Source organism: Vitis riparia, chromosome 14, assembly GCF_004353265.1.
Source record: "Vitis riparia cultivar Riparia Gloire de Montpellier isolate 1030 chromosome 14, EGFV_Vit.rip_1.0, whole genome shotgun sequence".
NCBI classification, from domain to species: Eukaryota; Viridiplantae; Streptophyta; class Magnoliopsida; order Vitales; family Vitaceae; genus Vitis; species Vitis riparia.
The window spans coordinates 26548012-26612853 of NC_048444.1; the positions used below are offsets into that span (position 1 = coordinate 26548012).

The 64842-nt window shown below is 35.6% G+C and overlaps 9 protein-coding genes across 12 annotated transcripts; all 9 read right to left on the reverse strand.

The window, feature by feature from the left end:
• Window positions 1-18314: 18314 nt before the first annotated feature.
• LOC117931018 (germin-like protein subfamily 1 member 7) lies at window positions 18315-19279 on the reverse strand. The gene is made up of 2 exons (XM_034851860.1): window positions 19153-19279; window positions 18315-19035 (listed from the first exon to the last, which is right to left on the reverse strand). Exons 1-2 carry the CDS (start codon window positions 19277-19279, stop codon window positions 18500-18502), a joined length of 663 nt encoding a protein of 220 aa, XP_034707751.1. The 3' UTR covers window positions 18315-18499.
• Window positions 19280-25006: 5727 nt separating this feature from the next.
• Window positions 25007-25703, reverse strand: LOC117930601 (germin-like protein subfamily 1 member 13). The gene is made up of 2 exons (XM_034851235.1): window positions 25577-25703; window positions 25007-25464 (listed from the first exon to the last, which is right to left on the reverse strand). The coding sequence occupies exons 1-2, from the start codon at window positions 25701-25703 to the stop codon at window positions 25007-25009; spliced, it is 585 nt and encodes a 194-aa protein (XP_034707126.1).
• Window positions 25704-27369: 1666 nt separating this feature from the next.
• Window positions 27370-28374, reverse strand: LOC117930999 (germin-like protein subfamily 1 member 7). The gene is made up of 2 exons (XM_034851837.1): window positions 28206-28374; window positions 27370-28089 (listed from the first exon to the last, which is right to left on the reverse strand). The coding sequence occupies exons 1-2, from the start codon at window positions 28330-28332 to the stop codon at window positions 27554-27556; spliced, it is 663 nt and encodes a 220-aa protein (XP_034707728.1). The 5' UTR covers window positions 28333-28374; the 3' UTR covers window positions 27370-27553.
• Window positions 28375-30027: 1653 nt separating this feature from the next.
• On the reverse strand, window positions 30028-31030 carry LOC117930994 (germin-like protein subfamily 1 member 13). Its single transcript, XM_034851832.1, has 2 exons — window positions 30867-31030; window positions 30028-30750 (listed from the first exon to the last, which is right to left on the reverse strand). Exons 1-2 carry the CDS (start codon window positions 30991-30993, stop codon window positions 30215-30217), a joined length of 663 nt encoding a protein of 220 aa, XP_034707723.1. The 5' UTR covers window positions 30994-31030; the 3' UTR covers window positions 30028-30214.
• Window positions 31031-32733: 1703 nt separating this feature from the next.
• On the reverse strand, window positions 32734-33748 carry LOC117929698 (germin-like protein subfamily 1 member 14). Its single transcript, XM_034850077.1, has 2 exons — window positions 33573-33748; window positions 32734-33463 (listed from the first exon to the last, which is right to left on the reverse strand). Exons 1-2 carry the CDS (start codon window positions 33697-33699, stop codon window positions 32928-32930), a joined length of 663 nt encoding a protein of 220 aa, XP_034705968.1. The 5' UTR covers window positions 33700-33748; the 3' UTR covers window positions 32734-32927.
• Window positions 33749-36102: 2354 nt separating this feature from the next.
• On the reverse strand, window positions 36103-37133 carry LOC117929697 (germin-like protein subfamily 1 member 7). The gene is made up of 2 exons (XM_034850076.1): window positions 36951-37133; window positions 36103-36832 (listed from the first exon to the last, which is right to left on the reverse strand). Exons 1-2 carry the CDS (start codon window positions 37075-37077, stop codon window positions 36297-36299), a joined length of 663 nt encoding a protein of 220 aa, XP_034705967.1. The 5' UTR covers window positions 37078-37133; the 3' UTR covers window positions 36103-36296.
• A 3128-nt stretch (window positions 37134-40261) lies between these two features.
• LOC117929765 (germin-like protein subfamily 1 member 14) lies at window positions 40262-43242 on the reverse strand. 3 transcript variants are annotated; one of them, XM_034850163.1, is made up of 3 exons: window positions 42124-43090; window positions 41368-41930; window positions 40262-40329 (listed from the first exon to the last, which is right to left on the reverse strand). In XM_034850163.1, exons 1-2 carry the CDS (start codon window positions 42248-42250, stop codon window positions 41380-41382), a joined length of 678 nt encoding a protein of 225 aa, XP_034706054.1. In that variant the 5' UTR covers window positions 42251-43090; the 3' UTR covers window positions 40262-40329; window positions 41368-41379. The 3 variants fall into 3 exon arrangements, with proteins under 3 accessions (XP_034706054.1, XP_034706055.1, XP_034706053.1); XM_034850164.1 differs by lacking the exons at window positions 40262-40329; window positions 42124-43090 and adding an exon at window positions 43156-43242 and having other exon boundaries at window positions 41223-41930; XM_034850162.1 differs by lacking the exon at window positions 40262-40329 and having other exon boundaries at window positions 41223-41930; window positions 42124-43089.
• Window positions 43243-43390: 148 nt separating this feature from the next.
• LOC117929764 (pentatricopeptide repeat-containing protein At3g05340) lies at window positions 43391-45388 on the reverse strand. The gene has a single exon (XM_034850161.1). It carries the CDS (start codon window positions 45372-45374, stop codon window positions 43404-43406), a length of 1971 nt encoding a protein of 656 aa, XP_034706052.1. The 5' UTR covers window positions 45375-45388; the 3' UTR covers window positions 43391-43403.
• A 1598-nt stretch (window positions 45389-46986) lies between these two features.
• LOC117930200 (mannosylglycoprotein endo-beta-mannosidase) lies at window positions 46987-59509 on the reverse strand. 2 transcript variants are annotated; one of them, XM_034850714.1, is made up of 12 exons: window positions 59200-59509; window positions 56573-56711; window positions 54492-54719; window positions 54217-54275; window positions 52903-52951; window positions 52211-52441; window positions 50146-50315; window positions 49850-50054; window positions 48581-49249; window positions 48267-48496; window positions 47280-48080; window positions 46987-47199 (listed from the first exon to the last, which is right to left on the reverse strand). In XM_034850714.1, the coding sequence occupies exons 1-11, from the start codon at window positions 59343-59345 to the stop codon at window positions 47285-47287; spliced, it is 2922 nt and encodes a 973-aa protein (XP_034706605.1). In that variant the 5' UTR covers window positions 59346-59509; the 3' UTR covers window positions 46987-47199; window positions 47280-47284. The 2 variants fall into 2 exon arrangements, with proteins under 2 accessions (XP_034706605.1, XP_034706604.1); XM_034850713.1 differs by having other exon boundaries at window positions 46991-48080.
• Between the last annotated feature and the right edge of the window lie 5333 nt (window positions 59510-64842).

The following is a 64842-nucleotide window of genomic DNA, read 5'->3' on the forward strand; positions in this document are numbered from 1 at the left end:
CTTAAAGACTAAGGAATCCTATGATAGGTGGATTACAAGGAGACTTTGGGGATTTAGACAACAAATATCTAAAGCAAAATATCCCAAAATATCTTAAAATGTCGGTCGAAAATATCAGGAAGCTTCAGGAGAACACCACTGCACTGTATACCAAGAGAAAAACTCTATGGGTAAGCGTTATTAGAAGGTCCGGATATGTCTATCCGGAAAAGTTGAAGCGTCCTCCTCTCCCATCCGGATGTGAGATATCCGGATGTAAAATGTCGGCGCACGGCTCACATCTGGATGTAAAATGTCGGCGCACGGAATTTCGAATATGAAATGTCCGGAGCAGGTGGAAAGTTGGCCAGATATAATTCTTCCCCGGGTGGAATGAGCTATGCTGCGCAAGGGGGACCGTCTACGTGTGCAAGGTGTAGGGACCCCTCTCCCGGATGACACAAAGCGTGCAAGGCTATCCGGATCAACTCCATCCGGATTCCCCAAGAGGACATGTGGCGCGCTCTCTTATTCGGACTCCCTCAGGGAGAAGCACACTGCACTCGTGAACATCACACCCGGACGATAGCATATCCTATCCGGATATGTTGTCCGGATCATTGACTTCCGCCACCATCCTATCCGGACGCCCTGTCCGAACATCTTTTACTTCTTGCGTTCTGGATCTGCTTATGGCAAAGGACTTCAAAGCTTCGCTTCTTCATGTTTCTGAGCTTTCCATTACTTTGCCATGGATTCCAAAGAACTCTCCTTAATCACGGATTGCTTTGGTGATAAAAAAGCTATCAAAACACCAAAACTTAACACAATTTGATTAGAATTGATTGCAAGGGTCCTTAATATATTAATTGGGTTAAAAGGTGATAACTACTACTCAAAAGTGTTTAAAAGAGTTTATTACAAGCTATGAAATAACATTTTTTGAGTAGTAATCACTCCCCCCAACCGACATATTGCTAGTCCCTTAGCAATGAAGGAGAGAAAAAGAAAAATAAATAGCACTATAATTTACAACATCATGTTAATCAAAAAAACAATTTTCAAGTGGCATGATGATCGAACTCTCACATGGAACATTAAAGAAATAAAACTCAAACTTCAACAAGAGTTATCAAATAACTTGTCTAATCACAATTCTTAAAGAGAAGGCATTATGCAAATTTAAGCTTTAAAAGAGTTTCCACTTCCAAAGGGTTAAACCTTACTCTTCCACAAAAATCTAAGTGTTATTTATTAGCTTCCGAATATAGTATGTTGAACTAATCTCTCCCCCCAACCTAGTTCTTTTTCACTGCTTAGCAAACTAATCAACCTCCAATAGGTTAAGAACGCACCTCTTTGTTCACATTTTTTTTTCTTTGTAGGAGTATAAGGCTAAAGGTATTCTTTTCTAAATTGTCCATGTAACGGGGATCCATCGATGACTCCCAACCAATTAAGGTTTAGGGCATCAAGCTTTAAGGATCTTTCAACCACTAACTCCTCGGATTTTACCCTGGACTTTTGAGAATATATTTTAATACCCAAGCACCTACAGTATGTTACACTCCACCTATTCACCCTTGTAATGAGCATTGAGGTTGGTGACTCCCAACCAATGAAGGCTTAGGGCACCAGGTTTTAAAGATTTTCACCATATACCCCTCAGACCTTGCTCGGGTTTCAAGGCAAGTAAACATTTTTCTTTTTCTTTTTCAAAGGCTCATTGGCCTTTTATAAGGTGTCCTAACACTATTAAATGAGGTCAAAGGTACCAAGTCTAAAATTTTCCTAAGTCAAGAGGGAAATAGTTTTTCATCTTATAATCAGAATCTATTGTGCACAGTGTGTGAATAGCTTAAAGTGGAAGAATTAAGGTTGAATTCAATAGAAGTTTCAACAATTTATCAACTTTAGTAAGCATAATACAAAATCTAAGTCAAGTAAAAAGACAAAAATTCAATTTCTCATTTTTCATTTTTTAGAATTTTTTCCTTAATAACCATGAAGAGTAGAATAAAAACTTAAAAAAATTTAAAATTAAGCAAAAAGCAACTAAATTACCAAAATAACTTAGCATTATTAACAAAAACTTCCTTCCTCAACTCTCCCCCCAACCAAGCTGAACATTGTCCTCAATGTGACAAAAGCGATTGAAAAATAGGGAGGAAGTGGTACCTCCTTAGAGACATGAAGTGATGCTGTGGAATTAATGGCTCAACTGTCTCTTTGGTAGGAGGCTTCGGATGAGGTGGGAATGGCATGCTCAAGAGCTGATGTACTGCCAAGATGATGCTGAATCTGCCTCAGGATGGTAGTGTGCTGGGCCTGGGTGGCAAGAATCTACTCCTGCTGATTTTAATCATTCAAAAAGTTAGTTACAATTAACATACTTTAAGACCAAAATTACAATCAAATAATTTACAAAACTTAAATATTAGCATATTTAACAAAATTATGGACTTTGGTGAAACCAAGTCCATCTATCCCTTCTCTGATCAGGATTTTTGTGGCTCAAGGAGGTTGATTTCCTCATTTTCTGCCTTGAACGGCTCAATGAATGGCTTGAGGCGATGACCATTGACTCTGAAGGTGTCTATGCCTTTGGAATTTAGTAATTCCACCACTCCATTGAGATGTACTTGGTGAATAATGAAAGGACCTATCCACCTTGACTTGAGCTTCCCTGGAAAGATATGGAGCCTTGAGTCATAGAGTAGGACTCTTTGTCCTTTCCGCAATTCTTTGTTGGAGATTAGTTGATCATGTCACTTCTTCATCCTCTGTTTTGCAACTTTGGAATTGATGTAAGTATCATTTCTTAATTCCTCCATCTCATTAAGGTCTAAGCACCTCTTTTCCCCAGCTCTGATCAAGTCCATGTTCAACCTCTTGATTGCCCACCAAGCCTTGTATTCAACTTCCACAGGGAGGTGGCATGCTTTGCCATAGACGAGACGATAGGGAGACATGACAAGAATAGTCTTATAAGCTGTTCTATATGCCCATAATGAATCATGTAGCTTAATAGACCAATCTTTTCTGCTTGTAATCACCACTTTCATCAGTATATTTTTTATTTCCCTGTTTGCTAGCTCTACTTGCCCGGAAGTTTGAGGATGATAAGGTGATTCGTTCCCAATTGGTGTCTCAACTGATTCATGTCCAGCTGGTGCTCTTTGATTGAGAGAGTAATCAACAAAATTTATAACCTATATCACCATGTATTAGGATAGCTTAGCTAATATAGCATAGTGGCTCTAGGATCGTTCACTGGGAAGGGTTTTCAACTCACAACTGATAGCAATTCAAAGTAAATTGGTGCTTTTTCATTTCAAGGTTAGCTTTAAAAGAAAACATAAAGATGTTTGAGTGAAAAGGGTTTGGTCTTAAACTAACCTAAAAGAAAGTAATGGAAATTACTTATAAAGAAAAACATTCCTTGGAGGTTTAGGTTCACAGGGGAAGTTCCTTATGCAAAAACAGAGCTCCGGTCATTTGGTTCATTTCCTCGCATTAGAGAATTAACATATAGTCGATTCTCTAACCGGTGCTGTACAGATGTAACCTTTAAATGGATTTCAGCTCTAATTCCCTCTCACTGATGCAACTTGCAATGGCTCGGGCCTCTCACCTAGCATTTTCCATTCAAGGTGATCTTTAACTTTGGACTTCCCTTCTCAAGCTCGCAAGAGATAACTAATGGATGTCTCCTTGGAGTTCAAAAGCTTACCAAGTGTTGGAAATTCTAGAAAATCCTACCTCCAAGTCACTTCCTAAAAGCTCGCAAGAGGTAAACTAGTGCATCTCCATGGATGGAGATCACGTGCCTTACCAAGTGTTGGCTCAAGTGACTTGAAAGTGTTTTAAGTTAACTAAAAACATAGAAATCATTAAAGGATCACACTTTCTCTTCATTAATGATTGAAACCACAAAGCTACTAATTCATGCACTTGGAACCTTTCCCGGCAACCTTAACTCCAAGGAACTAAAAGTCTAGCCACTCATTCTCTGAGAAAACTTCCTCAGAGCTTGTTTGGCTAGAAAGAAAACTAACGAGAAAACAAATATATCAAGGAAAAATAGAGCAAGCGCTCTGTAAAATATATTTCTTCCTTCTGCGAATTACATAATATATATCTTTGTAAAGAAAATTACAAACTATATATATGAGGTTATTCACCCTTTGTACTTACTTAAAGACTAAGGAATCCTATGATAGGTGGATTACAAGGAGACTTTGGGATTTAGTCATCAAATATCTAACGTAAAATATCCCAAAATATCTCAAAATGTCGGTTGGAAATATCAGGAAGCTTCAGGAGAACACTACAGCTGTGCATGTTTGACCGGGTAAGCGCTACCAGTGGATCCAGATATGTCTGATCGGAGAAGTTGAAACATTCTCCTCTCCCATCCGGATGTGAGATATCCGGATGTAAAATGTTGGCGCACGACTCACATCCGGATGTAAAAATGTCGGCACACGGAATTCCGGATGTGAAATGTCGGCGAACGGAATTCCGGATGTGAAATGTCGGCGAACGGAATTCTTCCTCGGGTGGACTGAGCTATGCTACGCAAGGGGGACTGTCTGCGTATGCAAGGTGTAGGACCCTCTCCTAGATGACACGGAGTGCGCAAGGCTATCCGGATCAACTCCATCCAGATTTCCCAAGAGGAAAAGGCGGCGCAATGCTATCCGGCGCAGCTCCATCCGGACGATAGCATATACTATCCGGATATGTTGTCCGGATGGAAAACATTGACTAAAGTGAGTGAGCGAGCCTTGCTACAGCCCACGTTCCGCCGCTCTCCAATGGTGTATCCGAACGCCCTGTCCGGACATCTTTGCCATGGATTTCAAAGAACTCTCCTCAATCTACGGATTGCTTTGGTGATCAAAAAACTATCAAAACACCAAAACTTAACACAATTTGATTAGAATTGATTGCAAGAGTCCTTAATATGTTAATTGGGTTAAAAGGTGATAACTACTACTCAAAAGTGTTTAAAAGAGTTTATTACAAGCTATGAAATAACACTTTTTGAGTAGTAATCACTCCCCCCAACTGACATATTGCTAGTCCCTTAGCAATGAAGGAGAGAAAAATAAAAATAAACAATACTATAATTTAAAACATCATGCTGATCAAAAAACAATTTTCAAGTGGCATGATGATCTAACTCTCACATGGAACATTAAAGAAATAAAACTCAAACTTCAACAAGAGTTATCAAATAATTTGTCTAATCACAATTCTTAAAGAGAAGACATTATGCAAAATTAAGCTTTAAAAGAGTTTCCACTCCCAAATGGTCAAACTTTACTCTTCCACAAAAATCTAAGTGTTATTTATTAGTTTCCGAATATAGTATGTTGAACTAATCTTTCCCCCAAGCCTAGTTTTTTTTCAAAGCTTAGCAAACTAATCAACCTCCAATAGGCTAAGAACACACCTCTTTTTTCACAATTTTTTTTCATTGTAGGAGTACAAGGCTAAAGGTATTCTTTTCTAAATTGTCCATGTAACGGGGGTCCATTGATGACTCCCAACCAATTAAGGTTTAGGGCATCAAGCTTTAAGGATCTTTCAACCACTAACTCCTCGGATTTTATCCCGAACTTTTGAGAATGAATTTTAATACCCAAGCACCTACAGTATGTTAAACTCCACTTATCCACCCTTGTAACGAGCATTGAGGTCGGTGACTCCCAACCAATGAAGGCTTAGGGCACCAGGTTTTAAAGATTTTCACCATATACCCCTCATACCTTGCTCGGGTTTCAAGGCAAGCAAACATTTTTTTTTTTTCTTTTTTTCAAAGTCTCATTGTCCTTTTAAAAGGTGTCCCAACACTATTATATGAGGTCAAAGGTACCAAGTCTAAAATTTTCCTAAGTCAAGAGGGAAATAGTTTTTCATCTTATACTCGGAATCTATTGTGCACAGTGTGTGAATAGCTTAAAGTGGAAGAACTAAAGTTGAATTCAATAGAAGTTTCAACAATTCATCAACTTTAGTAAGCATAATACAAACTCTAAGTCAAGTAAAAAGACAAAAATTCAATTTCTCCCTTTTCAATTTTTAGAGTTTTTCCTTAATAACCATGGAGAGTAGAATAAAAACTTAAATTTTTTTTAAATTAAGCAAAAAGCAACTAAATTACCAAAATAACTTAGCATTATTAACAAAAACTTCCTTCCTCAACTCTCTCCCCAACCAAGCTGAACATTGTCCTCAATGTGACAAAAATGATGGAAAAATAGGGAGGAAGTGTTACCTCCTGAGTGACATGAAGTGATGCTGTGGGAATAATGGCTTAGCTGTCTCTCCTATAGGAGGCTCCGGATGAGGTGGGAATGGCATGCTCAGCAACTGATGTACTGCCAAGATGATGCTGAATCTGCCTCAGGATGGTAGTGTGCTCGGCCTGGGTGGCAAGAATCTGCTCCTGCTGATTTTAATCATTCAAAAAGATTAAGTTAGTTACAATTTACATAATTTCAAGACCAAAATTACAATCAAATAATTTACAAAACTTAAAAATTAACATATTTAACAAAATTATGGACTTTGGTGAAACCAAGTCCATCTAACCTTTCTCTGATCAGGATTTTTGTGGCTCAAGGAGGTTGATTTCCTCATTTTCTGGCTTGAACGCCTCAATGAATGGCTTGAGGCGATGAACATTGACTCTGAAGGTGTCTATGCCATTGGAATTTAGTAATTCCACCACTCCATTGAGATGTACTTGGTGAATAATGTAATGACCTATCCACCTTGACTTGAGCTTCCTTGGAAAAATATGGAGCCTTGAGTCATAGAGTATGACTCTTTGTCCTCTCCTCAATTCTTTGTTGGAGATTAGTTGATCATGCCACTTCTTCATCCTCTGTTTTGCAACTTTGGAATTGATGTAAGCATCATTTCTTAATTCCTCCATCTCATTAAGGTCTAAGCACATCTTTTCCCCAGCTCTGATCAAGTCCATGTTCAACCTCTTGATTGCCCACCAAGCCTTATATTCAACTTCCACAGGAAGGTGACACGCTTTGCCATAGACGAGACGATAGGGAGACATGCCAAGAATAGTCTTATAAGCTGTTCTATATGCCCATAATGAATCATGCAGCTTAATAGACCAATCTTTTCTGCTTGTAATCACGACTTTCATTAGTATGTTTTTTATTTCCCTGTTTGCTAGCTCCACCTACCCGGAAGTTTGAGGATGATAAGGTGTAGCTACCTTGTGCTTCACTCCATACTTGGCTAATAAGGCTTCAAATGGTTTGTTGCAAAAATGAGTACCTCCACCACTGATTATGGCCTTGGGCACCCCAAATCTTGAGAAGATGTTCTCCTTAAGAAATTTGAGAACCACCCTGTGATCATTATGTTTACAGGGGATTGCCTCCACCCATTTGGAAACATAGTCCACCCCCACCAATATATAGTAGTTACCAAAAGACATTGGGAAAGGTCTCATGAAGTCAATACTCCAAACATCAAAAAGATCAACTATAAGGATGGGGTTCATGGGCATTTGGTTTCTTTTTGTAAGCTTCCTGAGTCTTTGGCATCTATCACAACTCCTACACATGATGTGGGAATCTTTGAAAAGCGATGACCAAGTAAACCCTGATTGCAAGACCTTTATGGCTGTTTTCAGAGAGGCAAAGTGGCCTCCACAGGCATTTTCATGGTAATGGCTGGGGATCCCTTGTTGCTCTTCTTCAGGGACACACTTCCTTATGATCTGATCTGCACAATACTTGAAAAGGAAGGGCTCTTCCCAATAATAAGCATGAATCTTTGCAAAGAAATGCTTTCTGTCTTGCGCTTTCCACTCACTTGGAATTTCACCAGTAACCAAATAGTTAGCAATATGAGCATACCAGGGAGCTTTCTCTAGCAATATAAGTGATTCCTCGGGAAAGTCATCATTAATAGGTAATACATGGGAATTATGTGCTATAGTCAACCTTGAAAGGTGGTCAGCTACCACATTCTCCATCCCTTTCTTGTCTCTGATTTGGAGATCAAACTCTTGTAACAAAAGAGTCCATCTAATCAACCTTGCTTTTGCATCTTGTTTTGTCAATAAATACTTCAAAGCTGAATGGTCAGTGAAAACAATGATGAAAGACCCTACCAAATAAGCACGAAACTTGTCTAAAGCAAACACCACAGCTAACAATTCTTTCTCTGTAGTTGTGTAGTTTCTTTGAGTCTCGTTCAATGTTTTGCTCGCATAGTAGATCACATAGGGTTTCCCATCTTCTCTTTGGCCAAGTACAGCTCCTATAGCAAAGTCACTGGCATCACACATTACTTCAAAGGGTAATTGCCAGTTAGGAGCCCTTACTATTGGAGCGGTTGTCAAAAATTGCTTCAGTTGATCAAAACTCTTTTGACATCTCTCATCCTAGACAAACTTAGCATCCTTAGCTAAAAGTTCACAAAGAGGCCTTGACAGCTTAGAGAAATCTTGTATAAACCTTCTGTAGAACCCTGCATGGCCAAGGAATTGCCTTACTCCTTTTATAGTGGTTGGGGATGGCAATTTGGCAATAAGTTCCACCTTTGCTTTATCAACTTCAATGCCTTTCTCGGAGATGATATGGCCAAGGACAATTCCTTGACGTACCATAAAATGGCATTTCTCCCAGTTGAGCACCAAGTCTTTTTTAATGCATCTTTTAAGAACCACTTCCAAATTTACTAAGCATTCTTCAAATGTACCTCCATATACGGTGATATCATCTATGAAAACCTCCATAATTTGCTCCACCATATCACTGAAGATACTAAGCATACATCTTTGGAATGTTGTAGGTGCATTACATAAACCAAACGACATTCTTTTGTAGGCGTATGTTCCAAACGGACATGTGAAAGTGGTTTTCTCCTGATCTTCAACATCAATTCCAATTTGGAAATACCCTGAGTACCCGTCCAAGAAACATTAGAAAGGATGGCCAAAGACTCTATTTAGCACTTGATTAATAAATGGGAGTGGAAAATGATCTTTCCTTGTCACAGCATTCAATTTCTTGTAGTCAATACACACCCTCCAACATGAAGTGAGGCGTGTAGCAATTTCTTCGCCTTTTTCATTCTGAACCACAGTAATACCTGACTTCTTTGGTACCACTTGAGTAGGACTCGCCCAAAGGTTGTCAGATATGGGATAAATAATACCCGCTTGGAGTAGCTTCAGTACCTCAGTTCGCACCACTTCTTGTAAATGAGGATTCAATCTTCTTTGAGGTTGACGAATTGGTATAGCTTCTTCCTCCATATATATGTGATGTGTACAAACCAAAGGACTGATTCCTTTCAAGTCAGATATTTGCCATTCTATTGCTTTCTTGCACCTCTTAAGAACTTCAAGTAGAGAAATCTCCTGATGACCGGTAAGAGATGAAGATATAACAACAGGACATTGGTTATTTTCTTCCAGGTATGTATATTTTAACTCCATGGGCAGAGGTTTCAAATTGAGCTTCAGGAATTCTTCTGTTACATCATCTTGTCCCTCCTCCTTATCGAATAAAGGTAGGATCTCTTCTTTCCTCCTCCAACCTTGTAGAGTAGCAAGGACATCAGCGGGTTCAGACAACCCTTCTTCAAGATCCTCAAGACTTTCATTCAACTCGTCTTGCATATTCTGATCACAATGCTCGTCCACTAGAGTGTCAATAATGCATACCTCCTCTGGATCATCTTCTTCTTCCGGAGTAATCAACTTCTTTGACATATGAAAGATATTAAGCTCAAGTGTCATGTTGCCAAAAGTGAGTTGCATCAGTCCATTCCTACAATTTATGATTGCATTTGAAGTAGCAAGAAATGGCCTTCCAAGGATGATAGGAACATAATTAGCTTCCTTAACTAAAGGATCAATATCAAGAACAACAAAATCTACTGGATAGTAGAAATTATCAACTTGAACTAAAACATCCTCAATTATCCCCCTTGGAATTTTCACTGACCTATAAGCTAAAGATAGGGTGATTGATGTTGGCTTTAATTCACCAAGTCCCAATTGCTTATAAACAGAGTATGGCGGAAAATTCACACTTGCTCCCAAATCTAACAAAGCTTTTTCCACTACCTTTCCTCCAATCATAACTGAAATGGTAGGACATCCCAGATCTTTGTACTTCAAAGGAGATTTGCATTGTATGATGGCACTTACTTGTTCAGTCAAGAAGTCTTTCTTATTCACATTCAACCCTCTTTTGATAGTACACAGGTCCTTAGGAACTTTGCATATGATGGAACTTGCTTAATCATATCCAGTAATGGAATGTTGACCTTCACTTGCCTCAATACTTCAAGGATTTCTGATGCATTTTTTATCCCTTTTTTCCCATGCAAAACTTGAGGAAAAGGAGGAGATGTGCGTTTCTTCATCAATTCTTCCTTAATAAGCTCTTTTTCCGGATTTGCATTCACTGTTGAATCACGGTCCTCCTTCTCTTCACTGATATCTTTCTTCTTTCCTTTCATTTCCTCCCTCTTCTTTGTCTCTTCTTCTTCCTTCTCTTCAACATATGGCTTGGGTGTTGGTGACTCAACCTTTTTACCACTCCTTAGAGTGATCAAGGCTTTAACATCTCTCACCTGAGAAGATTCTCCCTCATGAGTTTCCACTTCGTGGATACTCTTGGGGTTTTGGTGAGGTTGAGAAGGAAATCTACCCTTCTCTTGCACTGTGTTCAAATTAGTGAGCCTTGAAATTGAGTATTGGAGATTGTCTATCTTCTGAGATAAGTCATTTTGCAGCCCATCAATCCTTTTTTTTAATGAACTCTCTACACTGTCAATTCTTTGACTGAGCTGAGCATTGATGAATTTCTGTTCTCCAACAAAATCTCCCACAACCTTGCTGAGATTCACTATTGCTTGTTCCAGACTTGAAGCTTGTTGGGATGGTTGAGATGGTTGAGCTGGTTGTTGGTACTGAGGTGCTCTTGGCTTCCATGAAAAATTTGGATGATTCCTCCAACTTGAGTTGTAAGTATTGCCATACGAAGCATTGCTATTGGGCTTGAATTGTCCAATGACATTTTCTCATTCTTCATACATTTCTCTAGCAACTGGAATTGAAGGGCACTCCTCCACCAAGTGTTCATAAGATTGACAAATAGAACATGGCTTTACTTTCACTGGTGTTTTAGCAACAACTTGCACTTCATGCATCTTTTTCAGTTCTAGTTCCTCCACTCTTCTTGTCATAGCTGTAAATTTTGCTTTCATATCAACATCCTCATTCAAGGTGTACATCCCAGCCTTAGCATGAAGAGCATTTGGTTGAGACTTCATCTTTCCCACTTCTCCTCTGTGCGGTTCATCCCATCCCCTTGAGACTTCAGCTACATAACTCAAGAAATCCATAGCTTCCTCAGGATTCTTACTCATGAAATCCCCTCCACACATTGTTTCGAGGAGTTTCTTCATTGAGGAAGACATCCCATCATAAAAATAACTCACCAACAGCCATGGTGAGGACAAGCATTAATGGCTTCCATGTATCTTTCCCAACACTCATAGAATTTCTCATTCTCTTTAGCTGAGAAGTTTGAAATTTGCCTTTTCAAGCTATTTGTTCTGTGAGTAGGAAAAAACTTCTTGAGGAATTCAGCTTGTAAATCAGTCCAAGTACGGATACTCCTTGGCCTTAAAGAATTAATCCAAATCTTGGTCTTATCCTTTAAAGTAAAAGGAAATAGTTTAAGCCTCATCAGGTCGATGGAAGTTCCTTCCTCTCGGAATGTATTACAAACATCTTCAAATTCCTTGATATGGGCTGATGCGACTCATGGTAGCTTAGCTTTAAAGGCGTATCAACAAAATTTATACCTTAAATACTATTACTAAAGTAGCCAAGCTACTATAGCATAGTGGTTCTAGGATCGTTCACTGGGAAGGGTTTTCGCAAACATGAGTGATATTCAAATTAGGAAAATAGGTGATTTTCTTATGGATGTTAGCTTTAAAAGAAGATGAAAATGTTTTAGAAAGATTTAAACTAATTTAAGCTAACATTAAAGACTAAAATGAAAGGGTGTAAAAACAAGTTTCTCAAAGATAGGATAGCTATGCTCTGGCTCTTATGCAAATTGGAAATCTTAGGATAGGCTCCTCGCGTTGGGGTTGCAACTATGGTGATGCTTGCTTCCCGAACCGGTATGGATTTAGCAAATCAAGTTTTAATCCTTTAAAATGGCAAAACAGATGGTAGTGAATTTCATCAATGGTTATTCACCTTAGACTTCCTTTGAATGGCTCGTAAGAGATAACTAATGGTCTAAAGCCAAAAGCTTACCAATTATTGGCAACTCAAAGTCATTCCAGGTGATAAGCTCACCTTTCAATGGCCATTGAAATTGGTTCTAATGGATTAATGCAAAACTTGGAATTGAAAACCTCACCTTCCAATAGCTCGTAGGAGATAACTAATGGATAGAAATCCAAAAGCTTATCAAGTATTGGCCGTTGGAAGTTGTCCAAAGGAAATAAAAACCAAACTTTGCATTAATGAACCATTAATGAAAAACGACTACCTTACCTTCCAGGTGCGAGAAATTTCCATGGGATTGCATCCAAGCCATCACATAACACCCATACTTTGAGAAACTTAAAAGTTTTAGCCAACCATCCTCTGAGGAAAAGTCCTCAGAGGCTGTTTGGCTACTAAGAAAATAGAAATGGGGAAGAACAGGAGAAGAGAGAAAAAAAAGAGCTTTATATTTCTAAGTTAATGTATAGAGGATCGATCTCCCCAATCCATCTCTCTTCTGGAGGTGTTGTGCACCTCTATATATAGCAAAATTACAAGATAAAGCCTTATGACGGCTGAATACAAGGTTACAAAAGGAATTTACATGAGAAAATATCAAGCTAAAAATATCTGGGAAGTCGGTGGTGCGTGCGTGGAGAAACAGAGGAAATTTGGCATTTTCGCAAGGTGAATTTCTCCTTGCGAAATTTCACAATGTTGCGAAATGGCAAAATTTCGCACCATGAGGAAAATCCCCTTGCGAAATTTCGCAAGGAGAAATTCACCTTGCGAAATTTTCGCAAGGTTTGATGCAGTTATCTTCCGAAGGCCATATCTTCCTCATTTCAGCTCCAAATTGTACACGGTTTGAAGCGTTGGATTCTTGACTTCCTGAGCTTTGAAATGGTATATAGTATGTAGAAAATAGACTTTGGGAAGTGCCCCAAAAGTGCGAAAGAAGACTGAAACTGCTGTCCTCTGTTTTCCTCTTCTCCATTGTTCTTGTTTGTGCTCGTGTTTCCACTTGAAATTCAAGCCTGTAAACTTCCAAAATCCTTGCTTTAACTTGTCCAAGTAGCTCCTCCATCATTTGGCATGCTTGAATTGATTCATAAGCTGATAAAAACATGTAAACTTGCCACAAAATGGTTAAAACCAATTACTAAGGACTTTAATGAATTAATTGGGTTAAATGAATATGATTACTACTCAAAGGTGCTTAAAACCATTATAATTAGGTCTACAAAATAGGACTTTTCGGTAGTAATCATGGGCATAAGGATTCTCACTTTCCATTCCATGGAAAGTTGGCAGAAGTGGCACAATATGGGGTCTGATCACTAGCTACTCTGTAGGGGGCACTATACATGATGGTGCACTCATACGAGGTGGATGCATATGGTCCCTCATTGATTTGAATTCATTGGGATTGTCCTGATGATCATGGTGACTATGCTGATCCTCAGGTGTAGTTTCCATGATGTTCAAGATTACTTCCAACTCCTTGTTATGAGGTGTTTCAAGTTTAACAAGCCTTCCTCCACAATCTCGTATCCACTTTGACATACACAACTAGTATCAACTGTAACAAAGAAAGAAAAACAAAAACAGAGGAAAACAAAAAAAAACAAAACTACCAAAAAGAGTTCGATTAACTAAAACTAAATTAAAAACCATGCTAGAATATAAACGAGTAAAAGAAAAAAAAAACTAAAAGAGTTAGTAAAATGAGAGAAAACTCACCAAACTTGTGATGAAAACCACAAGTACCCTGAAATAATATCACTATGAAGTTGGCACCTTCCCTGGCAACGACGCCATTTGATTCGTTCCCAATTGGTGTCTCAGCTAATTCATGTCCAACTGGTACTCTTTGATTGAGAGAGTAATCAACAAAATTTATAACCTATATCACCATGCATTAGGATAGCTTATCTAATATAGCATAGTGGCTCTAGGATTGTTCACTGGGAAGGGTTTTCAACTCATAACTAATACCAATTCAAAGTAAATTGGTGCTTTTTCATTTCAAGGTTAGCTTAAGAAATAAAACACAAACTTTGTTTAAATGAGGTTTTGTTTAAAGCTAACTAAAAAGAAAGTAATGGAAATTACTTATGAAGAAAAACATTCCTTGGAGGTTTAGGTTCACAGGGGAGGTTTCTTATGCAAAAATAGAGCTCCGGTCATTTGGTTCATTTCCTCGCATTAGAGAATTAACATATAGTCAATTCTCTAACTGGTGCTGTACAGATGCTTCCTTTTAATGGGTTCAAACACTAAATCCCTCTCACTGATGCACCTTGCAATGGCTCGTGCCTCTCACCTAGCATTTGCCATTCAAGGTGATCTTTAACTTTGGACTTTCCTTCTCAAGTTCACAAGAGATAACTAATGGATGTCTCCTTGGAGTCCAAAAGCTTACCAAGTGTTGGCAATTCTAGAAAATCCTACCTCCAAGTCACTTCCCAAAAGCTCGCAAGAGATAAACAAGTGCATCTCCATGGATAGAGATCACGTGCCTTACCAAGTGTTGGCTCAAGTGACTTGAAGGTGTTTTAAGTTAACTAAAAACATAGAAATCATTAAAGGATCACACTTTCTCTTCATTAATGGCTGAAACCACAAAGCTACTAATTCTTGCACTTGGAACCTTTCCCGGCAACCTTAACTCCAAGGAACTAAAAGTCTAGCCACTCATTCTCTGAGGAAAATTCCTCAGAGCTAGTTTGGCTAGAAAGAAAACTAACGAGAAAACAAATATATCAAGGAAAAACAGAGCAAGTGCTCTGTGAAATATATTTCTTTCTTCCGCCGATTACATAATTTTCTTCTGTAAAGAAAATTACAAACTATATATATATATATATATATGAGGTTATTCACCCCTTTCCTTGCTTAAAGACTAAGGAATCCTATGATAGGTGGATTACAAGGAGACTTTGGGGATTTAGACAACAAATATCTAAAGCAAAATATCCCAAAATATCTTAAAATGTTGGTCGAAAATATCAGGAAGCTTCAGGAGAACACCGCTGCACTGTATACCGAGAGAAAAACTCTACGGGTAAGCGTTATCAGAAGGTCTGGATATGTCTATCCGGATAAGTTGAAGCGTCATCCTCTCCCATCCGGATGTGAGATATCCGGATATAAAATGTCGGTGCACGGAATTCCGGATATGAAATGTCCGAAGAAGGTGGAAAGTTGGCCGGATAGAATTCTTCCCCGGGTGGAATGAGCTATGTTGCGCAAGGGGGACCGTCTGCGTGTGCAAAGCGTAGGGACCCCTCTCCTGGATGACACGGAGCGCGCAAGGCTATCTGGATTCTCCAAGAGGACATGTGGCGCGCTCTCTTATCCGGACTCCCTCAGGGAGAAGCACACTGCACTCGTGAACATCACACTCGGACGATAGCATATCCTATCCGGATATGTTTTTTGGATCATTGACTTCCGCCGCCATCCTGTCCGGACGCCTTGTCCGGACATCTTTTACTCCTTGCGTTCCGGATTTGCTTATGGCAAAGGACTTCAAAGCTTCGGTTCTTCATGTTTCTGAGCTTTCCATTGCTTTGCCATGGATTCCAAAGAACTCTCCTTAATCACGGATTGCTTTGGTGATAAAAAAGCTATCAAAACACCAAAACTTAACACAATTTGATTAGAATTAATTGCAAGGGTCCTTAATATGTTAATTGGGTTAAAAGGTGATAACTACTACTCAAAAGTGTTTAAAAGGGTTTATTACAAGCTATGAAATAGCACTTTTTGAGTAGTAATCAGTAGGCTTGAGATAAGTTACTCATATCCTAATCCATTATATTTATTCGTATATGTTGTCATCCCCACCAAAAAAAGAAATTAAATGGGATGGGACGGGTATAGGAAATTCTCATGGCTACCCCATGCTATCCCCTTTTTTATTTATTTATTTTTCAATTGCTTTTCAATTTTCATTTCTAAAATTTTAAGAAAATTAATATTTTAAATATGTTAAAAAAATTGAAAATTGAAAAAAGAAATCAATTAAAATAACTTTTTATTTAACATTATACACAATTAGGTTGAGGTAGGATGAAACAAACTCATACCCAAAATCACCCCGAATCAATTTCGGGTTTTAAAAAATTTTTCAAATTCAAGATGAGACAAAATCATATCCAAAACTATCTCGAATCCATCCTAGATTTTAAAAATTTTCTCAAATTTATCTAAACTTGTTTATCATTATCTCAAAACGAGCCCATTAAGGGTAGGATGAGTACTAAAAAAAATTGGTATATTGTCATCTCTTATCAAGATCCTAAAATTTTTCTTTATGATAATGAAAACAACAATCATAGTCGTCATCTCTCTATCAGTTTACCTTTTAGGTTTGATCGAATACACCTTATGTGTTGCCTTTGGGCAACCTAGCTCTCTCAATCATTGTCTAAAGTTCGGGTGTTTGTTTGTTTTAATTTTTTTTTTTTTGACTTTTTTTAATACTAAAAGTAACTTAATGACTTAAAAAAAAAAAAAAAAAAAAAAAAAACTTTTTAGTACTTAATAAAAATAAAATATTAAAAAAACCAAAAACTGTGATGTTTAATACTTTTAAACACTATATAATTTTAAGTTTTATTTAAAATTAAGTAAAAAATAAATAAAAATCCTTCGATGGTCGTCTGAAACTTTTAGGTCAAAGCTTGGTTTGGAGCTCATTTAAACCTGACCCAAATTTCAACTAAAAAGACCTATATCCAACACAGTTATTAAAGGTGTCCAATGGGTCGTGTCAGGCCAACACAACCCGATGTTTATCAGGCCATTACAGGCTAATGCATCGGCTCGACCCATGCAAGACAAATAGGTGGCTTGACATGGCCCATAAGCCCATGCGCTAATCATGTCGTGTTGTGTCATGCCAGTGAGTCGTGCCCCATGGGCACACACTTTATTAAAAATTTTAATTAATTTTTTTAATTCATTTTGACTTAAGTTTTTTTATTATTAAACACCTCTAATAATTATACTTTTTTATTTTTTATACACTTCTAATAATTATACTTTTTATTTTTTATATTTATATCTATGAAGTTTATAACCGTAAAATTTATAAAAATGTTAGTTTTTTGTTTTTAAAAATAATAAAAAGTAATATTTAAAGGTCAAGTGGGCCAACATGACGGCATGATGGGTTGTTTCCTTAGGCCCACCATGACCCGCTCATTTGGGCCATGCTGGCCTGACTCAGTCTTTTGGCGCACTAAGCCACAAGCCAAAATGGGTGGCTCGACCCATTGGATACCTCTAGTAGTTACATGTCTAGCATCCAAACGTTAGACCAAGTGAGTTTTGTCAAACCCAACCCATTCATCCCCTTTGCCTCATATTAGCCACTCGGTTCGGACCAACCATTGGGTTGATCGATTTGGGGTCTCTGTTATTTTTGTTTAAATAAATTGCAAAGAAAAAAAAAACTTGGTTTGGATAAATAAACTTCAGTTGTTTTTAAAATAAGTTTTTATTTGATTTTTTGTAAAAAAAATTTATAAATTCAATTTATACAATATTAATTATATTTAATTGAAGTCTTATTAAAGATTTTTTTTTTTAAAAATAGTTTTTAAATTAAAGATAAATTAAAAAAATTCGTAAAATATGAAATTAATTATAATAAAATCATAAATTATGATTTTTATTTAAAATGATACTATTTTAAGATATGATTGATTTATTTATTTTGATAAGAATGAATAATACTAATTTTAAAATAATAAAAGGGTGATATATTTTATTTGAAATAAATTTAAAAATAAATAAAATTTATTTTTTTAATACGTAAATACGTCAAGTTTTTCATTATATCTACACCTGAGAATTTAATCAAGGGTGTAGTATTTTGAACTAGTTTTGATTCATTCTTATAAGCTTCATTCAGTCATTATGGTTTAGACAATTGATAATTAATCTGTTGGCATAATTGATTCTGCAAAACAGTATCCTGAATTTAGTATCGAGGGAGGCAGAAACACAGCGAGAGAGAGAGAGATGATGCTTAACAAACAGACTGCAGACTGCTTTATTGTAGTAATATGCCCAAAGTCCACACCAGAAGAGTTACAACCAGACCCTCTTATTATACCATGTTTGTTACAATGAGGGAATTGAACATCATGAATCGTCATTCAAGCAAGGAAATCAAAGGTTGACAGCTTATTCTTTTTCTATATTTCCCCACTAGAATCGTGCTTGAAGGTATTCAACCACCCTCTTGTCCAACTGGAAGGCCCTTGCCAGGAAATCAGGATTGATGGGTGGATTTGATCCAAACATTGAACTGGCTATGGTGACTAAACCTGGATTTTGGCTGTTAAAAGCGGCAATGGCTACTGCATTAGTGTGCCCAATGTTGACTTGGAAGTGAATGAGACTGAAAGGGAACACAAAAACATCCCCCTTGTTCAGGACTTTGCTAATGAAGCGGTGTTCAGGGTTGGATGTGATAAAGCCAACTAAGAGTTTTCCCTCCAAGACAATGAAGATCTCACTGGCACGAGGGTGAAAGTGAGGAGGGTTTTGACCATTAGGTTCATAATCGATACGAGACATTGACACCCCAAGAGTGTTTTCTCCTGGTAATTGATCAACATTTATAAGATTGACAACTGAGCCCACATAATTTGATGTGTTTCCTGGAATATTCAGGCCTTGATACAAGAAATCCTCGGCCACGGTCAGGTTTGGGTTCTTGCAGAACTTCCCATTTACAAATACTGCATGAAGAAGGAAAAAAGAAAAGATGTATCATTAGTATCAAACCATACTCACCATATCAATAAAAAGAGTAGTACTGAAAATAGCTATAACATCATTGGTTACAATAGAAATACCAGCATTCTTAGGCTCATCAACTGCAACACAGGTGTCTTCCAGTGGGCTTGGATCATAGGCAGAGGCAAGAAACGAAGCCAATGCCATGAGGGCCACAGTTACCAGGAAACTAACGCCTTTCTTCATTGTTAGAGTACTGTCTCCAACAATCCCAATCTTTATCTTTAGGCGGGGATAAGAAATTTAGCATGGAAAAGATGTTAATTTATAGACCAGAGTCGGTGAGTTAGTCTTTGAATAAACTCACCAAGTCTTCAATGGGAAGTTTTTTCTTCTTTCTTTTTTCACTTTCGAGGACAAGCGGTTGCACCAATACGTGTTGATTTACGTAGGATTAGTCAGTATATAGATCTTAACCAGAATATAAAGGAATGTACAATCAGGTGGAGGCAGGTCCAATTTAATATCAATCTGCATGATCCATACGTTTACATATATAGTAGAGCTTTCTGCTCTTTTAGTAGTGTATAGACAAGCAAATAGAAGATTACAGAGTAGGTGCCAGCTTGGAGTATAGAATGACCCACCCATATCAAACATGGTTACTCCATGAGGCTTGTGTAGCTTCAGTTTAATGAGTATCTATATAGCTTAATTCACCATTCAAAGTGTTCAGAGATTGGCTGATGAGATTGAATATGTAGCCAAGTTCTGAGTTTCTAGCTCATGTGCCTTCCCCTGAGTGAAAAGTCCTTGGATAAGCTCTGGCTTTCTGCTATACGCTCATTAGGCTTCCCTCAGTTACAAAAGCTTTGACTATGATTTTTACGCTTGTAGCCTTCGCTGTCTGAGCGGTTTCTAAGACTTTTTAATTAGTTGCTTCTAAGTTGTCTTTAACAAGCAAGTCCGTATTTTCTGGCGAGAAGCAAGAAAATACCAATTAATTAGATGAAGTCCTTCGACTAATCTATGCCCTATACGTAAGGAAATTAAGCAGTTACACTTTCCAAATCTTCAATGGATGTCATTTTTCGAATTGAAAGGTTGAACTTCCTCAAGTTATGCTCTAGACTCTAGAATGGATTCTACATAATCTTCGGGTTTTAGGCCTTATTCCTAGTTTAAAGCTAAGAAGTAAACCAGTGGACAGACCATCTGTAATCAGATTGTGATTAGTGTCATGACCCATTAGATCTTTATAAGAAGTTGGCCATGGTTCAAAGTCACGGTATTGGTCACCATATCAGTAAGTCCCGAGGTACATCAGTTTCAACGTCACGGATCGATATCGGATGATACGCAAAAATTTATAGTTTAAAAGCTCAAAACAATTTAAAAAGATTACAAAAATAAATACAAATAAATAAAGTTAAAAATTAAGAAATAAAATTTTATTATGTATAAAATTATTCAAATTATGATAAAACATACCTTCGTAATGATTTATAAAAATATTAAAGCTATAAAAAAAATAATTTAATCACTTAATATTAAATATGCATCATTAAAGATGAAAATAATAAAAAGTGAATTTATAGTTTATAATTTTTTTTAAATTAAATATTTTGAATTTTTAAAAAATATTTTCAATATTAAAAAAAATACATCTAGGAATCATCTTTGAAAAAAATAAACATCATTTTTCTTATCAAATGTATTCTAAATAAAACAATTATAAAAATAAAGAATTTTTATTTGAATGAGCATATTTGAATATAATATATTTTTTCTATACATCTATTCATTTGAATTGAATTTTTATATTAATATTCATTTCCTATTTTATTCATGTAAACCTAAATATTCATTATTAATGTACCATAATCCTAATTCCCATCAAATTTGCATTATCCATTTAAATACAATTATTCACAACATATTCATTAACTACTTAAAAAACAAATACCCACCCAAATTTGTAATCCTATCAAATACCCATAACCCATTGGCAAACACGTATTTCCTTTTTTTGGCACAATACCCATTTTCTCTCTAAAACAACACTTTGAGCTCTCTATTTCTTTGCACAATACCTATATTTGAAGGCTGAAAAAATAGGCCTACAAAGATACAAAAGGATGGAGCTGGAAATACAAGGATGAAGATGCGCAAGGTTTGAAGACTCTATACTCTCCACACTTCTTCACTTTCATATGTTTCCATCATCTTCTTTCATCCACTATTTTCGCTCCTATATTACCATTTTTTTTCCATCACCCATCACCCAAAGAGCTTAGTTTGAATATAATCTTGGGGTTATCTCAAAGTTTCTTTGTGATTCAACAAGTTTTTTCATGAGTCAACCAAATATTAGACTCAAGTATCGATTCAGTACTAGTCATGGCCAAGATTTTAACCCTGTTTGAGCTCTCTATTTCTTTGTACAATACCCATTTTTAAAGGCTCGTAAAATAACCCTATGAAAATACAAGAGGATAGAGATGCAAATATAGGGATGAAGATGCAAAAGGTTTGAAGACTTTGAACTCTCCATATTTCTTCGCTTTCATGGGTTTCAATCTTCTTCTCTCATCAACTATTTCTGCTCCAATATTACCATTTTTTTTCCATCACCCATCACCTGAAGAGCTTAGCTTGGACATAATCTTAGGGATATCTCAAAGTTTCTTTGTGATTTAACAAGTTTATTCATGATTCAACCAAATATTGGACTCGGGTATCGGTCCGATACCGATCATGGCTGAGGCATATATGAATCAGTTGAGTCGTACCAGTCTCGACCGAGATTTTGAACCCTGTTTGAGCTTTCTATTTCTTTGCACAATACTAATTTTTGAAGCCTTATAAAATAGCCCTACGAAGATACAAGAGGATGAAGATGCAAATACAAGGATGAATATGCAAAGGGTTTGAAGACTTTGAAGTCTCCATACTTCTTCACTACCATAGGTTTCAATCTTCTTCTCTCATCCACCATTTCCATTCCAATATTATCATTTTTTTTTCCATCACCCATCACTCAAAGAGCTTAGTTTGGACATAATCTTGGGGTTATCTCAAAGTTTCTTTATGATTCAACAAGTTTAGTCATGAGTCAACTAAATATTGGACTTGGGTATCAGTCTGATACTAGTCATGACCAAGATTTTGAACCCTTTTTGAGCTCTCTATTTCTCTACATAATACCCATTTTTGAATGCTCACAAAATAACCCTACAAAGATACAAGATGATAGAGATGCAAATACAGGGATGAAGATGCAAAGGGTTTGAAGACTCTGAACTCTCCATACTTCTTCACTTTCATAGGTTTCGATCTTCTTCTCTCATCCGCCATTTCAGCTCCAATATTACCATTTTTTTCCATGACCCATCACTCGAAGAGCTTATTTTGGACATAATCTTGGGGTTATCTCAAAGTTTCTTTTTTATTCAACAAGTTTATTCATGAGTCAACCAAATATTGGACTCGAGTCTTAGTTCGGTACTGGTCATGGCTGAGGCGGATATGACTTGGCCGAGTTATACTGGTCTCAATCGAGATTTTGAACCCTATTTGAACTCTCTATTTCTTTGCACAGTACCCATTTTTTAAGGCTAACAAATTAGCCCTACGAAGATATAAGAGGATTGAGATGCAAATAAAGAAATGAAGATGCAAAGGGTTTGAAGACTCTAAACTCTTCTACTTTTTCACTTTAATGGGTTTCAATCGTCTTATCTCATCCACCATTTGCGCTCTAATATTACAATTTTTTTCCATCACCCATCACCCAAAAAGCTTAGTTTGAACATAATCTTGGAGTTATCTCAAAGTTTCTTTTTTATTCAACAAGTTTATTCATGAGTAAACCAAATATTGGACTCAAGTATCAATTCAATATCAATCATGGTTGAGGCGGATATGACTCAAACAAGTTGTACTTGTCTCAACCGAGATTATGAACTCTATTTGAGCTCTCTATTTATCTACACAATACCCATTTTTGAAGGCTTACAAAATAGTCCTACGAAGATACAAGATGATGGAGATGCAAATACAAGGATGAAAATCCAAAGAGTTTGAAGACTCTGAACTCTCCATATTTTTTCACTTTCATGAGTTTTGATTTTCTTCTCTTATCTGCCATTTCCGCTCCAATATTACCATTTTTTTCCATTACCCATCACTCGAAGAGCTTAGTTTGGACATAATATTAAGGTTATCTCAAATTTTCTTTGTGATTCAACAAGTTTATTCATAAGTCAACCAAAAATTGGACTTGGGTATCTGTTCGATACTAGTCATGGTAGAGGCGGATATGACTCAACCAAGTCGTACCAGTCTCGACTAAGATTTTGAACCCTATTTGAGCTCTCTATTTCTCTGTAGAATACCCATTTTGAAGGCTCACAAAATAGCCTTACCAAGATACAAGATAATGAAGATGCAAATATTACTCATTGAAAATCTAGCAATAATTGGTTTATTTTTTAATTTTGAACTATTTTTTAAAATTAAATATCTATTAATGAAACAAAAATACTAACTCTTTCTTGATTTTCTTCTCTCATCCACCATATCCGCTCCAATATTGCCATTTTTTCCATCACCCGAAGAGCTTAGTTTAGATATAATCTTAGGGTTATCTCAAAGTTTCTTTTTTATTCAACAAGTTTATTCATGAGTTAACCAAATATTGGACTCGGGTATTAGTTCGGTATCGGTCATGGCCAAGGTGAATATGACTTGGCCGAGTCATACCAGTCTCAATTGAGATTTTGAACCTTGTTTGAACTCTCTATTTCTTTGCACAATACCCATTTTTTAAGGCTAACAAAATACCCTAACAAAGATACAAGAGGATTGAGATGCAAATATAGGAATGAAGATGAAAAGGGTTTGAAGAGTCTAAACTCTTCATACTTTTCCACTTTCATGGGTTTCAATCTTCTTCTCTCATCCACCATTTTTGCTATGGTATTACCATTTTTTTCCATCACCCATCATCCAAAAAGCTTAGTTTGGACATAATCTTGGAGTTATCTCAAAGTTTCTTTTTTTATTCAACAAATTTATTCATGAGTCAACCAAATATTGGACTAGGGTATCGATCCGATACTGATCATGGCTGAGGCGGATATGACACAATCAAGTCGTAGGAGTCTTAACCGAGATTATGAACCCTGTTTGAGCTCTCTATTTCTATACACAATACTCATTTTTTAAGGCTCACAAAATAGTCCTACGAAGATACAAGATGATGGAGATGCAAACACATGGATGAAAATCCAAAGGGTTTGAAGGCTCTGAACTCTCTATATTTCTTCACTTTCATGGGTTTCGATCTTTTTCTCTCATCCACCATTTTCACTCCAATATTACCAATTTTTCCATTACCCATCACGCAAAGAGCTTAGTTTGGACATAATATTATGGTTATCTCAAATTTTCTTCATGATTCAACAAATTTATTCACAAGTCAACCAAATATTGGACTTGGGTATTAGTCCAATACTAGTCATGGTGGAGGCGGATATGACTCGGTTGAGTCGTACCAATCTCGACTAAGATTTTGAACCCTGTTTGAACTCTCTATTTCTTTGTACAATACCCATTTTGAAGGCTCACAAAATAGCCCTACCAAGATACAAGATGATGGGGATGCAAATATTACTCCTTGAATTACTAGCAATAATTGGTTTATTTTTTAAATTTTGAACTATTTTTTCAAATTAAATATTTGTTAATGAAACAAAAGCACTAACTCTTTCTTGATTTGGAGTTTATTTGTTGAATGAAAATTTTTGGATAATTATGATTTTGCGCATAAGAGAAATAATGAACCAATTGTTGTTCATAAATTCATAAAATTGGATTAGCATTTGAGTTTCAAATTATTTTTAAAAGTGCTTACATTCATTAATGAATCTAATACACTAAGTTCCTCTTTGGGATGAATTTTGAACGAGGCTAAAAGCGTTTCCTAAGACTAGAAAGCAATCTTAAAAAGGGGCATATCAAGATTTCCATGAAAAGCAATCTAAGAGTGTTCCCTTTGTTGAGACCGATAGGGAAGTGAATGAGACCGATAGGGAACACAAAAACATCCCCTTTGTTGAGGACTTTGCTAATGAAGCGGTTTTGAGGGTTGGATGTGACAAAGCCAACTAAGAGTGTTCCCTCCAAAACTGTGAGGATCTCACTGGCACGGGGGTGAATGTGAGGAGGGTTTTGACCATAGGGTGCATAATCGATACGAACCAGTGATATCCCAAGAGTGTTTTGTCCTGGTAGTACATCAACATTTATAATAGTGACATTTGAGCCCACTAGATTTGCTGTGTTTCCTGGAATATTCAGCCCTTGATACAAGAAATCGTCGGCCACGGTCAGGTTTGGGTTCTTGCAGAACTTTCCATTTACAAATACTGCATTTAAAAAAACAGAAGGAAAATAAAAGATAGGTCATTAGTACCAAACCACCATCAATGGAAAGATTAGTGAAAATAGTGACAAGATCATTGGTTACTAAAGAAATACCAGCATTCTCGGGTTCATCAATGGCAACACAAGTGTCCTGCAGTGGCCTTGGATCAAAGGCAGAGGCAAGAGAGGAAGCCAATGCCATGAGGGCAACAGTTACCAGGGAACTAACACCTTTCTTCATTGTTAGAGAACTGTCTCCAACAATCACAATCTTTATCTTTAGGTGGGGGTGAGAAATTTTGCATGGGAAAGATGTTAATTTATAGACCAGTCAGTGAGTTAAGTCTTTGCATAAACTCACAAAGTCTTCAATGGGTAGTTTTTTCTTTTCTTTTCTTTTCTTTTTTTCTTTTTTTCACTTTCAACGTCAAGTGGTTACACCAATACATGTTGATTTATGTAGGATTAGTTAGTTACTATACTGATCTTAACTAGAAAATTCTCCATGCGTGTGGAAAGTGAAGTTCAATTATTGGTGGAGGCAGGTCCAATTTCATATCAATCTGCATGATCCATACAATTACATAAATAGTAGATTGAATATTACTACTATTCAAACACTGAAAAATATGTATAGTGTATTGACAAGAAAATAGAAGATTACAGAGTAAGTGCAGGCTTGGACTAGACAATAACCCACCCATTCCAAACATGGTTACTCTATGAGGCTTGTGTAGGTTCAGTTTAATGAGTATCTATATAGCTTAATTAACCAGTCAAAGTTTTCAGAGATTGGCTGATGAGATTGAATATGTAGCCAAGTTCTGAGTTTCTAGCTCATGTGCCTTCCACTGAGTGAAAAATCCTTGGATAAGCTCTAGGGTTGCTAAAGTTTAATGAAAAATAGGGATAAATTCAAAGATTTTCTGCTATGCTCATTAGGCTTTCCTCGGTTACAAAAGCTTTGACCATGATTTTTATGCTTGCAGCCTTCCCTGTTGGCTCAAAAGTTATTATTATTATTATTATTATTATTATGGTTTGAGAGAGAAAGAGATCTTAATAAACACCTTTAAACTAAGACTTTTTAATTAGTTGTTTATAAGTTGTCTTTAACAATCACGTCGGTGTTTCCTGGTGAGAAGCAAGAAACCTTGCATTTGAAAAATACCAATAAATTAGATGAAGTCCTCAGGTTAATCTATGTTTTATAGGTGAGGTAAGCAGTAACACTTTCCAAGTCTTCAATGGATGTCATTTTTCAAATTTAAAGGTTGAACCATTCTTCGATTACACTCCTTTCTCATCCTTTTCTCCTCAACTTATGCTCTAGACTCTTGAATGGATTCTACATAATCTTCGGGTTTTAGGCCTTATTCCAGTGTAAACCTAAGAAGTAAACCAGTGGGCAGGCCATCTCTAATCAGTTTGTGATTAGTGTCATGACCTAGATCTTTATAAGAAGTTGGGGTCAGAGGTTTGTTTACAGTGGATGTCATAAGATTATGGGCTTTCATTTCTGTTCTTTCCTCACTATTTCATAACACTGATGCTTCTCCCACCATTCATATGCTTTTACTTGGACATCTCAATTAGTTTTTTCGATCTCAGTTGATGGGGGTTATAATAGGATAATTTAGAGAAGCAAATTAATGGCATCTTTCCATTTCTGAATTGTATGGGGTTGTTGCCTCAATGTTCATGTCTTCATCACCAATTCTGTCAGCAGTATGCTAGAAGTAACAGTAGTTCTGCTTTATGCATATCCTGTATTTAATCAATCAATCAACTGAGATTTGTTATTCAGTTGCTTCTTTTACAAGTGAAATCTCAAAGATTTGTTTAAGATTTTTTAATGAAAACATAGGATAATCCTGGATATAGTATTGGATAGTGAGAGAAGAAGATGCCTAATACACAAACTGCTTTATTTTAATATTAGGACCAAAGTCCACATCAAACAAGCTACAACATAAAGTAATAAACCCTCTTATTCTAGGATGACTGTAATGAGGTAATTGAACATCACAAATAGTCATTTAAGCAAGGAAATCAAAGGCTGGTAGCTTCTTAATTTTCTATATTTTCCAACTAGAATCGTGCTTGAAGGTATTCAACCACCTTCTTGTCCAACTGGAAGGCCCTGGCAAGGAAATCAGGATTGATGGGTGGATTTGATCCAAACACTGCATCGGCTATGGTGATTACACCTGGATTTTGGCTGTTCAGACCAGCAATGGCTACTGCATTAGTGTGCCCAATGTTGAATTGGAAGTGAATGAGACCTATAGGGAACACAAAAACATCCCCCTTGTTGAGGACTTTGCTAAAGAGGCGGTTTTGAGGGTTGGATGTGACAAAGCCAACTAAGAGAGTTCCCTCCAAGACAGTGAGGATCTCAGTGGCACGAGGGTGAGTGTGAGGAGGGTTTTGACCATAGGGTGCATAATCGATACGAACCAGTGATATCCCAAGAGTGTTAAGTCCTGGTATTGCATCAACATTTACTGTAGTGACATTTGAGCCCACTCGATTTGCTGTGTTTCCTGGAATATTCAGCCCTTGAAAGAAGAAATCCTCGGCCACAGTCAGGTTTGGGTTCTTGCAGAACTTTCCATTTACAAATACTGCATTTAAAAAGAAGGGGAAAAGAAAAGATAGGTCATTAGTATCAAACCATTATCAATGGAAAGAGTAGTGAAAATGGCAATAAGATCATTGGTCACTATATATATAGAAATACCAGCATTCTCGGGTTCAGGAATGGCAACACAAGTGTCCTGAAGTGGGCTTGGATCAAAGGCAGCGGCAAGAGAGGAAGCCAATGCCATGAGGGCAACAGCAACCAGGAAACTGACACCTTTCTTCATTGTCAGAGTACTGTCTCCAACAATCAGAGTCTTTATCTTTAGGTGGGGGTGATAAATTTTGCATGGGAAAGATGCTAATTTATAGACCAGAATCAGTGAGTTTGTCTTTGCATAAACTCACAAAGTCTTTAATGGGTAGTTTTTTTTCATTTTCAAGGACAATTAGTTACACCAATCCATTTTAATTTATGTAGGATTAGTTAGTATACTGATCTTAACTAGAATATTCTCCATGAGTGTGTGGATAGTGGAGTTCAATTATAGGTGGAGGCAGGTCAAATTTCATATCAATCTACATGATCCATGCAATAACATAAGTAGTAGAGCTTTCTGCTCTTTTAGTTTTAGTACCCAAACACTGAAAAATCTCTAAAGTAGTGTATAGACAAGCAAATAGAAGATTACAGAGTAGGCCATCGGACTAGACAATAATCCACCCATTTCAAACATGGTTACTCCATGAGGCTTGTGTAGGTTCAGTTTAATGAGTATCTATAAAGCTTAATTCACCATTGAAAGTGTCCAGAGATTGGCTGATGAGATTGAATATGTAGCCAAGTTCTGAGTTTCTAGCTCATGTGCCTTCCACTGAGTGAAAAATCCTTGGATAAGCTCTGGGGTTGCTTCTGTTTAATGAAATATTGGGATAAATTCAAAGATTTTCTGCTATGCTCGTTGGGCTTTCCTCAGTTAAAAAAGCTTTGACTACTTGCAGCCTGCCCTATCTGAGCAATTGGCTCAAAAGTTATTATTATCATTATCATGTTTTTTTATAGTGCTTAACAAACACCTTTGAACTAAGACTTTCTAAATTATTTGTTTACAAGTTTTCTTTAACAATCAAATCTGTGTTTTTTGGTAAGAAGCAAGAAACCTTGCATTGGAAAAATACCAATTATTTAGATAAAGTTCTCAGATTAGTCTATGTTTTATACATAAGGTAAGCAGATACACTTTCCAAATCTTCAATGGATGGCCTTTTTTAAATTTAAAGGGCGAACCCTTGTTCAACAACTACACCCCTTTCCCATCCTTTTTTCCTCAACTCAAAGTGGACTCTGCATAATCTTTGGGTTTTAGGACTTATTCCAAGGTAAATCTAGAGTAACCCTGTGGACAGACCATCTATGATCAGTTTGTGATTAGTGTCATCAGTCATGACCCATTAGATCTTTATAAGTTGAGGTGAGAAGTTTGCTCCATGAATTCGAATCTACTTTCTTTCCACTTCTTATCAGCATGGAGTACATGACGAAAACTTCAGATAAAAATGAAAACTCAAATTAAACTGTTTTCTTTTCCATTCTTTCTTCACTATGTTCATGACACTTGTGCTTCTCCTACCATTCAAATGGTTTATCTGGACATCTTAATTAGCTTCTTCGATCTTAGTTGCTGGGTTATAGTGGGATAATTTAGAGAAGCAAAATGGCACCTTTCCATTTCTGAATTGTATGCAGTTGTTGCCTCAATGTTCATTTCTTCATCACCAATTCTGCCAGCAGTATGCTGGAAGTAACAGTAGAACTATTTTACAACCAGTCAAGTATTGCTGCTTCATCAAAATTCTGCATATCCAGTATATAATCAATCAAGTAACTGAGATTTGTGATCCAGTTGTTTTTCCACAAGTGAAATATCAAAGATTTGGATAAGATTTTTTAAGACAAATATTGAGATGGAGACAGGAGTAGAAGATACCTAACAGACAAACTGCTTTATTTTAATATTAGGACCAGAGTCCACACCAAAAGAGCTACAAAAGAAAGTAATAAACCCTCTTATTCTAGGACGATTGTAATGAGGTAATTAAACATCACAAATAGTCATTCAAGCTTGCAAATCAAAGGTTCCTAGGTTCTTCATTTTCTCTATTTCCCCACTAGAATCGTGCTTGAAGGAATTCAACCACCTTCTTGTCCAACTGGAAGGCCCTTGCCAGGAAATCAGGATTGATGGGTGGATTTGATCCAAATACTGCATTGGCTATAGTGATTACACCTGGATTTTGGCTGTTCAGACCAGCAATGGCTACTGCATTAATGTGCCCAATGTTGAATTGGAAGTGAATGAGACCTATAGGGAACACAAAAACATCCCCCTTGTTTAGAACTTTGCTAATGAGGCGGTTTTGAGGGTTGGATGTGACAAAGCCAACTAAGAGTGTTCCCTCCAAGACAGTGAGGATCTCAGTGGCACGAGGGTGAGTGTGAGGAGGGTTTTGACCATAGGGTGCATAATCTATACGAACCAGTGATATCCCAAGAGTGTTAAGCCCTGGTATTGCATCAACATTTACTGTATTGACATTTGAGCCCACTAGATTTGCTGTGTTTCCTGGAATATTCAGCCCTTGAAAGAAGAAATCCTCGGCCACAGTCAGGTTTGGGTTCTTGCAGAACTTTCCATTTACAAATACTGCATTTAAAAAGAAGGGGAAAAGAAAAGATAGGTCATTAGTATCAAACCATTATCAATGGCAAGAGTAGTGAAAATGGCAATAAGATCATTGGTCACTATATATATAGAAATACCAGCATTCTTGGGTTCAGGAATGGCAACACAAGTGTCCTGAAGTGGGCTTGGATCAAAGGCAGCGGCAAGAGAGGAAGCCAATGCCATGAGGGCAACAGCAACCAGGAAACTGACACCTTTCTTCATTGTCAGAGTACTGTCTCCAACAATCAGAGTCTTTATCTTTAGGAGGGGGTGAGAAATTTTGCATGGGAAAGATGTTAATTTATAGACCAGAGTCAGTGAGTTAATCTTTGCATAAACTCACCAAGTCTTCAATGGGTAGTTTTTTTTTTTTTTCTTCTTCTTCTTTTTCACTTTCAAGGACAAGTGGTTACACCAATACATTTAAATTTATGTAGGATTAGTTAGTTAGTATACTGATCTTAATTAGAATATAAAGTGAAGTTCAATTATTGGAGGCAGGTCCAATTTCATATATATCAATCTGCATGATCCATGCATTTACATATATAGTATTACTACCCAAAGACTGAAAAATCTGTAGTGTAAAGACAAACAAATCGAAGATTACAGAGTAGGTGAAGGCTCAGACTAGACAATAATCCACCAATTTCAAACATGGTTACTCCATGAGGCTTGTGTAGGTTCGGTTTAATGAGTATCTATATAGCTTAATTCACCATTGAAAGTGTCCAGAGATTGGCTGATGAGATTGAATATGTAGCCAAGTTCTGAGTTTCTAGCTATCTGCCTTCCACTGAGTGAAAAATCCTTGGATAAACTCTGGGGTTGCCTCAGTTTAATGAAAGATTGGGATAAATTCCAAGATTTTCTGCTATGCTCATTGGGCTTTCCTCAGTTAAAAAAGCTTTGACCACTTGCAGCCTGCCCTATCTGAGCAATTGGCTCAAAAGTTATTATTATTATTATTATTATGTTTTTTGATAGGGACTTTATTTATGTATTATGAGAGAGAAAGAGATGCTTTACAAACACCTTTAAACTAAGACTTTCTAAATTAGTTGTTTACAAGTTGTCTTTAACAATCAAATCTGTGTTTTTTGGTAAGAAGCAAGAAACCTTGCATTGGAAAAATGCCAATTATTTAGATAAAGTTCTCAGATTAGTCTATGTTCTATGCATAAGGTAAGAAGATACACCTTCCAAGTCTTCAATGGATGGCTTTTTTTTAATTTTAAGGTTGAACCATTCTTCAACAACTACACCCCTTTCTCATCCTTTTTCCTTAAATCATGGTCTAGACTTCAGAGTGGACTCTGAATAATCTTCAGGTTTTGGGACTTATTGCAGGGTAGAGCTAAGGAGTAAACCTGTGGACAGGCCATCCATAATCAGTTTGTGATTAGTGTCATGACCCATTAGTCTTTTATAAGTTGAGGTCAGAAGCTTGTAGCATGAATTGAAATCTACTTTCTTCCCACTTGTTTTCAGAATGGAGTACATGACAAAAACTTCAGATAAAAATCAAAACTCACATTAAACTTATAATTAATTGGTTTTGTCTACAGTAGATGTCATAAGATTTCTGGGTTTTCATTTCCATTCTTTCTTCACAATTTTCATGACACTTATGCTTCTCCCACCATTCAAATGGTTTACTTGGACATCTTAATTAGTTTCTTCGATCTCGGTTGATGAGTTATAATGGGAAAATATAGAGAATCAAAATGGCATCTTTTTTATTTTTGAATTCTCAGCAGTTGTTGCCTCAATGTTCATTTCTTCATCACCAATTCTGCCAGCAGTATGCCGGGAGTAACAGTAGTACTGTTTTACAACTAGTTAAGTATTCCTTCTTAATCAACATTCTGCATATACAGGTTAATCAATCATCTGAGAGTTGTTATCCAGTTGTTTTTTCACAAGATAAGATTTTTTAAGACAAATACTGGGATGGAGACAGAGAAGAAGATGCCTAACAGACAAACTGCTTTATTTTAATATTAGGACCAAAGTCCACTCCACAAGAGCTACAAAAGAAAGTAATAAACCCTCTTATTCTAGGATGATTGTAATGAGGTAATTGGACATCACAAATAGTCATTCAAGCAAGTAAATCAAAGGTTGACAGCTTCTTCATTTTCTCCATTTTCCCACTAGAATCGTGCTTGAAGGAATTCAACCACCTTCTTGTCCAACTGGAAGGCCGTTGCCAGGAAATCGGGATTGATGGGTGGATTTGATCCAAACACTGCATTGGCTATGGTGATTACACCTGGATTTTGGCTGCTCAGACCAGCAATGGCTACTGCATTCATGTGCCCAATGTTGAATTGGAAGTGAATGAGACCAATAGGGAACACAAAAACATCCCCCTTGTTTAGAACTTTGCTAAAGAGGCGGTTTTGAGGGTTGGATGTGACAAAGCCAACTAAGAGTGTTCCCTCCAAGACAGTGAGGATCTCAGTGGCACGAGGGTGAGTGTGAGGAGGGTTTTGACCATAGGGTGCATAATCGATACGAACCAGTGATATCCCAAGAGTGTTAAGTCCTGGTATTGCATCAACATTTACTGTAGTGACATTTGAGCCCACTCGATTTGTTGTGTTTCCTGGAATATTCAGCCCTTGATAGAAGAAATCCTCGGCCACAGTCAGGTTTGGGTTCTTGCAGAACTTTCCATTTACAAATACTGCATTTAAAAAAAGGGGAAAAGAAAAGATAGATCATTAGTATGAAACCACTATCAATGGAAAGATTAATGAAAATAGTGATAAGATCATTGGTTACTAAAGAAATACCAGCATTCTTGGGTTCATCAATGGCAACACAAGTGTCCTGCAGTGGGCTTGGATCAGAGGCAGAGGCAAGAGAGGATGCCAATGCCATGAGGGCAACAGCTACCAGGAGACTAACACCTTTCTTCATTGTTAGAGTCCTGTCTTCAACAATCACAAATCTTTGTGTTGAGGTGCGGGGTGAGAAATTTTGCATGGAAAACATGTCAATTTATAGACGGTCTTCAATGGGTAGGTTTTCCTTTTTTATCCTTTTCTTCACTTTCAAAGACAAGTGGTTACACCAGTACATGCTAATTTATGTGGGATTAGTTAGTTAGTTAGTTTATTGATCTTAGCTAGAATATTCTCCATGCATGTGTGGAAAGTGAGGGTCAATTAGTGGAGGCAGGTCCAATTTCATATCAGTCTGCATGATCCATGCATTTATTTTAGTATTAGTACCCAAACAGTGAAATATCTGTAAAGTAGTGTATAGGCAAGCAACTACAAGATTACAGAGTAGGTGCAAGCCTGGACTATAGAAATAGAATAACCTAACCAATTCAAACCTGGTTACTCAATGAGGCTTGTGTAGGTTCAGTTTAAAAAATATCTTTATAGGAATATTAGTGAATTTATACTGCTTTAGTGTAAATGTAATGTGACTTACTTTCATGAAATAGTTGATCTCTATTATGTAGCCAAGTTCTGAGTTTCTAGCTCATGTGCCTTCCACTTTGTGAAAAATCATTGGATAAGCTCTAGATTGCTTTAGTTCAATGAAACATTGGGATGAATTCAAAGATTTTCTGCTATGCTCATTAGGCTTTCCTCAGTTACAAAAGCTCTGACTATAATTTTGATACTTGCAGCCTGCCATATCTAAGCAATTGGCTCTAAACATGAGTGAAATTGTGATATCCCACATCGGATAGGGGAGAATGTTCCTGACGCTATATATGTAGAGACTCCTCTTAACCAAGTAGACGTGTTTTAAAGCCGTGAGGGCCCGCTTGGGCCCAAAACGGACAATATCTACATGGTTGGGTGCGGGTCGTTACAAATGGTATCAGAGCCGATCCCCGACCCCGGTGTGGGGGTTTGTTTGACTTTATCTGTTCGGCCCCGCAATCCCATGGGACACAACGAGGACGTTGTGTCTGCATGGGAGGGTATTTGTGATGTCCCACATCGGATAGGGGAGAATGTTCTTGGCGCTATATATGTAGAGACTCCTCTTAACCAAGTAGACGCGTTTTAAAGCCGTGAGGGCCCCCTTGGGTCCAAAGCGGACAATATCTACATGGTTGGGTGCGAGTCGTTACAAATGGTATCAGAGCCAATCCCCGACCCCGGTGTGGGGGTTTGTTTGGCTCCGTAAGGAGTGTTTGTCTGTTTAGCCCCGCAATCCCATGGGACACAACGAGGACATTGTGTCTGCATGGGGGGGGTGTTTGTGATATCCCACATCGGATAGGGGAGAATGTTCCTGACGCTATATATGTAGAGACTCCTCTTAACCAAGTAGACGCGTTTTAAAGCCGTGAGGGCCCGCTTGGGCCCAAAACGGACAATATCTACATGGTTGGGTGCGGGTCGTTACAGAAATAGCTGCATGACAAACGCCTTTGAACTAGGGCATTCTTAACTAGTTGTTAAGTTGTCTTAAAGAATAACAATCTGTGTTTTCTGGGGAGAAGCAAGAAACCCTGTATTGGAAAAATGGCAATTAATTAGATAAATTCATCGGATTAGTCTATGTTTTATACATAAGGTAAGCAGATACACTTTCCAAGTCTTCAATGGATGGCATTTTTTAAATTTAAAGGTTGAACCATTCTTCAACAACTACACCCCTTGCTCATCCTTTTTCCCTCAACTCATGGTCTGGACTTTAGAGTGGACTCTGCGTAATGTTTGGGTTTCAGGACTAATTCCAGGGTAGAGCTAAGGAGTAAACCTGTGGACAGGCCATCTATAATCAGTTTGTGATTAGTGTCATGACCCATTAGTCTTTTATAAGTTGAGATCAGAAGCTTGTTGCATGAATTGAAATCTACTTTCTTCCCACTTGTTTTCAGAATGGAGTACATGACAAAAACTTCAGATAAAAATCAAAACTCACATTAAACTTATAAATAATTGGTCTTGTCTACAGTAGATGTCATAAGATTTCTGGGTTTTCATTTCCTTTCTTTCTTCACAATTTTCATGACACTTATGCTTCTCCCACCATTCAAATGGTTTACTTGGACATCTTAATTAGATTCTTCGATCTCGGTTGATGAGTTATAAAGGGAAAATATAGAGAAGCAAAATGGCATCTTTTTTATTTTTGAATTCTCTGCAGTTGTTGCCTCAATGTTCATTTCTTCATCACAATTCTGCCAGCAGTACGCTGGAAGTAACAGTAGTACTGTTTTACAACTAGCTAAGTATTCCTTCTTAATAAAAATTCTGCACATGCAGGTTAATCAATCAACTGAGAGTTGTTATCCAGTTGTTTTTTCACAAGATAACATTTTTTAAGACAAATATTGAGATGGAGACAGAGAAGAAGATGCCTAACAGACAAACTGCTTTATTTTAATATTAGGACCAAAGTCCACAACACAAGAGCTACAAAAGAAAGTAATAAACCCTCTTATTCTAGGATAATTGTAACGAGGTAAATGAACATCACAAATAGTCATTCAAGCAAGCAAATCAAAGGTTCATAGCTTCTTCATTTTCTCTATTTCCCCACTAGAATCGTGCTTGAAGGAATTCAACCACCTTCTTGTCCAACTGGAAGGCCTTTGCCAGGAAATCAGGATTGATTGGTGGATTTGATCCAAACACTGCATTGGCTATGGTGATTACACCTGGATTTTGGCTGCTCAGACCAGCAATGGCTACTGCATTCATGTGCCCAATATTGAATTGGAAGTGAATGAGACCAATAGGGAACACAAAAACATCACCCTTGTTGAGGACTTTGCTAAAGAGGCGGTTTTGAGGGTTGGATGTGACAAAGCCAACTAAGAGAGTTCCCTCCAAGACAGTGAGGATCTCAGTGGCACGAGGGTGAGTGTGAGGAGGGTTTTGACCATAGGGTGCATAATCGATACGAACCAGTGATATCCCAAGAGTGTTCAGTCCTGGTATCACATCAACATTTACTGTAGTGACACTTGAGCCCACTAGATTTGATGTGTTTCCTGGAATATTCAGCCCTTTAGAGAAGAAATCCTCGGCGACGGTCAGGTTTGGGTTCTTGCAGAACTTTCCATTTACAAACACTGCATTTAAACAAAAAAAAAAAAAAGGAAAAGAAAAGATAGGTCATTAGTATCAAACCACCATCAATGGAAAGATTAGTGAAAATAGTGACAAGTTCATTGGTTACTAAAGAAATACCAGCATTCTTGGGTTCATCAATGGCAACACAAGTGTCCTGCAGGGGGCTTGGATCAGAGGCAGAGGCAAAAGATGAAGCCAATGCCATGAGGGCCACAGTTACTAGGAAACTAACACCTTTCTCCATTGTTAGAGTACTGTCTCCAACAATCACAAATCTTTGTGTTTAGGTGAGGGGTGAAAATTTTTGCATGAGAAACATGTCAATTTATAGATGGTCTTCAATGGGTAGGTTTTTTTTTTTTTTTTTGCTTTCTCACTTACAAGGATAAGTGTTTTCACCAATACATGTTAATTTATGTAGGGTTAGTTAGTATACTGATCTTAACATATTCTCAATGCATATGTTGAAAGTGAAGTTCAATGAGGTGGAGGCAGGTCCAATTTCATATCCATCTCCAATATGAAAAGTTCTCCACAAGATTTAGTTCCAAATGGCTAGCTAATGGAAGAACTACATATGGCAAAATGAAGTGAAAGTATTCAGGATTACTTAACCTTTTAATGCAGCAGATCAGTCCTTCTGTTTTCTTGGTAACCAAACATTGAACAAACTCTAAAGTAGTGTATATACAGCAAAAAGAAGATCATTATTATTATCACTATGGTCTTTGATAGTGAATATATTTATGTTTTATGAGAGAAAGGGACCTTAACAAATAAACTATGTTGTTAGGTTTTCTCCAACAGTTACAATTTTGTCTTCTGATGAGAAAGAAGTGAAAACCTTGGATATGAAAATTCTCAAGTTATCACATAGAAGTCTTCGGATTAGTCTATGTTTTATGCATACAATAAGCAGATAGTCCAGCTAAGTGTTCAATGGATTGCATTTTTTATATTTCAAACATTGAATCATTCCTCAACTACTACATTAAATACTCATCCTTTTTTCCTCAACTCATGCTGTATACTTTAAGAGTTTGATTCTGCATAATCTTTGGGTTTCAGGACTTAGTCCAGGGTAAAGCTAAGGGTGTAACCTGTGGACTACAAGCCATCTATGATCAGTTTGTGATTAATGTCATGACCCATTAGTGTTTTGTTTGCAAATCAGGGTAGAGGGTTCCCTCCAAGACCATTTCTAGGTCATATAGGACTTGGGTCTTTGATTTAATGTGAAATGAAACTGAAATGATTTTGGCTTTATGCATATCCTGTGTTCAGTCAAGCAACTTGTCTTAGAAGATTCTGCAAGTAAAAATCCAGAGAGAGAACAAAGGCCTCCCATAGTTGTTATGCTGTCTCTAACAATCACAATCTGCATATTTGAAAAACTTGCATATGCAAAAGATTGATTTACAAGAAAGGAATCATTGGATTAGTCTATGCTCTATATATATTATACTAAGTAGATAGACTTCCCTAGTCTTCAATGGATTGCCTTTTTCTATTTCAAAGACTAATCATCCTTCAACTACCACACACGTTTCTCCTCGTCTCTTCTTCCTTTGCTTGCACCAATACGTCTTTGACATGGAAGTGGTTAATATCTCTTTCTTTCTCTCTGTGAAGAGCCCAGCTATATTTAGTTTGTGAAGACTGTGGAGGACTATGAAGATTCAGGATCTTAAAACTGGTTGCAGTTAGATTGTTAGTCGCTTGATTTTGAAATCCCTCCTCTCCCAGCTTTTATCAGCATGGAGGCACCTAAAAAAACTAAGGCCGTTCGGCGGTGTTTTACACTAGAACGTTTGGTAAGATGTTTTTAAAAAATAGTTTTTAAAAATTAAAAACAAGAAGCTTGTTTAAATGAAATAATTTGTATTATTTTTAAAGACAATGTGTTATTTTTATTTTATAAAAAAATTTAAAATTAATTTATAATAATAAGAAATCAAATTCAAATTAAGTATTATTAAAAAATAAAAAGTAAGTTTATAATTATATATGAGTTAAAGATAAATATTTTTTTTTAATTATCAAACAATTTTTTTATTGTAGTAAAACAAAAATTTCTATAAGATAAAAATAATTTTAATATTTATTTTTAATAGAAGTCAAATAAGTACTTTAATTAATTTTTTCTTTTTTAATTTTTTGTTTGATCATGATTTCTCGTGCTTTTGTAAACAAAAGCTTTTTTTAAAGTTAAAAGAATCAAAAAAAGTTTTTTTAATGTTTTTTAAAAATTAAGGATATTTGGTAAGTTATTTTTATAAAAATAAAAATAAAAAACAAAAAGACTTGTTGGAAATAAATTGTTTTTTAAAAAAAAAAATTGTTTTGATTTTGTAAAAACATTTTAAATTCAATTTATATAATATTAATTAATTAAATTAAATTGAAGTCTTATTGAAAATGAAAATAATTTTGTAATTACAAATAAATTAAAAAATATATAGTTTTTAATAAAACATAAATAGTAATTTTTAATAAAATCATAAATTATATTTTTAGCATAAATATGTTATTTTATTATATGTTAGAAAAAGGGATATTTTATTATATTCCTAAATTTCTAATGTTTGATGAGTTTATTATTTAAGTTTTTAATTATTTTAAAAATTAATAAACTTGTTAACATATTCAACTCATTAAAGTAGTGTTTGTTTTTTTACTTAATTCTAAATAGAACATTAATACATAATAGTGTTAAATATTAGGTTGTTTGTTTTTGTAGTATTTTATTTCTATTAAATATTAAAAAGTAAAAAAAAAAAATAATATGTTATTTTTCTATTTAGAAAATGTTATATATTTTGATTTTTTCTATTTAGTAAAAAGTTTATAATAGGTCATGAAAAAATAGAAAAACAAACAAACACCACCTAAATCTTGTTTAATTTTGAATTAATTTACCTAACGAAAAATAATGAAAAATAATAATCACATGTAGAAGATAAATAATAGTGTATACATCTTTATGTTGTTCTTAAAAACCGATGAAAACAACTTTTACTTATTCTTTAAAAGGTATTTTCTATTTCACTTTGTTTTTAACAACCGAAAATAGAGAATAATAACAAAATTGTGTTATGAATTTTTAAAAATTGTTCTTAAAAACTCCATCAAACAGGCTCTAAATTACTCATTTGAAAGTTCTTCGGATAGCATATGGCTCAGCTAATTGCATTAATTTAAAATGAAGAGTTCTGAAGACTTATACTGCTATTTCAATCTGAGAAAATGTCATGAAGAGGGGGAGAGAGAGAGAGAGAGAGAGAAGAGTTCTGAAGACTTATACTGCTATTACAATCTGAGAAAATGCCATGAAGAGAGAGAGAGATAGAGAGAGAGAGAGGAAGCATTGTTTTTATTATACCCAAAGTCCATATAGAAAGAAGTACATAATAAACCCTCTTATTGTACTACCATTATGCTGAGGGAACGTTTCAAAAGGTTACTTAAACAAGCAAATAGTTCATCACTTGCTCAACTAAATATTCTTTTAGTTGTAAAAATATTTCAATTTGATTTTATTTATAAAGAAAATAATTTCTTTACAAACTTTATTTACAAAAAGAAAATGATTTGTATAAGTTCAATTTGCTAAAAAGATTCTCATTCTATTATTATGAAAAGATTATTTAAGACATTAATTTGCAAAAATTGCTTTTTATCCCATTTTAATTAAGGAAATAGAATTTTATTTAAAAATTCACTTTTTTAGATAATTTTATTAAAAATTAACTTTGATGAAAAATGAAGTGAAAGTATTCAGGATTACTTAACCTTTTAATGCAGCAGATCAGTCCTGTTTTCTTGGTAACCAAACATTGAACAAACTCTAAAGTAGTGTATATACAGCAAAAAGAAGATCATTGATATTATCACTATGGTATTTGATAGTGAATATATTTATGTTTTATGAGAGAAAGGGACCTTAACAAATAAACTAGGCTGTTAGGTTTTCTCCAACAGTTACAATCTTTGTCTTCTGATGAGAAAGAAGTGAAAACATTGGATATGAAAATTCTCAAATTTATCACATAGAGTCTTCGGATTAGTCTATGTGTTATGTATACAATAAGCAGATAGGCCAGCTAAGTGTTCAATGGATTGCATTTTTTCTGTTTCAAAGATTGAATCATTCCTCAACTACTACATTAATTACTCATTACTCATCCTTTTTTCCTCAACTCATGCATGTAGACTTCAAGAGTTTGATTCTGCATAATCTTTGGGTTTCAGGACTTAGTCCAGGGTAAAGCTAAGGGTGTAAACCTGTGGACTGAGAGAGAGAGAGAGAGAGAGAGAGAGAAGAGTTCTGAAGACTAATACTGCCATTTCAATCTGAGAAAATGCCATGAAGAGAGAGAGAGAGAGAGAGAGAGAGAGAGAGCATTGTTTTTATTATACCCAAAGTCCATATAGAAAGAAGTACATAATAAACCCTCTTATTGTACTACCATTATGCTGAGGGAGCATTACAAAAGGTTACTTAAAACAAGCAAATAGTTCATCACTTGCTCAACTAAATATTCTTTTAGTTGTTGTCCCACCAGAAGCGGGATTGGAGGTCCTTGACCACATCCTCGTCAAGTTGGAAGGCCCTGGTGAGAACATCAGGATCGATGGGTGGATCTGATCCAAAGACTGCATTTGCTATGGTGATAACACCTGGATTTTGGCTACTCAGACCAGCAAAGGCAACCGCATTAGTCTTCCCAACATTGAATTGGAAGTGAATGAGACCGATTGGAAACACAAAAACATCACCCTTGTAAAGGACTTTGCTGATGAGGCCGTTTTCGTTGTTGGATGTGACAAAGCCAACTAAGAGGGTTCCCTCCAAGACAACTAGGATCTCGGTAGCACGAGGGTGTGTGTGAGGAGGGTTTTGACCGTATGGTGTATAATCAATACGAACCATGGATATGCCAAGGGTGTTAAGTCCTGGTATTTGTTCAACATTTACAGGAGTGACCATTGAGCCAACTGGGTTCGTTATGTTTCCTGGAATGTGGAGCCCATAGTAGAAAAAATCATCAGCTGAAGCAAGCTTTGGATCCTTGCAGAACTTTCCATTCACGAACACTGCATGAAAAACATAGTGAACAAACAGTTAAAAAGAAAGGTTAATATACGTAACAAACCATGCAGAGCAGGCAAATATCAATACATGATATATTGATATTTCCTGGAAGAAAGCAGGCTAATATTTTAATGACAAAATGCAGTTACAAAGCCATTAACATAGACTCCAAAGAATGAATGAGCTTATACATACCACCATCCTTGGGGTCACTAATTGCAACACAAATGTCCTGCAGTGGGCTAGGGTCAGAGGCAGAGGCAAGAGAGGAAGCCAAAGCCAAGAGGGCAACAGTTACAAGGAAACAAACACCTTTCATCATTGTTAGACCCTCTCTAACAATCAATATCTGTGTCCTTGGGTGAGAGGTGAGAAATCTTGCATGGAAACATGCTAATTTATAGATAATAGTCCTTGAATTAGTCTTTGTTTTTCTTGGTTTTTTTTTCTATCAGATGAAGTAGTCTTTGTTTTACCAGTCTACACCAAGCAGATAAACTCACCTAGCCTTCCATGCAGTAGTCTTTTTCAAACTACTACCAAATCTCCTTTTCGTTTTTCCCTTTGCTTTAACTGATATATCTTGACATGGACTTATCTAGAAGATTGTCCCTTTGGGTGCATGGAAATTAAAGTTTCAATGAATTTGTGGCAGATAAAATTTCATATCAATTGCTTAATCCATGGTTAAAATCATTAGGGAAAATGTTTATTAAGAAACTCAAATGAAAAACTATGTCAAGAGGAGATGGAAGCATCCAGGAATAGGTAATAAATATCAGCAATTCACTTTCTGCTGTGTACACATCATCACATAACCCTGTCGATGAATAGAAAAAAAGCATACAGAAAGGGCATTTCTGCATTAAGTTTTGCAGGAGATTCTTTTCAATGGAGCATTTCAGAAAACCTAGCACTACACTATTCCGATGAGCTCATATTTTTACAATCCAAATCTTGCAGTCACAAAAATTGCATGTTTTTCAATTGTGATACCTCAAAACCAAGGATTTCATGAATGGTGGTGGGTTAAGAGGAGTAGCTCACCTTCGGTTTCATGCATGGTAATGGCATAATGTTCACCAAAGTACATATGGCAAACAACAAAGATTTCATGTTATTGAGTCCAAAATATACCAATAACTGATTGAAGTCAACAGAAGGAATTGGATTGGACTGAAGTAAAAGTCTCAAAATAAAAAAAAAATAAGAAAGGAATTAACTTACTCTTCATTTTAGGCTTCAGCATTTGATAAAATAAAGCAATGAAGGTGTAAAGTCACTCTCATGAAATAGTTTGCATCTTCAATGAAATGTTGAGTTTCTTATTCATGCTTCTTCAGTAAATGAAGAAATGTTGGCCCCCATCTGTCTGAGCGAGCAATTGCAATTTTCAAGGCCATACCAATTGCACCATATGATGCATCCCTAAAAGCTGATTTCGTTTTTCAAATTTCTCTTAGAATAACTATTGACTATTCTTTTCCATGTTGATCCAAGTAATAGAGAATGAACCTCTTATCAGGCACATACCCTTCATCCATCATCAGTTTAAACAACTCCCCTAGAACGCCATAAATAATCTCGGCATGTGGATGCATTCTGTCCTCAACAACAAAACTGTGGATTTGTTTCTCAATCTCAATCCAACTTATGCCCGTTTCTTTTGTCACACCCATATCTTTCATTTTCTTGATGGTCCTTGCTCTCTCTTTCCATTTCCCTTCAGAAGAATATATATTAGCCAGTAAAATATAAGGGGCTGGGCTCTCAGGTGCTTGCAAAAACAATTGATTAGCTGCATATTTTCCCATTTCAGAATTACCATGAATGCTACAAGCTCCAAGCAATGCTTGCCAAACAAGAATACCAGGTTTTTCAGGCAATCTCTCAATAAACTTCTTGGCTTCATTAAGAAGCCCTGCTCGGCCCATCATGTCAACAACACAAGCATAGTGTTCCATCCTTGGACCAATCCCATAATCTTTAGCCATGGATTCCAAGAACCCCATGCCCTTTTCAACTAAACCCACATGGGCACAAGCATGAAGCAAAGAGAGAAATGTAACATCTGTTGGCCAAACACCTTCTAATCTCATCTCTTCATACAACTGAAGTGCTCTAGAACCATTCCCATGGCGAGCAAAAGCTGCAATCATGGAGTTCCATGAGACTGAATTCCTTTGAGGCATCCAGCAGAATATTTTGATTGAGTCATCCAAATCTCCGCACTTCGAATACATGTTTATCAGCCCATTGTTGACAAAGTAATTAGAACCAAAGCTTTTTTTGATGATCAACGAGTGAATTTGCTTACCAAGAGCCAACGAAGTATCAATGCCAAATACCCCTAGAATCGCTGAAATCATGTTGGGGTCAATCACAACTCCATTCTTTACCATTTTAACAAAAACCTGTATAGATTCCTCCTCAAACCCATTCTGTGCCAAACCAACAAGAATTACAGTCATGGAAACCTCATCAACCTCTTCTGCAGACTCAAAAATCTTCCATGCATCTTCCAAGCTACCACATTTAGAATACATGTCCATTAGTGCACTCTCAATACACAAATCAAGATGAACTCCCAATTTCCAAACAAGCCCATGAATTTGACGCCCTTCCCTTATTGCCTGCAAACCAGAACATGCCATCAAGGAACTCAAATACGTCAAGGAATTTGGATCCACTGGTCCATCACGCATTTTTCCAAACAATTTCAAACTCTCCTCATAAAATTGACCTTGTGAAAGACCTGAGATCACAGCCGTCCAAGTAACTACATTCTTTTCAGACATCTCATCAAAAACCCGCCTCCCTGAACTACAACAGCCACATCTAAAATATGATGTGATCAATGCATTCCCCACTGTAATTTCCCGCTCATACCCATATAAAAACACTAAAGTGTGAATCATCTTACTCACATAACAAAACTCTGGCTTATCACAAGCTGTTAAAACAGTAGTCAGAGTGGCTTGATCAAACTGATAAATACCCGATTCATACAGTTGTTTAAAAACCCTAAACCCCATCTCAATATCCCCATTACCCAACAACCCCGAAATCCTCGAATTCCACGAAATGGTGTCTTTCATGGGCATATGATCAAACACCTTAGTTGCATCCCTCAACTCCCCACACCTCGAGTACATTGAGAGGAGAGAATTCCAAACAACAATGACATTTCGGAGATTATCCCGATTATTGCCATCCAAAAATCCAAAATTTTTTATGATGGAAGCATGAAGGGAAGAACCCAGATGAAGGTAGCCTTCTCTTCCACAAAGGGAGAGAAGGAAACTTATATCTACTTGATTGATGGCAAATTTTGAGGTTTCTGAGTATGGGTTTTGCAGAATTAGGGTTTTGAGTGGAGAGGAGACAGGGGAAGTGCAATGGGGAAGGAAAGAGTTGAGTTTTTGAAAAAACCATTTGGGCTTCATCCATGAAAATGGAGCTAAAATACCTACTTTTTGAAAAGGCATATATATATACATTGGATTTATTTTTATTTTTATTATTTTTAAAAATAGAAAACATGAATTAATTCTAATAGTTCTTTTTAAATGATTTTTCAATAATTCTTCCCCATGTTTTAATGGATCCTCAAGGGCATGCACCAATGTTGTTTGTTTCCTAAAGAAAAATATGAGTGCTGAATTTTCATTTTTAAATTTATTTAAAAAGTATATGAGAGTAAAAAGGTTTTTCATATTTTTTGAATTTTATAGATTTTAAAACAAATGTAAAAAAGAATATTATCAATCTAATTTTCAAATATTTAATTATAAAAAATTTGAAAAATAAAAGTGGAATCAACCATGCCCTAAAATTTTTTTATATCTTTTTTTATTTATTGTTTTTAATGGAGTATGAAAAGTTATTAAACTCTTTTTTTATTTAATTAAATAAGAAAAATTATTTTTAATATATTTCAATTCAGAAATAATTGATTAAAATGATGAAAAACTCCTTATATTTGTCAATTTATTATCTCTCATGTTTCTATTTGAAGAGTAACCCGTTTTTTACGTAAATATTTATGTTTAGTAGTGATTTTATGAAGTATTTTTAATTTTTTTATATATTTGAAAAATAAAAAAATTAAAATATTAAAAAAACTATAAACACTTTCTAAAATTATTATGAAACTCACCCTTAATTATTTAAATTAGGTTTTCAATTACCACTTTAATCAAATAACCCTTCAATTTACAACCTTATTTTATAAGGGAATTGGAGTGTTAACAGCTTCATTTGATTCAGATTTGGGATTCTTGAGAAATAATTATTACTTGAAGGAATAAATTGTGAATTATGAAAACTGTCCAACCCAAATTTATGTCATATGACTTAATTTAGGATTTGTTTGAAATAATTTACTTTTTCATTTCTTAGTAGAAGAAATGATTACTTGTATAATCCAAATCACAAATGTTAAATTTTTAGAATAAAAAATAATTTTCTCAATTTATTATCGATGCAAGTACATTATATACAATATGAAAATTCTCAAAATATTCTTTATATTTTCAATTGTTATTCAAAATCATCTCTTTTGCAAACAAATTCTCTAAATGCTCTTTTATCAAAAAAATTCCAAGTATGCTTTCTAAGTTAGAAAATAAAAAAATAAAATAAAAAAAGTTGTTTTCAACACTCCACTTCCCCATTTGAGGAAATTCATCATCTTTCTACTTCTCCAAGTCCTGTATAAATCACATTTGAACCAAAAAAAAAAAAACTTATTATCCAAGCTTAAGAATTCTATTCAAATATTCGGTTTGAATCCTTTGACTTTCCACGTCTAAAAGACTTTGGACTCTCGAAGACCTAAGTAGTGTTTGTTTCTTAGCTAAATAAAAAAAAAATCAAAATATTTTACTTTTTCTATTTAGTTAGAAGTAACATATTATATCAATCAACATAACTAAATTAAATTTATTGATAAAAATTTACTTTAATTATATTGGATATGTTATTTTTAATTAAATAAGAAAATTAAATATTTAAATTTATTCTATTCAACCAAAACACAAACACAGGCTTAGTTCGTAAATAAAAAATAAATAAAAGGTACTTTTTAAGGCACTTCAGCCATTTTTCTCCTCCCTTTTGACTAAAAACCAACAAAATGACAATTACCCATTCCACATATACAAAACCAACACAACATTGTTAAATGATGGGTACTTATCTACATTTTGAAGGACCATTTCTCATTTTGTCTCTTGGCATTTGCCGCTTTATTTCCCCTCTCATCAGTATCTAGAATGGACCAAACGATCATAAACATCAAATTATGGTCTACATGAAAAAACATAATTCTGCATTATTAAGAATCTTACCAATCTTAATATACAGTGTAGTCGCTATGGTTATTCCAGCCATTGAGCGTAACCCGAGGGGTGACGCCTGGAGGGACCTCAAAGGTGATGGTGATCGGCATTGTCTCACCGGGCACCAGCGAGAAGTAGTTGTCAGAATAATGAACGGGAAGGATTCTTGTGTCTTCTCCTGCCTTGTGCTCTTTCTTTGAAACATGAACCGAGAAATGAAGGAAGAAAGCAACCCCTACATCAGCTCCGTTCATTTGGACGACCTTCAAACCAGCAGCTTCCTTTGAAAAGCGGCTGCAAATCCTCTGAAGCACACCAACTCCGTGTTTTTCCTCCATCCTGCTATGAACAGGCTCTGCTGCAGTCGTATCATAATCGCCATCGCCATTTCTGACAATGAGATTATTCTTGTAGATTAGATTAAGAGAGTCCGGTTTCTTTGATGTGTTCTGCACGTGCATTTGGATCTCGTAAGTGGATCCTGTGATGAAAACCTTGGATGTTATCTTGAGGGGTATTTTCTTGCTCCGGTATGGCTCCAACAGCTTGTAATCTCCACCAGACAGATGCAACCAGTAAAAGTTTCTAGACAAAATGCCATAGTTGGACATGTTGTAAAGTTTGAGAAGAAGAAAGTAGACTGCTTTTGGATTTTTAGACTTGGGATACTTCATCTCAATGATGGGTACCGTTTTTTTTGGTGGCACAGAGAGCTTGTCAGAAACTTTGTAGTATGGACATGTTCCTTCAAGATCCCACACTGATGCTTCTATACCTATATTTGATAGTGTCTCTGATGTAGTGTTTACACTGTGTCAAAAAACAATAGATTTTCCTGGATCATATTCTTCTAAAAATGACAAAAAAAAAATATGATGTTGATTCTAATTTATCACATTTTGATGTATTTTGTTATTTCAAAACATGTTTTACCAAAACACGGTATCATAACTAATTTATTAGACTTAAACAGAATCCCAATTAATATAATTACTAACCTCTATAAAATATGTAGCCAGATTCAGTTGGACATGGATTGGTTCTGCTGCACTACGACAGCCATAGAAACCTGCAGTTTGATCATGGAGATGATCGTAAAATTGTCCTCTGAGACCTGTCCAAGGATTTTGAGTCTTCCAAATCAAGACCCCAGTATATTTGCTCCACATCCGGGAAGTCCAGCCCTCTAATAGAGCTCTATACTGAATGTAATTGACAAGTTGAGCCTGAAATAATTATTAAATACGAGTCAATAGAAGAGAGAGGGCGCTAAAAGGATCCTGATACTTAGGAAAAGTAGTTGGGTTTACCTTCAGACAAAAGTCATCAAGATCCTTTGGGGTCCCATACATAAGAATCTGATCATGAAGCGAACTTGGTTTTGAGTAGGGAATATATTTGTGGTACTCCCATATGGGGTTTGGGACTTCTTCTATATAACCATCAGGTAGCTTCTTAAACAATGGAATCTGCCATCCCTCTGGAGGCATTGTTGCTCTAATGGTGGCGGCAACTGGCATTCCCACAGAACCCACCTCAGGATTGAATCCATATTTGTAAAAATCATCCTTAAAGAAGCTTTCAGGATTCTGGATTTCATAAGGACCATCAGTGAAGTCCCCCTTTCCATTTGCAAATCCATCCCACATAGATCCCTGGATATAAATGCGTGTACCATCCAGATATTGGCTTGGATCTCTCAAGATTGGGGATAGATCTTTGATAGACTGACCATTTTCATCTAACTTAGCAAAATCAGGATGCAGTCTAAGGTCATATTTTAGCGCCATGTTGATGTCATGTGGTGGTGTTTGTTCATTTCCTCCTACCCAAAGAGCAAGACTAGGATGATTCCTCAGAAGCTTTACAGTGTCTCTTGCACATAGCAAAAATAGTTGATGGTCAAGGGGACCATCTGGGTTTGATACTGGGATACCCCGTCCATCACAGTCTCCAGTTATCCAGAACTCTTGCCATACCTGCAAAATCAAATCCAGCATAAGGATGCAAACTATAGAATAATTTTATGGCCAATAACTTTAAACTATGATAAACGAATCCAACATAGCACATTAGAATCCTTAAGTATGGCAAAGTCCTAAACCAGCTCCCAGAATGATGCTGCCCTTCACAGTTCACACAGGTTAGGGAGTGTGAAGACAATTGTACAGCATGCTATAAGGAAAACCAGATCACATTCCAAAACATTTCAGAACCTGATTTTTCAAATCAGCCTAGAAGTGGACAAAAAAAGATTAGGAACTGGCTAGTTGAACTATACTGTATGAAAATAGTAAAATGGGGATGTTGAGATGGACGAATAGCAATGCACCTAACAATAGGATAAAGATTTGAGTGCATTTTTGCAAAGCTAGAGATAGCACTAGTGGAGACAAGATGAGGAAAGTTGGCTAAGATGGCCGGATCAGGTGAAAAGAAGACAATTAACCACCCCAGCTAGAGTCATTTGATCAGGTACAGGGCAAGGACAATGTCAAAAAAATTAATCAATAAAATAAAAAATAAAAAGTAAAAAATAAAAACCACAAACACAAAAGTAACCAAGATGTATAACTTACCAGCAGACCATAAATATCACAATAATCATAAAACTCGGGTCTCTCGGCCAATCCACCACCCCAACAGCGGATCATGTTGAAGTTCATATCTGCATGAAACTTAATATCTGCTTTGTATCGTTTCTTCGAAAGCCGTAGTAACCCATCAGACAATATCCAATTACCACCACGAATAAAAATAGGTTGGCCATTGACTTTAAATAACCTATACAGCAGAAATATATGCGTTATAATATTCACACAGCACCCCAGGGAAGATACTTGAGTCCTGCCCAAAAACTAAATATATATTATACCTGCCACCAGTTGCATTGTCAATGTGGCTCTCAATTTTACGAAATCCAAATGGATGGCTCCATGAATCAGACTCACCATGTCCCTTTACATCAACGGTGATACTAACATTGTACAGGGATTGCTTCCCCATGCCATTTGGCCACCATAGATTGGGCTTGTAGAAAAAAAGCTGCCAATACATACCATTAACACTTGAGCAGGATAATTATAGGCCAAAATTAGATAACTGCAACTTATTGTCTGATACAACAAACGATAAGAGGAATGTTGATTTTCATCTAACTTCTAATTGCAAATGTGCTTAAATCCTACAAAACTGGAAAACTGCAGCAACAAAGAGGCATTTTAAACAAATGACATAATGAATTTTTTGACAACTATACAAACAAGAGGGTTACCATAGTATATTGCTGCAGCATAAAATGGTCCTGATTGTCCTAATACAGATTCCAGTTTCCACAATGACAAGCACTTACATTTGATGCTTGTATCCAAGTGACATACATAATTTACAAACAAACTTATTCACTGGAGATTCTCAGCAAGGAATCAAGAACAAGAAAAGGCAAAATAGAGCAAAATGGCTGCATTGCATAATCTCCGATAAGGAATATGACCTGCAGAGTAATGTTATTAGTCACAGGAGAACTAACAACCTAACAGGCATGTCACAGTGGGATTTTATTTTATTTTTTAATCAATGTCAAACTGGGATTTTGACCATCCATAACATTAAATATAACTAATAATTATCATCAACAACATCATTACAAGTCTCTTCTCACCCCAAGAAGTCCCTTCTCACCATTATGATTACCATGGTTAGTCACTGAAAAGTTCATCTAACCAAATTAACTTCTCAAAGAGGCAACTTCTTAAGTATATCATCACTCAAGATTTCTGATTGCTTGGATATATTTGTACTCATTCTCAGTGATCCTTGGACTTTGGACTTCTAATGCTTGCAACCCATGACACTAATAGAATTCTTGTGTGCAACAAAGCTGTTTTAAGACAGATATATGAAAAAATAGCCATAAGAATAATATCATAGAAGATTCCAACAAGCTCACAAGTTGGAACTCCCAATGCTGATCTAGTGATAGCAGATTTTGGCAAAGCAGCAATGCTGCAGGACCACTCCTTTCATTTTTACCAATATACAGAACATTTACCTTACAAATTGCTCAATCGTAATTGAAGGATAAGACAAGCAACTGAAGGTGTAAGTTTAAAAGTTGGAACAGAGAAAACATAAAGAAACTGAAGAGTTGAAGCTAATTACATCTCAGGAGCCAGTGGCAGAGCCAGAAATGTAAGGAAGGTGTAGGGAGGTCTGGGGAATGGAGAAATAGAGCAAATTTATTTTAGGAGGGACAATGATCTATCAAAAATGCAAATTAGCTTAGTGGTTAGACTTCTTGCCTTTAGACTACCTAAATTTATTTTATTATTTTACTTTTTCAGCAGAAGAAAGAGGAGGAAAGGGGAAGGGTTGGGGGGGTTATGGTAGATCTCCTATGACAGAAAAAAAAAAACTAACAGGAAGGACATATTGAGCAGTAATGTGAAGCATGAAGGGATGAGAATGAAAAGATTGCACATAAAAGCAATCCTTGTGGATAAATTCTTAACAATAAGAGATCAAGACATCAAAAAGAGTTGCCACATTAGAACTACAGCTCAGCAGATGAAATATGCTCATCGATTAGGAAAGTCACTAGAATTAGGTAATTAGTCTTTCACACTGCAAAAATAAATAAATAAATAGAATAAAATAAAAAGGGGAAAAGTTTGATCAAATAACTTTCTTTTAGTAGTAAATACATAGTCAAAACCCAATCTTGCCTTTACAACATTCCAGTATCTACATAGAAAAAGGGCACTTAGATGGTTGTGTGTAAAAAGCATCTGAATGAAGGAAATACTAGAGACCTCAAGAAAATGCTCAGCTATATGAAGACCCTTTTTACATGCTTTTAGAACAAATACGAAAGCATACAAAAAAAATCTGCCTCAACAACCAGAAAAAAATAAATAAATAATAGTAAAATTTACACTGACCTCAGGAAATGAATATTGAACACGAGCGCTAGGAGAGATTGACAAGTGCTGAGTCTGAAGATGCTCTACTAAGCAAATGCCTTCCTCAAGTTCAGTCGACACTTGGATATTCAAAGCACAATCAGCAACCCAGGAACTTCTATTTTCTAATTCAATCGTCGTGTGCAGATATACTCTCTTGTAGTTGTCAAAGAATGATGCAACCAAGTGGGGATCTATAATTTTCACAGGCTGCACTGAATGGTAATACATCAATACACTGAATTGGAATTTATTACAGATCAGCACAAAATAAATTCATTGTGCATTAGGAGCATCATCAATTACAGAACTGCTTGAATTAAAATAAATACACAACAAAGAAAAACCAATGAATCATCTGGACCATCTGGAAGGAAACAATAATTACTTCTTTCCATCAAGCAGGTATATCTGTAGAATCCTAAGATATTTCTCCATGGCAATTCCAGCATGTCAGATGATCAAAGACCTATAATTCATGAGGATGAAAATTTACTATATTTCATCTCATGTCCAAACAAATCAGTTGGCCCATCACCAAACAAGGCTTCAGCTGTAATCAATTAGCTTCTCTAATGTCAGCAAAAGCTTTGAATATTACTAAGAGAACATAAATGATTACAAGACAAAGGTTATTAACAGTAGTTAAAGCATATCAAACAAAAACTCACCCCAGTAACAGAAATTGATACTTCATCCCAAATGCCAGTGTTCCTGTCCCTGTAATACTACAAAAAGTCAAATACTGATGAAAATGTCTAGCCTTCATTTGATCTACAGAAAATACTGCATTTCAAAGAAAATAAAGGTAAATTTTGAGACCAAAGAAAATTTTGAACTAAAAAACACAAAATACCATAGGTAATATGTAAAATATAAAGGTAAATTCCTCTGCTAAAGAAGTTCAATTTTATTGATGCAACATCCACATACAGCAGTACTTTTGGTCTGCTTGACCATGCTTGAATGCTGGCAAAGTTGGAGACTGCTTATTTGTGGTATTGCTCCTTTAGTTGAGAAACCATGAATGCCATTTTTTGAGGAATAGAAAGTTCAAATCTTATTCATAAGTTATACTCTTTTGTGACCATGAATGCTGGATTGTGGGGACCCAAAAGTTAAAACCTCAGTTATGTAGCTTCCCTGAACTTTAATTGCAAGTCTTCGAAAAAAAAAAACAGCAACATGCAAAAGAATTGATCATTGCCATCTAATAAAACAATAATGTTGTCGATGAAGTTATATAAAATTGAATTCCTTGTGGATAGAGGATTCTATTAAATTGAGAAAACATTTCCTTTGTCATATAAAATATCTGGTAATTGGAATCTCTATTCACACATCTTGATCTACATCAAACCTTGACTACTTTACAGCAAGTTTCATTTCCTATGTCTGGAAAGGAATAAATGAAGATACCCCCATTCCTATAAAGGAACTGTATATTGAGCTCATCTCTCCATTCCTTCCACCCAGCAGAGATATAATCCCAACTTCATCCTGATCCACGCCTATACTAATTGTAAACATACCGTTAGCTCGCGTCCTAGTTCAATTTTTATCATTCTGTTTCAAAAGCACCATTATACTATGACTTAGTTTACTAAGTAACTTAATTTCTTATATGCAAAACACTACCGATCAATTCTTTTTTTTTTTTTTTTTTTGATAGGCAAAACACCACCAATCAGTTCTGACACTGCACAATGGAATTTTTTTATATGTGGGACCAACACTCAATCAAATAATTGATAACAAACATATGACTGAATTAACTAAAAACTAAACAATACCCATAGCCATTTTCTTAATCTCTTTTTGTTGTCTTCAGTTGTTGTCCAGTGGCAAAACAGTGGGGCTGGGGCTGGACCAGCATTATGTTGCCAATCATTAACATATTCCCAGAAAACCAATGAAACGATATTAAAATGACAAAAAAGCAGAAGACTAAATTCCTGCAGTTTCTCATAGTGACGATTAGTCACCTTATAGGAGCCATCCAATCCCAGCCCTCAACATATTGTGCAGCAATGTCTTTTCCAATCTAACATGGAAACAAAATGGTGTTAAAAGGCAGAACATTATATAATCACACTAATATTAACCTGTTTCTATGCATCTCATATGACAAAAAACTAAGATGAGTCTTCAGCTAAAAGTATTTTGATATTGATTGTTCAGAGCCATAATTCCAAATTGAACAAGATCCTAACAAGTGGTGGGATTGGAATCAGAAGTTTTAAGAGAATTAGATCTATACCTCATGATCACCTCCTTGGCCGCCCTCAGGAGGAATGGTTCCAGGATGATTAGGAGGGTGAACAAGAACAGCTAGCAAGTTCTGTTTATCAGGATGCAGCACATCAGTGACATCTAGAGAATGTCTTCTAAACATCCCCTCTGGCAGGACCATTTTGTGCCCATTCAAATAAACTTCTGCATAGTAATTGATTGCACGGAAATTCAGATCCACATGCTGATTTCCTGACTGAATAAATTTATGTAGACAGAAATGGTTAATCGCCAGAAAGCTATATAAATAAACAAAAATATCAAGTCTACAAAGTTGAGTGAATCAGAAAATGTCAGGATACAGAAATGTCATGTGGAGAACTCCCTCTTTAATTAAAATGTTCAAATCAAATAACTATTTCCAGACATCTAACCATATAATTTCTGCTTTTTTTTTTTAAGGCACCAATGGGCATAGCCGCAGCTTCACATAAAGTCCTTTTTAAAAGGAATTGTACAAGAGATTACTTTAAAGAGATTTGTTAGTGTTTGGTTATTACATTTTTATTTTTATATTTTGGACTTCCTAAATAAATAAATGGATAATTTTTGTTATTTTCTAAAATTTATGAAGTTATAAATGCCATTTATAAAATTACAAGGTGACAAATGTCTTGATAAAAGAATAATTTTAACCAAAATTTAACTTCTTGAAGCTCTCACTGAAAAAGCTTTAAAGTTCCAATATCTTTAGCTCAAAGGACTTCTTAAATATAGCCAAACACTCTATAGAAGAGCTTTTACTATCAGAAGGCTCTTTTAAGCTTTAAAATGATACACCACACAGGACCTAGTCAATAAAGCAACTGAATATCCACACCACAGCAAGTCCATGACATTGATGGGATGGTAACAATATAACTTTTCTCCATGCTACCAAACTCAACAGCTTTGATGTTCTTGTATGATTTCTACTGAGACAACTTCCAGATGTAGAAACTTAAGATTTTCCCCATCCCTTCTAGACCTACCCTTTTTATCTTTCTCTAATCCAGAATAAAGTAAAATGCCATTCATTCTAATCAAAGAAAAGTAAAATGTTATTTCTCACAATGAGGAAGCTATAGATATGCCAATGAATAGGGTTAACAATGATAACAGTGAGTCAGACAAACATCTTTTACTCTCTACCCAAGAAAATCTTGAGCATAGAACCAAGGTTTCTCCTAGCTGAGTCAGTTACAATAATCCTTTTTGTCATTCTTCTACATTGCATATTTCTATCCAATCATAGAAAAACATTTTTTTTCACTTCCTCGACCTGCATCCTTTTTACCTTCATCTTGTTTTGCTGGACCTTCAACTTAAACTATAACACTCCTTCCTGTGTAACAACTGGTTTTCACTTTGCATAACCAAGCCATCTCAACTGACTTTGTCGCTTCTGGTCATCAGTCAACATTTTCTTATCCTATGGAAGCACCCACTTAATCTAGTTTTAAGGGCAGTGCTCTTAATCTCTTCTTCATTAGGTCTTTCCAATTTGTGAAAAAATTGTAATACTTAACATTGAAAATAGAGGTGACCCACCTGAGCATTTTTCCCTGCTAAAGGGTCAGTACTAAGAGATGCTTTGATTGTTTTCATCAAAAAAAAAAAAAATGTTCAACCACTTATTCTCCTTGTCCTCAAAATTGTAATTAATACAAGTTCTCCTTCCAACTTCACTACAAGATTAATGATGTACCTTCAAACAAACAAAAAACTTAATGTGTAACATCCAGACACTTCTCATTGGCTCTACATAAGTGATCAAGAATTTCCACAACCAAAATAAAAATTATTATTTTCCTAAAACAAGTTTTCAAGGAAAGCATTGACAAATTTTAGCATTTGAAAATGTACAAAAGTATTTTTTTACTAGAATTAGACTAGATAGTTTTTTCTCACTTTTGATCAGAGTTATGTACTGGTTGTGATAGGTGGATTTTACATCCTTCTTTATATTTACTTATTCCATGATAATAAAATGTTTGTTTCTAATTCAAAAAAAAATTTTGAGGTCAATTCAAGCTCAAAGAGCATGATTCTTGTTGAGATATAACGTACCAGCTTACAATGGAAAGTTCTGAAAAACCAGAATGTGTAATACTCCCTTCCAGCATCTGCAATATCTAAAATTGACTCATTTTCCAAGCCATAGAAGGGATCTGGCACAAGTTTGTTCTTCACAAGGGTTCCCAAGACACTGTTTCAACCAAATCACCATTAGCCTGGATATGGAAACATATATGCAAAAGATGCTATTATTAATAGCTTCTAGTTCTTGCACAGATATTGTTGGATGTCACTGGGGTAAAGGCTAGTATAAAAGCTTGCAAAAATTATTAACAGAAACTTAAATCAAGTATATGCCACCAAACTACGATGGAGTACGGAGTGCCACAGGTTTACTAGGCTAATGGAAACACATATGCAAAAGATGCTATTATTAATAGCTTCTAGTTCTAGCGCAGATATTGTTGGATGTCACTGGGGGGAAAGGCTAGCATAAGAGCTTGCAAAAATTATTACCAGAAACTTAAATCAAGTATATGCTACCAAACTAGTGTGGAGTAAGTGCCACAGGTTTATCATACAAAATTTTTATGAAAAGACTTTTGTGCATCATCTTCCATCACTCTTTATGGTAAGAATAGCTGATCATGCTAATCAAGCATTGAGGAGTAACTAGCTCCTTAGACTCATTAAAAGGAGTAAACATCATCGTCCCTCTCTCTCCTAATTAAGACTCATTTTGCATTTTACTCCCTTTGGCTATTTCTGTTCATAATCAATATATAGATTTATTTTTAAGGTATAAGATTTAGGTTCTATTTTCAATCAAATTTAAATTTATAAAATCTCAAAATTTTGACCAATTAGGTATTAGATGTGATATCATTTATAAATTTCAAATCTCATGTCCATTTAAACTGGAATGAACCAATTGCACATGTGGCTTTCATGCGATTTTCAAGAGAGCCCCTTTATAGGGTGCATTAAATCTGAAATTCCTCAAACAAGCCCATCTTCCATTCCAGCTCTTTCTGCTATTTCACCCTTTGGCACTTTTGTATATCCATCTTGTGTGCTTGGGTTGCATCCCCTTTTTTGCTTGGTGCTCTTTAATCCATTATTTTCTTATTAAAAAATTATCATCTTTACCTTTTTTAATAGAATTCTTCATCATCATCAAACAACTGAATACGCTCTGCAATTTCATCCATAACCAATGGGAAATCAGTAACTGGCCAACATTAAAAGCCTAAATCCATGGTAAACTCACTTCTCCCTTTTTCAATTGATCCCACCCCATTATACATCCCATTAATCACAGCAAGACTATGTTAGCTGTCCTTTGGATACACTTCTTCCTTCCTAACAAAATACAAAAAGGAAACAGTTTCTTTCTCCCTCCTTATATTTAAAAAACATTGTTTTCAAGTTTTGAAATTAAAAAAAAAACTACAAGTAAAATAACCAAAAATGTTTCTTAAAAAATTTTAAAATTTTGCTTCTAGGAAATTAAAAGAGAGAGAGAGAGAAAGAAGAGTATCCAAGATTAAAATCCACTACAAGACCTCCATGAAACACCACATTTAGTGGTGAAGACAATTTTTCTTCTTCTTCTTCTTTTTGTGTGTGTGTGTGTGTGTGTTCAAGACAATATACAGCTAGGGAAAAATGTAAACAAACAAATAAAAAATGATAATAAAAAATAAGACAACTCCCAACATGGAATCCCACAAAAAAAAAAAAAAAAAAAAGTGACTGTCAAGGTATAAATTTTCAAAATTTAGTTTTCAATTTTTAAATTTAAAATTGGAAAGAACAAAAAAAGGTTAAAAAAAAAAACATGAATTTGAATTAAAGGAGAGTGGAAATGAGTGTGAATCACAATCAACTTTGAAAGCCATAATTTATAGAAGTTCAATTCTCTCTCTTCCACTTGTTCATGCTCCATCCCACATCTCCTTGATCACATCAACACACCTTTGCAAATCCCCAAGCCATGCTGATACACAACTTTAAAAAAAAAAGTTGATAATAGAAAGCATGACTATTCCAAAATGCATATTTGAACTGAAGAAATGGAAATGATGAGGCCACATTCTAGGGACAACAGGCTCCAAACAACAAGACTGATACTAATAGAACGCTTCTTCACCATCAAACGACAAGCACCATCAATTTGCCTAGTAAACTCATCCATAATCCGTGCAAATGAACACGAGTCAACCTTGAAACCCTAAATTCAAAGGAAAACCACTTCCACCTTCTCCATCACATCTTCTTGACTTCACATTAGTAATTACACAGTTACTGATCAAAATCCACCACAAAACCCTAGCCACATGCTTTTCCTGAGTTCAAATTCGAAATTTCAGAAACAAATTGTAAATCAAACCCAAATCACTCCCGATCAGAATGAATTCCCCAAAAGAAAAAGGCACTAATAATTACACCTACTCATCAAAACCCACCACAAAGCCCAAGTCACATGTTTTTTCTGACTCCATATTCAAAATTTCAAAAACAACTCGACGATCAAAAACAAAACCATTCCAATTCAAATCAAATTCCATCCAAAACATTAACAATTGCAGGTCACTGACTATTCCAAATGCAACCAAATTTCATGCAAAGCACAACTTGGAGTTAAAAAAGAAGAGTAGAAAAGGAGAAAAAATTACGTTCCGGGAACGACGGCCTCCATCCAGGGGGAGCTGGGGCCGGCGGGAGGGTGAGTGGTGGTGAGCTGAGTTCCAGTGAGTTGAATGTCGATGGATCTGGCGGCGAGCCACCCGGAGTCAAGCTTCGTCTTCCCGATTTCAGCCATTGTCGTCCTTCCGCTCGTCCCACCAAAACCTAGATCTCTGGCCTCTGTGGACTCGACCTCTGTCTCGTTCTCCCTCTTTCTATGCCGGCTGAAGCATTATCTGATAGCCACGTGGACCAGTCGATCCCTGTCAGTTGGTCTGCAGCAGCAGAGATTGCTATGGACGCTGGTTTTCCAAGACTTATTTCATTGATTAACGTTTCGCAAAACGACGTCGTTTATCTCACGGCTTCTTGTTCTTGTTTTATTGACTGTCAATCACTACGTCCTCTATCAGGTAGATAGTTAGCAAAGTAAATCAACTCCCACATTTTTAAAATGATAATTTTTAACGTTATACAAGCGTGAACTCCTGTGTAAGTTTTAAAATCGTGAATGTCCTTTAGGTCTAATATGTATTATTTATATGATTGGGAGTAAATTGTTCTAAATGGTATTAAAATCGATCTCATATTTTGGTGTGGGATTTATGAAATTAATTTTAAAAAATATAAATTTAATTAAAATAAATAAATATAATAATTGAAGAAGAAAAAATTCAAATATTTCTTATTTTTTATTTGAAAAGTTTATGATAAATTATTTATTAAAGAAATCTTCTCGATTCAAAATTCCAGACATTAAATTACTTAAAAAGTGTCTGTTTTTAGAAGAAGAATTAGAAGGTATATTGGAGACTGTCTCAAATACTTTATTCGATTTTAAATTTCCTTTTTTTTAATTAAATAAGATAAGATAAAAATATCATATGAGCACCGACACTATCCATTATAAATTGGTATAAAATCATTTAGAATTGGAATGGACCCACACAGCTCCTTTGTCATTAAATGCCGGCCGGTTTTGTCCTCTTTTTTCCTTTTTTTTTTTTTTTTTTATATGACTAGTATAATTAAACAACAATTTTATTTTTTTCATTCCATTTTTCCTCTAATTAATTTATTTTCCAATGCTTTCTCACTTTTAAAAAAAAAATTATTATTTAGAAAGGCATTAAAAACATGAGTCAAAGAACAATGCATTATAAATTTAACTTTTTTGAAGGTTAATGATATTCTTGAATAATATTTTCAGGAAATAAGTTAGTAAATGTTAACTCAAGGATTCTTCTAATCAGGTTTTGATGATAATAAACTATGATGGTTAAATTACTAATTGGTTTGAATAGTAAAGAATCTCATATATTAATTTGAAAATTCATTAAATGGCCTAATGAATACAAGATCAAGACATTTGGAAGACTTTTAATTATAGGAAACAAATGTAAAATGAATGTATGGGTACACTTAGGTTTTACATATCATTTCATGCATTTTTGGAAAACTCGGTTTATTCCTTAAAGTTAAAGTTTCATTAAAAACTCAAGTTTTATCAAATGTACCTTAGGCAAAACGTTTCAGATTTGACATATTAATTTACCTAAAGACTTTACCTAAATGTTAAAAGATAAAAGAACATAAAAAAAATAGGTTTTCGGAGCCAAAATGTTGAACCGGTAGAGGCACTAGACCAACCGACTCAACTGGCTAGGGTACCGGTCGAACAGTTATCTTTGCCCGGTCGAGGTCCGATCGAGGAGTGAAAAAAAAAAAAAAACACACACACACACTCTCTCTCTCTCTCTCTCTTCCAGTAGCCTTCTTTTCCTTGTCTAGGTATCCTCTTTCCCGGTCAACCTTCAGTCAAGGTCCAATCAAGGTCCGGTTGAAGCAATGGTAATCTGCCAAAGCATTAAATGCTCCAATGGCTAGTGAATCGATCGACCCCCAACTCGATCGGTTGAGGCTGCTTTTTGTTTTTCTTGGCTCCCGAGGTTAGAAACCTATAAATTAAGAGTTCCACTTCATTTATGACATAGAGAACACTTGCATTTATTTGTCTACCCACTTGTTCTTGTCTTACAAGCTCTCATTTCTTTCTTGGTGTATTAAATCTTCACTTGCATATTCTTTAATGCACCTTTGTGATTCATCCTATCTTTAATTTGCATTTGAGCTATCATTGAGTTAGTTTGAGGGATTCATTTTTGTAAAATTGAGTATTAAAGCCTTCAAGCGAGTTGAATCTTGAAGAGATTGTGTAAGAGGTCATTGAAGTCGAAATCCAAATGTAAAGGAGATTAGAAGCTTGGTTGAAGCTTCAAGTTAGTGGAACCCTCACTCAGTTATGAGTTTGAGGAGAGTGGACGTAGGCAAGGAAGCGTCGAACCACTATAAAATTTGAGTTTGATTTCTCTAACTCTATCTCTTTATATTTGCTTCTATTAAGCTTGAATTTGTTGTGTTGAAAAAAAATTGAAAAACTCAATTCACCCATCTCTTGGTTGTTTTTCTCATTTAAGATTAGCCTTTATTTTCTCAATTAGTATCATAGTTAGGCCTCTTGTTTAAGACTTAATCATCTAAGAGGAAATGGTTATTCCATCAAGCTCATTTCACACTGAAAGTTTTGTAAAAAATAGAGCTCCATTTTTTACGGGAACCGACTATCCCTATTGGAAAACTAAAATGACTTGGTATTTACAATCAACCGATTTAGACGTATGGGACGTCATTGAAGATGACCCAACTTTTCTTACAAAACTAGTTGATGGAGTCATGGTTCCAAAACCCAAGCAAGAATGAAATGAACTTGATAGAAGAAATTTTCAATTAAATGCTAAGGTCATTTTCACTTTGCAATACGCTATGGATATAAATGAATATAATAGAATATGTCAATGCAAATCACCTAAAGAAATTTGGAGATTGCTTGAAATAACTCATGAAAGAGCAAATTAAGTAAAAAAAGTCAAAAATCAATTTACTTGTTCATAGCTATGAATTGTTTTTTATGAAAGAAAATGAGACTATTGTTAAGATGATCACTAGGTTCACCAACATTGTCAATGGTCTTGAAGCATTGGGAAAGACCTACAAGGAATCCGAAAATGTGATGAAGATCTTGAGGTCACTTCCATCAAAGTGACATACAAAGGTCACCACAATTTAAGAAGCAAAAGACTTGACCAAGCTACCTATGGAAGAGCTCGTAGGGTCATTAATGACATATGAGATCAATTTGGCAAAGAAGCTACAAAAAGGTGAAGACAAAAAGAAGAAAAGTATAGCTCTCAAATCTACAACTAAGAAAGAAGAAGAAGTTGAAGAAGAAAAACAAAGTGAAGAAGATGATGATCTAGCCCTCATCACAAGAAAGCTCAACAAATACATGAGGGGTGAAAGGTTTAGAGAAAGAAGGTTCACCTCTAGAAGAGATCTTTCTAAAAAGGAATCTTCATCTCATGGTGACAAGGAGAAATGGGAAGAGAAAAGAGACGTGGTGTGTTTCCAATGCAAGAAACCGAGACACATTAAATATGATTATCCTCTCTACAAAAGTGAAGCCAAGAGGAGAATGAAAAAGACAATGATGGCTACTTGGAGTGAAAGTGAAGAATCCTCTGAAAAAGAAATTGAGAAAGAAGTGGCAAACATGTACTTCATGGCAATAGATGAACTTGACGAGGTAAACTATAACTTTAGTGATGAAGATATGCATGATGTTTTTTAAGAATTGTATGAGGATTTTGAAAAACTTAGTTTGAAAAATATTTCTCTTAAAAAGAAAATTCAATAACTTGAAAAAGAACTTAAAAAAGTAAAAGAAAAAATTTCAATTGTTGAAATTTCTAAAACTCATCTTGAAAAAGAAAATGAGATTTTGAGAAAGAAAAATGAATGGTTGACCTCCTCTCTTTCAATATTTTCTTGTGGACAAAAATCTTTTGAAATGATTCTAGCTAGCCAAAAATGTGTTTTTGACAAGTAAAGGCTAAGATTCAAATCTTCAAAAAATCAAAAGTATTTTAAAAACTATTTTATAAAAGAATCCATAAGTGCAAGTCCTTCCACTACTTGCAATTTTTGTGGAAGATGAGGGAAAATTAGTAGTACATGTCCTTTAAGAAATGGTTCTCAAAAGAATTCAAATGCAAAAGCTAAAAAGGTTTGGATTGAAAAATCCAAGGTCACTAACCCTCAAGGACCCAAAAAGATATGGGTACCTAAATTAACTTGAGTTTTATATTGTATGGTTCAAAGAAGGATAAGTAGTTCTTGGATAGTGGATGCTCAAGACACATGATCGAAGATGAATCCAAGTTTGCTTTCCTTACAAAGAAAAATAGAAGATATGTTACCTTTGGAGACAATGCAAAAAGAAGAATCATTGGTCAAGACAACATTGGTAATGACACATTATCTCTTATTGAAAGTGTTTTATTAGTAAATGGTTTAAAACATAACCTTTTAAGCATTAGTCAACTTTGTGACAAAGGTTTTAAAGTGATTTTTGAAGCATCTCATTGCATCATCAAGGATATTCAAAATGATAAAACCATCCTTATGGGTCATAGATGTGATAATGTTTATGCTATAAATATTTCAAAATATGATGGCCATGATAGATGATTTTCAAGCATGCATGATCAAAGTTGGTTGTGGCATAGGAGGTTGGGACATGCTAACAAGGACTTCATTTCCCAACTCAACAAAGATGAACTTGTTAGAGGCCTTCCCAAAATAAATTTTCAAAAAGATAAAGTTTGTGAAGTTTGTCAAATGGGAAAGCAAATAAAAAACTCTTTCAAAAACAAAAACTTCATTTCTACATTTAGGCCACTTGAGTTGTTGCATAAGGATTTATTTGGTCCCTCTAGGACACCAAGTCTTGGAGGAAAGTCTTATACATATGTTATTGTGGATGACTTCTTTAGATACACATGAGTCTTGTTTTTAAGTCAAAAGAATGAAGTCTTTTATGAGTTTTCAAAGTTTTGCAATAAGGTTCAAAATGAAAAAGGTTTTACAATTACTTGTATAAGAAGTGATCATGTGAGAGAATTTGAAAATATTGATTTTGAAAAATATTGTAATGAGCATGGAATTAATAACAATTTTTCGGATCCTAGAACTCTTCAACAAAATGGGGTAGTTGAAAGGAAAAATAGAACTCTTCAATAAATGGTTAGAACCATGCTAAATGAAAACAATTTACCAAAATATTTTTGAGCCTAATAAATTAACACTTCTTGTGTTTTAAATATAATATTATTGACTCATTCTTAAGAAAACTCTCTATAAGCTTTGGAAAAACAAGAAACCCAACATTAGTTATTTCAAAGTTTTTGGGTGCAAATGTTTTATATTAAACACCAAAGACAATCTTGGAAAATTTGATGCAAAATTGGATGTTGGAATTTTCCTTCGTTACTCAACTTCAAGTAAAGCTTTTAAAGTTTTTAACAAAAGAACCATGGTTGTAGAGGAGTTCATCCATGTTATTTTTAATGAATCTAACAATTCTCTCCAAGAAATAGAGAGTTTTGATGATGATTTAGGTTTGGAGACCTCCATGGGAAGATTTCAAATTGAAGATAGAAGGCAACAAGAAGTAATTGGAGAAGATCCCAAGAAAGAAGAATCACCATTGGCATTACCCCCTCATTAACAAGTGC

Coding starts and splice junctions, on each gene's coding strand:
- LOC117929697 (XM_034850076.1), bottom strand. CDS start 37,077: ATGGAGAAAGGTGTTAGTTTCCTAGTAACTGTGGCCCTCATGGCATTG. Junction 36,833..36,950: donor TGATGAACCCAAGAATGCTG/GTATTTCTTTAG, acceptor GTTTAAATGCAG/TGTTTGTAAATGGAAAGTTC.
- LOC117930601 (XM_034851235.1), bottom strand. CDS start 25,703: ATGAAGAAAGGTGTTAGTTCCCTGGTAACTGTTGCCCTCATGGCATTG. Junction 25,465..25,576: donor TGATGAACCCGAGAATGCTG/GTATTTCTTTAG, acceptor TTTTAAATGCAG/TATTTGTAAATGGAAAGTTC.
- LOC117929765 (XM_034850163.1), bottom strand. CDS start 42,250: ATGATGAAAGGTGTTTGTTTCCTTGTAACTGTTGCCCTCTTGGCTTTG. Junction 41,931..42,123: donor TAGTGACCCCAAGGATGGTG/GTATGTATAAGC, acceptor TTTTTCATGCAG/TGTTCGTGAATGGAAAGTTC.
- LOC117929764 (XM_034850161.1), bottom strand. CDS start 45,374: ATGAAGCCCAAATGGTTTTTTCAAAAACTCAACTCTTTCCTTCCCCAT.
- LOC117929698 (XM_034850077.1), bottom strand. CDS start 33,699: ATGAAGAAAGGTGTTAGTCTCCTGGTAGCTGTTGCCCTCATGGCATTG. Junction 33,464..33,572: donor TGATGAACCCAAGAATGCTG/GTATTTCTTTAG, acceptor TTTTAAATGCAG/TATTTGTAAATGGAAAGTTC.
- LOC117930200 (XM_034850714.1), bottom strand. CDS start 59,345: ATGGCTGAAATCGGGAAGACGAAGCTTGACTCCGGGTGGCTCGCCGCC. Junction 54,720..56,572: donor GAACTTTCCATTGTAAGCTG/GTACGTTATATC, acceptor AAATTTATTCAG/TCAGGAAATCAGCATGTGGA. Junction 52,952..54,216: donor GATTGGATGGCTCCTATAAG/GTGACTAATCGT, acceptor GTAGTATTACAG/GGACAGGAACACTGGCATTT.
- LOC117931018 (XM_034851860.1), bottom strand. CDS start 19,279: ATGAAGAAAGGCGTTAGTTTCCTGGTAACTGTGGCCCTCATGGCATTG. Junction 19,036..19,152: donor TGATGAGCCTAAGAATGCTG/GTATTTCTATTG, acceptor TTCTTCATGCAG/TATTTGTAAATGGGAAGTTC.
- LOC117930994 (XM_034851832.1), bottom strand. CDS start 30,993: ATGAAGAAAGGTGTCAGTTTCCTGGTTGCTGTTGCCCTCATGGCATTG. Junction 30,751..30,866: donor TCCTGAACCCAAGAATGCTG/GTATTTCTATAT, acceptor TTTTAAATGCAG/TATTTGTAAATGGAAAGTTC.
- LOC117930999 (XM_034851837.1), bottom strand. CDS start 28,332: ATGAAGAAAGGTGTCAGTTTCCTGGTTGCTGTTGCCCTCATGGCATTG. Junction 28,090..28,205: donor TCCTGAACCCGAGAATGCTG/GTATTTCTATAT, acceptor TTTTAAATGCAG/TATTTGTAAATGGAAAGTTC.